Source organism: Phyllobates terribilis, unplaced genomic scaffold (assembly GCF_046119375.1).
Source record: "Phyllobates terribilis strain yellow unplaced genomic scaffold, ASM4611937v1 Scaffold_2__4_contigs__length_985480577, whole genome shotgun sequence".
Classification (NCBI taxonomy): domain Eukaryota; kingdom Metazoa; phylum Chordata; class Amphibia; order Anura; family Dendrobatidae; genus Phyllobates; species Phyllobates terribilis.
Genome location: NW_027362762.1, coordinates 732111074 through 732183162, shown reverse-complemented (window position 1 = coordinate 732183162; position 72089 = coordinate 732111074).

Here is a 72089-nt window from a genome sequence, read left to right as displayed (position 1 = left end):
ATAATGCACACAGGAAAGAAATGACTGAGAATGTGCTAATGATAATGATATACTGGTAAAAGTGCATCTGGTAAGAAGAATTAACTGTTACTGAAGGAGGTGGTGGGATTTAATAGAGGGAGAAAATCCTATCTACACTTTCTCTGCAAGAACAACTTCATCTAAATCAATATTATGCACCTTTAAAGAGGAGATTACTTTAGCACTGATACACTTTCCATCAGAATGCTTTTGCAATTTACCTTCGAGATATAAGAACAACATTAATTATGGTTTTTATGGTTCTTTTTTTCCCTAAGAAAACAAATTAGCAAGTTGTATGAAAAGCAAAAGCCCAATTTACATACCTAATGCAAAGGATGAATTTCCCTTGTGCACATACAATTATTGCTTTTTGTACTGTTCTTTTGTTCCACAATTAGTCTATCATGTACAGTATATGCAAGAATCAGTAGTGGCTTATATCAATAAATGAGTTGTTTAATACAAGGTTTTCTTTCTTTCCCTTTTGAGTTTTTTGAATGTCATAATTTGGATGGGGTTGCAGAATTAAGCTTAATATTGCAGATTTAATTGTTGCTGACTGCCAGTGTATTTGACTACATTTAATATTTCATTGCAGAAAAAGAGAAACAGAAATTGGAAGAGCGGGTGAAAATGGACAAGCTGGCTTTGTTGTGTTCCTCTTTTATTAGATTAGGTATAGTGCTATTAGTAATGGCAAATGCAAAAGGATCGGTCTGCACCTCTTAATTCAATAATCAAACAGGTGCTTAACTGGGACGAAAAGAAGTGGAAAAGCATATGAAGAAGCAAGGAGACATTGTAAATGGTTTTGTGCGCAAGCTCAAATCATACTCTGACCTTATTCAGACAAGTATTGTAATGGGTGCTGTTTTCCTGCTGTATTGGGCTCCTAGAGTCTAATGCAAGCAAAGACAAATCCATGCTCTCTTTGCACTTGACATCACAGAGGGATCATAATGTGGCTACAGCTCTAGACGTGTTGTCATACAAACTTTCCAGCTGTGGACATGATGCCTTTAACCTCTTAGCGGCATGTCCAATTTCTGTTTTTGACTTAAAAATGTAATTATTCTTTCTTCATCATACAATGATATAAAGTTCTGTGAGGCACATGTGGTGCCAATGTAGCACCCTGAGGATTCGGCTGCTACAGGGGTATTGCACCTCAGCCAGAGGTGTGATATTCCACTCCCGGGTAAGGATGGAGTGTGGAACTGAGCTCAGATAGACTGCATGCACTACATACATCCCATTTCCGGGGAGCAGGCCGACGGCACTCCCACTTAGAAATGTGCAGGTGCGACCGAGCCTGTTCCTGGCTGGAGTGGGAGGGGGGGAGGAACATCCCATGTAGTGTAGGGGCAGATAGGGGGAGCAGTCTGGGTAGTGATAGGAGCTCATTGGGTGCTGGTCACCTGAGCTCACACATAGAGGGATATATAAGGAGGGCACCAACTAGGATCAGGGTCAGACGCTGAGAACAAGTCAGCTGCAGAGAAGGAAACAGCAGCCCTGGAGAGAGAGAGAGGAGAAAGAAAGAGAAAGACCCAGAGGGGGAAGACTGAAGGGACCCAAGAACCCAAATTAGAGCACCGGGTGAGGAGTCAGCACAAGGGTACCGGAACCCAAGCTGGTGGGGGCAAAAACATCCCTAGCCAGAGACCGGAGGCTGTGGGCAGCATCTGCCACGGCCACCCACTACATCCACCCTGAAGGCATACCACATGGAGGGTCAGGGAACCTAAGGCCAAGGGTTGCCCAACAGAAGGCCCGAGGGAGCTGGACCTAGGTGGATCACTGGTGGGGACGGCTGAAGAAAGGACAGAGGGAGAGCTCAGGGCCACGCTCCGGACTTGTTTGGGGGTTGGCTGGATCCAGGACCTGGTGGACGCAGCACGGCTCGGGTGGTCACTAACAGCTGGAGTGACCGAAACATCCGCAGTAAGTAAACTCCCTTAACTGCACAACCCGAGTCTGTCTTCATTGCCGGCTGCACCGCTCCACCACAACCCCCATCCTCTGCGCCTGTCCCCTCTGAGGCTATACCCCTCCCGTTGGGGGTTATCCCACCAAGCTGCACATCCACCATCAGCCTCAGCGGACCCTGCTGCAGCGGCGGCCACAGTGACCGCATTACAACGGGTGGCGTAGTCGACACAAAAGAACTCTTATAACATCAGTAAGAACTGCCACATAACACATAGCTTGACGCCCTGGGCACGGGACCGGGTCTCAGCCGCTCGGAGACTACAACCCCCCATCTGATCCGGTGCCGGGTATTCCCCTCAAAAAGGAATATGTCCCAGGGGGCGCGTCAACTTTGGCGTAGTCGGCAGGATTACGTGCCCGCAACACCCGGGTACTGCGTGCCTGAAGAAAAGTGCAAGTTTACCTCAGAAAGAAGTCTCCCGCCGGTTCCGGAGGGTCCACGCCATCGGACTCCATCACCAGTCGTTTCCCGCCGATTGTCCGCCATTTCCAGCTTGTTCCCGCCATCTGCAGAGTTTCCCGCCACTGGGAAGCGATTCCCGCCAAAACCGCAGATTTCCCGCCTTGGAAGAGCAGCGGACGCCATTATGGGCGTGCCAAAGGAGGGCAGGAGGCCACCTCCCATCGTGGGCCAGGACAGAAAATGGCGCCAAAAGTGGAAACCGCCCCCACCAACAGAGACTGTGATGCTGGAGGTGTCTGTCAGCGTGAAAGAACTACCCCTGGAGCTGACAGTCACCGAGTTGCCCCGGGACCGCCCTCTAAGTGGGAGGAGACGAAAGAGAAGAGAAAAGATGGGTGTCGCTTGGAGCAGTCTGGAACGAGCGCACCCGGAGGCAAGGTGTCCAGAGCGAGAGCACCCGGAGTCGAGGAGAGGAAGAGTAGACCCGGGAATGGAGCGGCAGCAGCGCAGCACCGGCCCGCTGGCCAGGAGCCTGCAAGAGGAAGAAAGAGGAGAGCAGAGCAGCACCGACCCGATGGTCAGGAGCCTGCTGGAGTCGGCGACCCCGCTGGGCTTGGCGGAGATCCTGGCGCAGCTTCCCCGAGATCGGGAGTGCGCGCGGAGTGCCCTGGAGGGCCTCGCGGGAAGGATGGCCCGAGTGCAGAGGGAGATCCTGGCGGAGTGGGGCCGGGAGATGGCCCAGCAAGCTGGAACCCGTCCACGGAACCCGCTCCCTTGGAAGAAGACACCGACTGCCTCTGCGGATGACGCGGGAGGACCCAAGGCCGGAGACGGCGCAGAAGAGGGAGCGAGACGCATGGCAGCAGGTAAGGGGGACGCCTATACCCCATACCGGAAGACCGCTTATCTGCCCCAGCTCCCCGTCGCAGAGCCCGAAGGTCCCCCGGCCGTACCCGAGACCGCCATGACACCGCCACCGACTAGGCCCCGACCGGAAGCCGCCGTCGCGACCCCGGTGACGTCACGCGTCGTGACCCGGAGCGTGGCGAAGGAAGAGGAGGAGCCTCCGGCCTGGTCGCAGGGCCTAGCGTTTCCGGGCGCCGCATCCCCAGCAGAGCCATCTACCTCCGCGGAGCCTCCGGCCTGGTCGCAAGGCCAGGTAGCCCAGGGCGCCGCCGTGTTAACAGTTCCATTTACCTTCCAGATGCCCCCGGCCTGGCCGCAAGGCCTGGGTAACCTGGGCGCCCCCACCATCACGCCCGCACCCGAAACACCAAGGGTGCCATATCTGGGAGAGGACCCCTTCAGCCAGCTGGCGTGGCCGGACGGGCGGCCTTTCATCTGGCCCGAAGAATTCTTGGAACTGGAGCGACAAAGGAAGTTAGGTCCCCTGTGTGAGCCCCTGATCCCGGCTCCAAAGCCCGTGACTCGGGTCTCGCCTCCACTAGAAGAAGCCCAATTCGTGTGGGACCCCACGGGAGAAGATTTGATGGGGTTCACCGGAGAGACTCGGGCAGCTGCAGCTGAATGCACAGAGTGTTGCCGTCAACAGCTGGCAGAGTTTCAGAGAGAACGGGAGGAGAGGCGGGTCAGAGAGCAATGGGCCCAGACCCGCAGCGCGGAGCAAAAGAGTCGGACCAGAAGGGACCCCTATGCAGCAAATCGTCCCCGTACCATCGGGACGGTAATAAAGTTTAATGCGCAGCATGGGTGGGGCTTCATAAAGGACCGGAACACCATGGGTGACGTCTTCGTTACCCGACGGGACGTCGAGTCCCACCTGCCAGAGGGTCACAAAGGCCGTGACCTCTACGTCGGTGACGAGGTAACGTTCACCCGGCACAAGTGTACCAAGGGACCTTACGCCCTCCACGTGCATCGCCTGACAGAGGAGGAGTTGCGGTGTAGGGAGGAGGAGCCAGAAGACCCGGACGGGTTCAAGGCTAGAAGGTACTATGACTGAGATAGTACAAAGGACTGTATATAGTTACCTGTCGGGGTACCCAAGTAACCGTGGCTGCTTTAAAGTTTAGTCCCCGTTGGGACCAGTGAACAGTTCAACCAGTGTGTCCCCTACCCAAACCAGGCTGAGGACTGTGAGCAGCCATCCCTTTCCCTTTACCTGGCCGAGGACTGAGAGCGGCCAACTTTCAAATTCCCCTGTAAATAGTTGCGCTTCCTAAAGCGCCCCCTACCGGTTTTATAGGAGAAACCATTTTTCTAGAAAGACTGTCGCACTTTTCCCGGACACACGTTGCACAGTGTCCGGAGGAGGAACCTGAAACCAGAGACGACGAGAATGTTATTTATATAAATATATCTACTGTTTTATATAATGTTTTATATGTTTTATAAGTTTATATGAAAAAAAAATTGTTGTATGTTTTGGTGTTTTGTCTTACAGCCCGAGGACGTGCTGTGATTTACCAGGGGGGAATGTAGCACCCTGAGGATTCGGCTGCTACAGGGGTATTGCACCTCAGCCAGAGGTGTGATATTCCACTCCCGGGTAAGGATGGAGTGTGGAACTGAGCTCAGATAGACTGCATGCACTACATACATCCCATTTCCGGGGAGCAGGCCGACGGCACTCCCACTTAGAAATGTGCAGGTGCGACCGAGCCTGTTCCTGGCTGGAGTGGGAGGGGGGAGGAACATCCCATGTAGTGTAGGGGCAGATAGGGGGAGCAGTCTGGGTAGTGATAGGAGCTCATTGGGTGCTGGTCACCTGAGCTCACACATAGAGGGATATATAAGGAGGGCACCAACTAGGATCAGGGTCAGACGCTGAGAACAAGTCAGCTGCAGAGAAGGAAACAGCAGCCCTGGAGAGAGAGAGGAGAAAGAAAGAGAAAGACCCAGAGGGGGAAGACTGAAGGGACCCAAGAACCCAAATTAGAGCACCGGGTGAGGAGTCAGCACAAGGGTACCGGAACCCAAGCTGGTGGGGGCAAAAACATCCCTAGCCAGAGACCGGAGGCTGTGGGCAGCATCTGCCACGGCCACCCACTACATCCACCCTGAAGGCATACCACATGGAGGGTCAGGGAACCTAAGGCCAAGGGTTGCCCAACAGAAGGCCCGAGGGAGCTGGACCTAGGTGGATCACTGGTGGGGACGGCTGAAGAAAGGACAGAGGGAGAGCTCAGGGCCACGCTCCGGACTTGTTTGGGGGTTGGCTGGATCCAGGACCTGGTGGACGCAGCACGGCTCGGGTGGTCACTAACAGCTGGAGTGACCGAAACATCCGCAGTAAGTAAACTCCCTTAACTGCACAACCCGAGTCTGTCTTCATTGCCGGCTGCACCGCTCCACCACAACCCCCATCCTCTGCGCCTGTCCCCTCTGAGGCTATACCCCTCCCGTTGGGGGTTATCCCACCAAGCTGCACATCCACCATCAGCCTCAGCGGACCCTGCTGCAGCGGCGGCCACAGTGACCGCATTACAACGGGTGGCGTAGTCGACACAAAAGAACTCTTATAACATCAGTAAGAACTGCCACATAACACATAGCTTGACGCCCTGGGCACGGGACCGGGTCTCAGCCGCTCGGAGACTACAACCCCCCATCTGATCCGGTGCCGGGTATTCCCCTCAAAAAGGAATATGTCCCAGGGGGCGCGTCACCAACATGCCCACTGCACCCCTAGATTAATTCATTGGGGGGTGAAGTGTGTAAAATGGGGTCACTTGTAGGGGTTCTCTGTTGAACTGGCACATCAGGGGCTCTGCCAATATAACATGACACCTTTAAACCATTCCAGCAAAACCTGAACTCCATTATGGCGCGTCTTCCCTTCTGAGCTTTGCACTGTGCCTCAATAGTAGTTTTTGACCACATATGGGGTATTAGCGCACTTAAGATAAATTGCGTAATAAATTGTACTGTTTATTTTCTCTTCTTATTCCTTTGGGAAATTAAAAACTTGGGGTCAAAGAAACATTTTTGTGGAAAAAAGTGTAATTTTCCATTTATCCCACCCAATGTTATACAATTCTGTGAATTGCCTGAGAGTTAAAAATGCACACTACACCCCTAGGTGAATTCATAAAGAGGTTTAGCTTCCAAAATGGGATTACTTGTGGAGGTTTCTGCTGTTTTGGCATGTCAGGGGCTCTTCAAATGTGACATGGAATCCTCAATCTATTCCAGCCAAAATTGCTCTCCAAAATTCAATTGGCACTGTTTCCACCACATATGGGGTATTAGTGTACTCAGGAGAAATTACACAACAAATTTTGATGTCTATTTTCTTCTGTTAACCTTGTGAAAATGAAACATTTTGGGCTGAAGAAACATTTATGCGGGAAATAATTTTTTTTTCATTTTCACGGCTTAACGTTATAAAATTTTGTGAAGCACCTGTCTGCTAAAGTTGCTCACCACTAGAGACAGGCGAATAAACCCGAACATCAAAAAAATGTTCGTGTTCGGGCACCCGATCACAAACCCGAACACGAACATGGCCCCGAGCATCCCAGGTTTCCTACGCTGTGATCTGCGTCACAGTGCGGGAATCAGGGGCTGTGAGTGGCAGTAATATTGCTACCAATGGTAACAGTGCTGCGGGATCATGCTGTCAGCATGATCCCTGCAGCTGTGACAGTCACCCCCGGTAAAAAGCTTACTGCGAGTGACAGGCCCTGGCTGATGGGACTACTAGCCCCATCATCTGGAACCTCCTGTTACTGTACACAAGCGCCGCTGATGGGAGAAGTAATCTCTCATCAGCGAGCTTGCGCAGTGAAAGTGTAAATAAAAAAAAAGTTAAAATAAATATTTTAAATAAAAATAATAAACACATCATACTCACCTACCACTTACCTGCACCTTGACCCTGATGCTCTCGTCCCCTGTAACAAATAAAAAAACACCATATACTCACATTACAGCTAATCCCCGAAGCCATGGTCACATGCAATAAGGGTAAAATAATAAACCAAGTGTATTGTGAGAAGCTGCTGGCTGAGGTCACTTGTGTTCAAACAGCTGATCATCAGCTGAGGGCTCCAGTGATTTCACTTACGGCATTAGTGCTGTGTGGGAATTTTCCCACGCAGCACTAATGCCGTAAGTGAGATCACTGGAGCTCTCAGCTGATCATCAGCTGTTTGAACTCAAGTGACCTCAACCCCAGCAGCAGCACTATACACTGACAGGAGTGATTACACTCCTGTCAGGGTATACAGTGCTGTCTTCTACAGCAGTCACATCAGTGTCCCACGGCGATCCGGGTCACTTCTACAGAAGGGACATTAGCAATCACTTATGTGACTGCTGTAGAAGACAGCAATGTATACACTGACAGGATTGTAATCACTCCTGTCAGTGTATAGTGCTGCTGCTGGGGTTGAGGTCACTTGAGTTCGAACAGCTGATAAGTGATAAGTGCGGTAAGTGAGATCACCAGAGCTCTCAGCTGATCATCAGCTGTTTGAACTCCAGTGATCTCAGCCAGCAGTGTCTCACTATACACTGCGGGAGCCATAGCTCCTGTTGGTGTATCACCGGCTGCCGGATAGGACGATCACATCTCTGGATGTAGCCATGCTATCAGTGAGATCGTCATGGGACACTCGGTATATGGACTGTGGCAGACAGGTGAAGATGAGGTTTGTTTAATATTTTACCTTTATTGCAGGTGACCATGGCTTTGGGGATTAGCTGTAAGGTGAGTATATGGTGTTTGTTTGTTTTTTACAGGGGACGAGAACATTGGGGTCAAGATGCAGGTAAGTAGTAGGTGAGTATAATGTGTTTATTATTTTTATTTAATTATTTATTTTAACTTTTTTTTTTACTTTCACTTTCACTGGGCAAGCATGCTGATCCAGGTCACTTTACAGAAGGGACATCAGCCATCATTGATTTGACTGCTGTAGAAGACAGCACTGTATACACTGACAGGAGTTTAATCACTCTTGTCAGTGTATAATGCTGCTGCTGGGGTTGAGGTCACTTGAGTTCAAACAACTGATTACCACCTGAGAGCTCCAGTGATCTCACTTATGGCATTAGCGCTGCATGGGAAAATTCCCACACAGCTCTAATGCCGTAAGTGAAATCACTGGAGCTCTCAGCTGATCATCAGCTGTTTGAACACAAGTTACCTCAGTTACCTCAGCCAGCAGCTTCTCACGATACACTGGGGGAGACATAGCTCCTGTCAGTGTATCGCTGGCTGCCGGATAGGACGGTCACATCTTTTGATATGGCCGTGCTATCAGTGAAATTGTTGTGGGACACTTGGTATATGGACTGCAGCGGACAGGTGAGGATGAGTTTGATTTATTATTTTACCTTTATTGCAGGTGACCATGGCTTCGGGGATTAGCTGTAAGGTGAGTATATGGTGTTTTTTTATTTTTTACAGGGGATGAGAACATCGGGGTCAAGGTGCAGGTAAGTGGTAGGTGAGTATGATGTGTTCATTATTTTGATTTAAAATAATTATTTATTTTAACTTTTATTTTTACTTTCACTTTCACTGCGCAATGTGTCACGAAAAAACTTTCTCAGAATCACTGGTATATGTTAAAGCGTTCCACAGTTGTTACCTCAAAAAGTGACTGGTCAAAATTGTGAAATTTGGCCTGGTTAGAAAGTTGAAAACAGGCTGAGGGGTGAAGAGATTAATAGATTTATAACTCTGTCCGGCCACAATAATGAAAGTGTGGCACTCAGGAGAAAATTAACTTTGTTTTTCTCTTAGAAGCTGCCGGATTTCAGTTATACAGGCATGCCCAGAGCAATTGCAGCCACCACTCATTGCACTGAGAGCAGTGGCTGTAAACATGCCTTGCACAGATTAACCCCTTCATGACCAATGATGTATATTTATGATGCGGCTCACACACGCTGAGCCTGCATCTTTTCCTCCACTTGATGGAGTGTCTCTAACAGCCACTGGTGGATCTCGGATCCACCCTCGGCTATTAACCAGATAAATGCTTCTGTTAATCAATGACAACGGCATTTAACATGTGCCCATCGTCGGCATTTAATCGCGCCCACCTATGTGCTTGTCACGTTATTGAGGGGTGCCAATGGGTTGTCATGACAGTCTGCTGAAGACCCCCATGCCTGTCATTACAATCTTACTGTGAACACAGGCCCTTGGCCCACGTTCATAGCAGATTGTGATTTCTGCTATACATAGTGCTGAAGCACTGCTATGTAAAGCCCAGGTGATCGGACGATCTCAGCTTCAAGTCTCCAAAGGGGACTATAAAATATAGTAAAAAGTTAAAAAAAAGTTTTAAAACAGTAAAAAAGAAATAAAAAAACACAAGTTTAAGTTGCCCCCCTTTTGCTCCATTAAAAATAAAACGATTAAAAAAAATTAAAATACCCATATTTGGTATCGGTGAGTTCAGAAATATCTGATCTATCTAAATCTAAAATAAATTTATCTGATTGGTACACGGCGTAACGAAAAAAAATCAAAACGCCAGAATTATGTTTATTGGTGGCCTCATCATTGTAATAAAATGCAATAAAACGTGATCAAAACATTGTATTTACCCCAAAATTGTATCAGTAAAATCATCAGCTCATGGCGCAAAAAATAAGCCATCACCCAGCCCCAGATGCTGAAATGTGAGAACGTTACGGGTATCAGAAAATTGCGACAAAAGCAAACATTTTTTTTACAAATTTCTGAATTTTTTTCACGTTTTAAAAAAAAATATATATATATACATACATGTTTGGTATTTGCGTACCCATACTCACCTGGGAATCATATTGCCAGGCCAATTTTACCATTAATTGAACATGGTAAATAAAAAAAATAAAAAAATCATTGTGGAATTGCACTTGTTTTGCAATTTCACAGCACTTGGAATTTTTTTCCCGTTTTCCAGTACACTATGTGGCAGAATGAATGGAGACATTCAAAAGTACAACACATCCTGCAAAAAAACAAGCCCTCATACGGTTATATGGCTGGACAGATAAAAAAAAGTTATGGCTTTTGGAAGAAAGGGAGTTAAAAACAAAAATGGAAAATTGCCCAGTTGTGAAGGGGTTAACAGTGGCTGAACACTGCATCACTGCAGAGTGAGCTGTCAGTCAATGTTGGGGCAAGTTTTCAGCTGCTGCTCTCAGTGCTGTGAGCAGTGACTTAGACTGGCATGACTGCTCCCAGGAGAAATGAAGTTCATTTTCTCCCGGGTGCGCCCTTTCAGTACAGCGGCTGAGCACCTTCATCAAGCCATTAACCTGCAGATTCCCTCTATATCTGCAGGTTAATAAAGTTATTAGACACGACAGTTTCCCTTTAAAGAGCATTTGTCACCAGATTTCACAATACATGTTGTATACATGATAAAATATATCATTTAGATCTGTTGATGCTTGTGTACTTTGAAACTCCATGTAATAATATCTAATATCTAGTAAGGCTATGTTCACACTATCAGCATTTGGTCAGTATTTTACATCAGTATTTGTAAGCCAAAACCAGGAGGGGAACAATCAGAGGAAAAGTATAATAGAAACACATCACCACTTCTGTATTTAACATCCACTCCTGGTTTTGGCTTACAAATACTGATCTGAAATACTGACCAAATACTAATAGTGTGACCATGGCCTAACTCTAATAAAAGGTTGAGCATTTTACAAGTCCAGTTATACAATTAAATAGCTCATGTGTCCAATGTATTTAATATCCACTCCTACCCAGTTTGAACTGAGCAGTGTGAGAGTCCATCCGTTCACCTTTTCTGCGTCACACAAAGACACGGTGGTTGGAACCAAAGATCTCAAATTTGGACTCATCAGACCAAAGCACAGATTTCCTCTGATCTAATATTCATTCCTTGTGTTCTTTAGCCAAAACAAGTCTCTTCTGCTTGTTGCCTGTCCTTAGCAGTAGTTTCCTAGCAGCTATTTTACCATGAAGGCCTGCTGCACAAAGTCTCCTCTTAACAGTTGTTGAAGAGATGTGTCTGCTGCTAGAACTCTGTGTGGCATTGACCTGGTCTCTAATCTGAGCTGCCGTTAACCTGCGATTTCTGAGTCTGGTGACTTGGATAAACTTATCCTCAGAAGCAGAGGTGACTCTTGGTCTTCCTTTCCTTGGGCGGTCCTCATGTGAGCCAGTTTCTTTGTAGCGCTTGATGGTTTTTGCAACTGCACTTGGGGACACTTTCAAAGTTTTCCCAATTTTTCGGACTGACTGACCTTCATTTCTTAAAGTAATGATGGCCACTTGCTTTTGTTTACTTAGCTGCTTTTTTCTTGCCATAATACAAATTCTAACAGTCTATTCAGTAGGACTATCAGCTGTGTATCCACCAGACTTCTGCACAACACAACTGATGATCCCAACCCCATTTATGAGGCAAGAAATCCCACCTATTAAACCTGACAGGGCACACCTGTGAAGTGAAAACCATTTCCGGTGACTACCTCTTGAAGCTCATCAAGAGAATGCAAAGCAGTCATCAAAGTAAAAGGTGGCTACTTTGAAGAACCTAAAATATAAGACATATTTTCAGTTGTTTCACACTTTTTTGTTAACTATATAATTCCACATGTGTTAATTCATAGTTTTGATGCCTTCAGTGTGAATGTACAATTTTCATAGTCATGAAAATACAGAAAAATCTTTAAATGAGAAGGTGTGTCCAAACTTTTGGTCTGTACTGTATGTTAGTGTTCAGATTTGATACACAATAGAATATCTTAAAAAATCCGAGTAAACCTTTTTGAATTTTTATATTTATTTATACATTTGTTTATTTTACTCACTCATATAGCACCATCATAATCCACAGCACCTTGCAGACATTATCATCTCTGTTCCCAAATGAGGTTCACAATCTAAATTCCTTATTGGGATGTTTTTGAAGTGTCGGAGGGAAAGGGAGAACCCGGGGGAAACCCACGGAAACTTACAAACTCCTTGCAGATGTTGTCCTTGGTGGGATTTGAACCCAGGACCCCAGCACTGCAAGGTTAAAGTGCTAACCACTGAGCCAATATACTACCCTCAATAAATAATGAGAACTTTTATAGTTGTATTACAGAAAAAAACATAATCAGTGGTTTCTAAATGTAAAATAAAGAAACACAATAATATATGCTAATTGTTAAAACTTGAAGGATGGCTCACTTTTACTAATCAAATGGTTCTGGAAGTTCAGAGATTCTTCTGTTAAAGGCGGTGTGAAGCTTCCTACCTTTTCTTGTGTAAAGATGTAGTTGAAAGTCTGGCTGAGTTCCTTAGCTAATCTTCATGTTCTTGTTCTTCATCTTTCCCCACTTCCCCACTTCAGCTATGATAGTAATGGAGGCTGGCTTAGCTAATACATACATAATCAGTTTTCTTTTCATACTTCACCAACACACAGGAATGAGGAAGAAGCTCTATGTCATCTGAAGATGTGACGATACATCACAGATGAGAGCAGAAGCTCTGAACTTCTGGACACACATTATTGAAAGCTAAATTGGGCCATCTGATTTTAAAATTCGACTATTTTGGTTTCTTTATTTTATACTGGTAAAGCACTGAACACATTTTTGTGGTATATACTCATACAGGATTTCTTGTTCTGTAGCACTTACTTAAATTGTATAAAGTTAAAAAGTATGCCATGTATGTCAAAATAGGATACAAATCTGCTTCTGTTGGGGGAAGTTTTTTTCTTTTTTTTTGTTAATCCCAACCAAGATATCTCATGTTGAGCTCATTATGTTCTCTGTTGTGTCAAAGTAAGTAGAAGCAGGAGATAAGATAATTTAGGTCCCTTTTTCCTTCATGGCATTTACTGTGGGTGCATTCGTCCATGAAACTGAAATAGAAAAATCCAATCTTATATTACACTGTCCACCCTCTGTTACTGGCACCACACTGAGAGATATTGGCTTTGTTCAACACCATCTTTTATCGTCATCCTCTGTGTTCTTCAGGGGTCCATTAAACAGAAATGCATAAATCGTTTCTTACGTTATTCCAAGACTCCTTAGACATTTGGCAGAGATTGTTACTTAAATGAGTTTTACAATTCTCCAAATAAATCCTAAAATTATTTTTATGACAAATCATTCATCTGCTGCAATTTAGATTTTATTTTACTTTACCCAAACTAAAGTCCCTCTTGTGTGCCATCATTATTATCTGCTTCTTCTTGTTTGAAGGGCATAGCAGTAGATTCAGCAATTGTTAGGGCCGTTAAACCAACCAATGGCAGGACAGGTTCGGTAAACAATAATGTACGGTGGCCTCTATAAATCCCCAAAAGACATCTTGCCTTGGCTAATTATTGTACCCAGCTTTGGTGTTTTTATTATTATATAGATTATTTTGTGTTCTGACTGTCTAACCTCTCAAATGCCTTTCTGGACTTGATCCCTGAACTGTCTGTTTACTCTTCTGCCTTAATTCTTTGCCTGATCCTCCAAACTTGTACCTGTTTATTTACCTAACTATAATATTACTATTTGCAACTCTCCAATTCTGACTGTCCTTGACGCCTCTTCCCGCGACTCACTTCACACCAGCAGCAATATTAAAATATATTGCAAAATAAATGAGATACCCATTATAGCACCAAAGGTTTGTATAATTTGTTTAACAGATTTAAGATATATTATTTCCTTTAGAGTCAGCCACAAATTAGTTATCATTACCATGGTTTAATAACACGGGTTTGCATGGGTAAAATTGTTTAAAAAGTAAGAGGTGATTTTTATATACATTTGATGGCCGAACTCAGTTAAAATATCAAAAACATTCCATCATGTACAGTTTTTTTCACAAGCACTGACTCCATTGGCTTTTTTTTGCACCATACTTTGACAGCTTTGTGTGACCTTTGGTGGATGATTTTGGTGCAATTAGATTGGTTAGAAATGTATTTTTCTGGTACAGAAGCAGAGAAAAGGTATTCCTTCCATACCTTTCTAAAGACAGTGCTTTAAAGTATTGCAATGATGTTCCTGGGCTAATGGAAAAATTTACCATTAAATACAATGTGAGTGAGTGGATACTCTTTATTGATTCATCAAAAAATAGTCTGAAAGCTTTGCTACTGCACAATGACAGCAAATATGCTTCAGTGCCTGGGCATTCTGTGCACTTGAAGGAAAACTATGAGTATTTAGACTTTATCCTCAAGAAACTTAACTATGAGGATCGAGGATGATCAATATGTCATGATCTGAAAGTTCTCTCTTTGATCCTTAGGCAGCAAAGAGGATACACAATGTACCCATGCTTTTTATGTGAATGGGACAGTCGGGATAAGACTCATCACTGGAGCCAAAAAAGTTGGCCAACGAGAACATCTTTGCAACCTGAACTCAAGAACATAGTTGTGGAAAGTTTAGTTGATCTCACTAAAGTTCTCCTGTCACCATTCCACATTAAGTATGGACAGATGAAGCAGTTTGTGAAATCTCTACTGAAAGAAGGAGACCTTAAATACCTGTGCACCAAGTTTCAAAAGTGAAACTGAAGGAAGGCATTCTTGTGGGTCTGGATATTCGGAAACTCATGAATGACGATGTGTTCAAAACAAAAATGAAAGCTGTTGAGAAAAGGGCTTGGGATTCTTTTAAAGAATTTGTGAAAAATTTTCTAGGTAATAAAGATCCAAAATTTAAGTCCTTCATGGAGAACATGCTGAATTGTTTCAAAGCCTTGAGCTGTCTGCTGAATTTAAAGTTAAGTTTTTTACAATCTCATTTGGACTAAATTACTGAAAACCTTGTGTGTTAGGGACTGGCCTAGGTTGAAGTAGTGGTATTGCAACCAGTAGGGGCAGCACCGGCAGGTAGCATAGTCAGGTAAAGGCAGGAGTCGGTACACAGGAAAAGCAGTATAGTCTTGAAGGATTTAGCAGGTTGCGCAGTCAGTAAAAGCCAGGAGTCGGTACACAGGAAAAGCAGTATATTCTTGTATGAGGCAGCAGGCAAAGGGAAAGCTTGACTATATACTGGGAGCTCAATAATCTTGCAAGAAAGAGGTACCAGGACAGGTTTAAATAGGGTGTTTAATCAGGAACACACAGGATTAAGCCAATGAGGAACAACACATCATGGAACCGCTCAGGAAAGACACAGGTACTAGAATCTAGGTTAGCCAGGAACTGTCCAGTGAGCAGAATAGTTTAGAGAGAACAGTTGCCACCTGGTGCTCAAGAGCTGCTGGGTTTGAGTCCTGACATTGTGTGACTAACCCGTACCTTGCCACCCCGCCTGACATCACTGTTACGTCAGCGGGATCACGTGGTATTGTCTCCTCACTTGTACCAATGTCACATTCTGCACCCCTGGGGACAAATCAGGTCAGCTTGGCACAATTTTACAAAGACATCCCTTGTCCACACGGGTCAAGTGAGGTATGGGGAGTGAGAGAATGTGGCACACGCAGTCACTGACATGGCACCACACTTGCTCACAACCCTGACAGGCTGAGAGGCCTCTTTCACTAGCCCCAGTGAAACGGAACTTTATCAGCTCAGTAGGACTGTCACCAATTCCTTGTTAGATATAAGCCAGGTTCGTTAACTGGATTATATCAGGCCAAAAACCATCCCCGGTAGCATGGAAAGTTAAGCAGAGCACGGACGTGTGGATTCGTGGATCAAAATAAAAGAGCAGCCCAAGGTTAAATTATATTTAATCGCTTTAAGGGCACACTAGACAAAACACTATATATACAATGGTTATACATACACAATTGTCAGATATGCAAATACAAATAGTGATAGTACAAAAGTATGCAGAATATATGAGTCAGTTGCCAGATGAAATGCTTGGCTTGCGGGGGAGGGACTGCTACATGGGAGGCTTGTGGTCCCCTCTGTCCTTGACTTCTCCCACACGATGTGTCATCGCGACCTCCCCAGAGAAAAAGCAATAGGCCATGCTTTGCCGGAGCATTTAACCCCTTGGTTGCTCATACTTGATTGAGAACAGGTGTGGCAGTAATCAGGCCTGTGTATGGCTAGAGAAATTGAGCTCAGCTTCCCAAAGATGTGATAAACCATAGTTAATTTATGTTTTAAGGGGAAGGAGGGGGCAATCACTTTTTTACACAGGGCCCTGAAGGTTTCGATTTCTTTTTACCTTAATAATAAAGACCTTCATTTAAAAACTGCATTTTGAGTTTATTTGTGTTATATTTGTCTAATATTTAAATTTGTTTTGTGATCTGAAATAGCGATGAGTGAGCGTGGTTGCCACTACTCGATACTCACCCAAGCATCTCACTGTTCAAGATGCTTTCCGCTCTTGAAGTATTTCCAGTATGCTTGGGCGGAAGCTGGGGTCCCCTCCCCACATGTTTGGTGCTCTTTAGAGAGCCAATTAACATGCAGTCATTGCCTGCCACTCATTGTAATGCCATAGCCATCTTGGTTGTGGCATTACAGTGATTGGCTGGCCGCATAGCGTCATCAGGTCTATATAAGACCTGGTGACCCAATACTTGTCACAGTGTACCCTGGAAACAGGCAGAGTAGGGAGAGCTGCTGCTGAGTGAGGGAGAAATTTGCTTGTTATATATTCCACATATTTATATAAATATCTGAACTAACAGTCCTTCTGAGGACTAATCCAGCTGCATATATTCAGTGGTGATAGCAGGAGTTAGGCAGGCAGAGATTGTGGACACTATACAGCACAATAGGGTCATTTACACGTTCTGTCTGCTGCTGCTGCCTGTTACAGATATCCATTGGACTAGATATCAGGGCTATTTTTTTGCTCTTAATCCTGATTATTTCTTTAAAAAGCAATGCATTCCAACATTTTACTGCTCTATTTTCTTGTTAGCACTGCAGAATACAGCCATATCTTTTCCATCATCAGATGTGATCCCATATTACTGTGATACAAATCCAGCAATTTGTAGGGGATGTACAAGATATTATACTCCATTTACAGTTTAGCAAAAATGCGTGGGTGAACCTATTCACACGTGGTGGCTGAGCAATACTAAACCAATGCTTAAAACCATGGGCATCGCGTCACACATATCAGATATTACTGCGGTACGAATCCAGAAATTTGTAGGAGACAGCTTGGCAGCAGTGTGGTAGTAAACCTATTGACATGTGGTCGCTGAGCAATACTAAACTAGAAGGGCAGTGTTTAATACTGTGGGCGTCCCGTCATACGTATTAGATATTACTGCGGTACAAATCCAGCCATTTGTAGGGGACGTTCAAGATGCTCTACTCCATTTAAAATGGGCAAGGAACGGGGAAGTGGATGTGATGGTGATGGTGCATGCAGAGGCTGAGGCTGTGGGCAAGCTGAAATTGAGCCACAACAAGTACCCATATCATGTTGCCCTACCTTCCTGTCCCAATTATTAAGGGACCACAGCAGACCACTATTGAACTTTGAACTCAGAGCAGTGTCAAAAAGTTGTGGGTTGGATAGCAGATAATGCTTCCAGTCACTGTGCCACCACCACCACCACCCTGTCTTCCACACGGTCAGGTCTCAGTAGCCTTGAGTGTGGTCCACATAATCCTCACCCTGATCCTCCTTCCTCCCACCATGCCGAGTGCCCGGAGACAACTGATCCAACACTTGGAAACTTCAAAGAGCTGTCACTTTTCCATTTACAGATTTGGGCCTCTCGTTCGGCCAGCTTCAAGTGGGGAAACAGGAGATCGCATGTAGTGATGCCCAAATATTTGAGCAACCAAGGTCACATGAAGGTGGTGGAAAATTAAGTCACTGACCCAACATCGCAAGGTGACATGCATAGCAAGGACAGCAACACAGAGGGGGGGGGCGTAGCACCACAACTCGAGGGAACTAGCAGTGGGGTGGCCACAGACACAAGGTGGGTCGCGTAACTCCAACATTATGGAAGTTGCCACTACAACTTTTAGAGCTAGACTTTGGAAGACCTTTTTTTAAAGACTGTCCAGATAACACCAAAAAGGCCATTTGCAACAACTGTCAGGCCAGCATCAGCAGGGGCAGCAAAACCACCAGGCTGACCACCACTGTGGTTGTGCTTGTGTGCAGGGACAGTACATCTATCTGACGGCACACTTGGTTAATATAGTGGAAGTCGGGAACCAGTCTGACCTTGGGATGAAACACGTACTCCCGATGCTGAGGATTGCAGGCCCTTGGTCAATCCCCCATAATCTACAGCTCCTGCACCTCCTCCTCTTCAGCCTCCATCTCCGAAATGATCACATCAGTCGGAAGCTGTAAGCACTGCAGCACTGCCTCGGACAAGCGGCAGTAGGCACAGCTGAAGCTAATATGCTTAGGTGAAGAACTGCACACCGCTGCAGAGTTATTGAATGCTCTAAAAGAGCAGGCGGATCTGTGGCTGTAACCGCTGAACCTACAGCCAGGCATGGTCGTGTGTGACAATGGCCGTAACCTGGTGGCGGCTCTGAAGCAAGGCGAGCTCACACACGTATCATGCCTGGCCCATGTGCTCAACCTAGTGGTTCAGAGGTTTATCAACACCTACCCGGATGTGCCTGATTTGCTTGTTAAAGTACCCCACGTGTGTGCCCATTTTTGAAAGTCAGCTACAACTTCCTCCGCCCTTGCCGTGCTTCAGCAGCATTAGCAGCTTCCAGCTCACGGACTGGTGTACGATGTCCCCACTCATTGAAACTCAACTTTGCAGATGTTGGAAAAGATTTGTGAGCAGCACAGGGCAGTTGTTCAGTACCAGCTTCAAAACACCTGTTGGTATTCAGGTCAGCCTCCGCACATAAGAGCTCAGAGGTGGGCATGGATGTCAGACATCTGTGCCATCCTCCAAAACTCCACCAAGATGGGAGTCGTGATGACGCCATAATTAGTGTCATCATCTCACTTCTATGTGTACTGAAAAGCTTGCTGAACACAATTAAAGAGGGGGCATTGCAGGAGGAGCACGATGAGATGAAGTAAGGAATCATACAGGGTGATTCCACACAGCCCAGCCTCATCTCATCTCAATGCAGATTGGGTGACAATGAGGAGGAGGAGGAAGAACAGGCACTAGTTACCTGCACTATAGACGGTACTACCCACACAACTGTTATACTGTCTGTTCAACATGGATGGCCTGAGGAGAGGGAGAATGAGGAGGAGGAGGAGGAAAGCATGGTCAGTCGTCCTCTTGGTGAGGACACGGAAGTCTTGCCTGTTAGCAGTCTGGATCACATGGCTGAATTTATATTAAGCTGCCTTTCCCGTGACCCTCGCGTTCTACAAAGTTTGGGTGACAGTCATTACTGGTTAGTGACACTTCTAGACCCATGCTACAAGGAAAATTTCTATCTATCTATCATTCCTGCAGCGGAGAGGTCTACTAAAATGGTACAGTACCAGAAGGCCCTTGTTGCGGAATTATTAAAAAAAATTCCCATCTGAAAACGCTTGTGGCAGAGGTCACGGTTCCTTAGACAACCAAGGAGTACAGGCAAGAGAGGCACAAATACGATCCAGCAGAGGCAGGGGAACACTGTCAAAGGTCAAGGACAGCTTTCTCAAACTCTACCATCACACAGGCTCTGATGTGCGGGGTGCTTTCACAAGGAGGGATCATTTTTCGAAGATGCTGAAGGAGTACCTTGCCAACCATACGAAAGTCCTCCGTGATTCCTCTGTGCCTTATAATTATTGGGTATCCAAGCTGGACACGTGGCATGAACTGGCTCTTTATGCTTTGGAGGTCCTGGCCTGCCCTGTCACTAGTGTTTTGTCAGAGTGGGTTTTTAGTGTGGCTGGGGGAATTTTAACTGATAAGCTCATCCGTCTGTCAACTGAAAATGCTGTCAGGCTGACTCTTATAAAAATGAACAAGGGCTGTATTGGGCCAGACTTCTCCACACCACCGGATGATAGCAGCATAACAAACTCAAATCTAGTGTTGAGCCACCCCCGTAGTGTTCGAGTTCGGTTCGGTTCGTCGAACACCCGTGTGTTCGCCGAACTGTTCGTCGAACTGTTCGTCGAACACCTTCGAACACCGTTAAAACCAATGGCAGGCAAACAAAAACACATAGAAACACATAGAAAACACCTTCAAAGGTGTCCAAAAGCTGACAAACTGCTCAGAAGACACAACTAACACATGGAAAAGTGACAAGTACATATAGTCATGCGAAAAGAAAAGAGGTGGAGGAGTAAAAGGAGGGGGAGACACAGATATAGGCATGTCATGCCCTTCTAAAATCCAAAAAGTGAGAAGCCGAGACGGCCAGTCCGCTCCTGCCCGTGCCACCTCCGTGTCGCCGGGTTTGTGCCAGAGCCGCGGTGAACCCTGACGGCCAGCCCCCCTCTCCCAATACTGGTGCCTGTCCGCTGGTGGGTCGAGAGAGCCCCCCTGTGGTGGAGGCAGCTCTAAGCTTTTTAATTTAAATTGTCCCTCTAATTTGAATGAATACACTTTAAATCCATTTACAAGGATCTATTGGAGGGCAAGTCTCATGCCAGCAGCCGCGTAATTCCAGCTCCAGTAGCGTCCACTAAAGCTGCTGCAGTTAAAAAGCTTTTATAAGGATCGAGCTCGGCTGTCCACCGCAAGGCATCCTAGTGCCAGTCCCAGCCCCTATGCCTTGGGGTGCCTCCTGATGCTCTTCACTGAGTATCCCGTGGTCCCGAAGCATTTCCTTTGAAAAAATTAAGTGTCCAAACTACAGGTGGTGTAGCTTGCTTAACAGCCGGGATAATCCGCTGACTAGCAGACACTGCTACTAGGCACAAAGTATTTCCTGGGCTAGATGCAGTTAAAAATTTGTAAGTAGATACTCTCGTTGGATGCTGAGAAAGCATTCCATAGAGTCTCCTGGCACGCCATATATGATTCTCTTAAAAAGCTTGGGGTAGGGGTCTAGGGGACCCTTTTATAGCCAAAATCACGGCCCTGTATCACAATACGTCACCTAGGCTGAAGATAAATGGAACTGTAGCACCGAGGGCTCGGTTGCTACAGACGTATTGCACCTCACCCAGAGGTGTGATATCTCACTCTCAGATAAGGATGGAGTGTGGATCAGGACCCGACACCTGCATGCATTACACCACATTGCCGTGGGGCAGGGCGACCAATATGCCCCTGAGATGGGCACGACAGTCCCTGTCCCTGGCTGGAGTGGGGGGAGGGAACACTGAGGAAGGGGAACCCTGCAGTGCAGGAGCAGGGAGGAAGCAGTTCCTGGGTGCATTGAGAAGGGAGTATAAAAGGTGGGCACCATCTTAGTTCAGTGCAGAGAAGTCTGAGCAGAAGTGGCAGGGAGCAGGGGCTCTGCATGAGCTCTGCTCCGGAGGCGGGCCTAGTAACAGAGGCCCAGGCCTGCAAGAGGGAGAAGGAAGGAAGAGGAGCGGAGAAGGCTCCAGGAACGAGGAATGAAGGGATCCCAGGGGTGCGGACGGGCGAGTCGCCACCGCACGCCCGAATCCACCTGCGTGGAGGGGTCAGGCCAAAGGGGGAGACCGGTCCCCGAACTAGTGGAGGCAGGAAACGACCCTCAGCTAGAAACCGGAGGCTCTGACATTTTATGTGGCGCAGCCCCTTGCTCCACCCGCTAGGAAGGCACCACATAGGGTCAGGGAAACTGGCGCCAAGTTTACCAAGAGGAGGCCCGAGGCAGCCGGACAGAAGTGTTGGTAAGAAAGGCCAGACAAAGGACACACAAAGGGGGTCCTGTGAAGCGCTCCAAAGTTATCTGGGAGTTGTCTGAGCCCCTCACCTGGTGAGCACAGTACGACGTGGGCAGCCGTTACCTGCAGACGTGGTCTGGATAATAAGAACTGTGAGTAAAGGCCCTGAACTGCATCACTGACTCCGTGTCGTTACTGCTGCTGCCCTGCACCATCACCCCCATCATCCGCATACACTGCACTGAGGCTATACTCCTCCCGTGGGGAGTTATGCTACGCTCTGCTGCACCCACAACACCAGCCTTAGCGGTCTGCCCTGTAGCGGCGGTTCACTCTGACCGCAATCCACGGGTGGCGTAGTCGGACATTTAAACATCAAAACCACATAAATAGTTCCGCCACTGGTTTGACCGCCCTGAGCCACGGAACCGGATCGCCGCCACGAAGACTACAACCACCAGCATCCACCAAAAGGGGTCCGGCTCCGGGTGTCCCAAGGCCCAGGGGGTGCGTCAGAACATTTTCATCACCTTTCACAATCACCAATGGGACAAGGCAGGGATGTCCTCTGTCCCCTCTCTTATACATCCTAGTGACGGAGCACCTGCTCTCATCAATTCGCCATAACCCCAATATTAGGTGGATTGAGGTGGGAGGCACCGAGTACAAGTGCTCTCTATTTGCTGATGATGTCCTAGTATATATCACTCAATCACATATATCCATCCCTGCTGTTATGGCTGAAATAGATCACTTTGTTACATGGTAAAATTTTAAAATCAATGCAGCGAAGTCTGAGGCCCTCGATGTCTCCCTCCCTAAATCCATATAGGATTCCATCCAGTCCAACTTTCCCTTTGCCTGGCCCTCACAGGGTATCAAATACTTAGGAATTCCTATTCATAGAGACCTCTCCCATCTATGTTATCTTAATTTTGGGCCCTTTATTGAACAATTCCATACAGACCACGGTTGGCAAGTTAGAACTGTAAGATTCACTACGTGAACCACTGGTGTTTTGTGGAAAAGCACATGTACACCGCGTTCCAAATTATTATGCAAAAAGTGTTTAGGAGTGATAAGGGAAGAATTTGTTTGTTTGTCAGTTAAACTCATTGATGGTGATGTGTGTCAGGGCTCTTTATATCACTGTAAGCAATTGCAGACACCTGTGCTAATTAGTTTGGCAGGTGTGTCCAATGAAAGGCAAGACTACTTAAGAAGGCTCTCTCACATTATTAAGCAGCCTACATTTTCTGCCAAAATGGGAAAGAAAAAGGATGTGTCGGCTGCTGAGAAGCAACAAATTGTGGAGTGTTTAGGTCAAGGCATGACTACAATCAACATTGTGCGATGATCAGGATGAAGTGTCTTGGCAATCAAGAAGTATGTAGCTGATTCACAGTACACACGTGTGCGTGCTGATAAGGGCAAATTGAGGACTCTTTCCTACAGGCAATTACGTCAGGTTGAAAGAGCAGCGGCAAAAAAGCCTTGTCATAGCAGCAGACAAGTTTTTGAAGCTGCTTGTGCCTCCAACGTCCCCCGAACAACAAGATGCAGGGTCCTTCAGAGGTTTGCAGCTGTGCATACGCCATCCTGTCGACCTCCTCTATCCACTTCACACAAGCAGAAACGGCTCCAGTGGGCCAAACATTACATGAAGACTGATTTCAAAACTGTTTTGTTCACGGATGAGTGCCGTGCAGCGCTCGATGGTCCAGATGAATGGAGTGGAGGATGGCTGGTTGATGGACACCCCACGCAAACACGGCTACAGCGCCAACAAGGAGGAGGTGGAGTAATGTTTTGGGCTGGAATCATGGGGAGAGAGATTGTCGGCCCCTTTAGGATCCCTGAAGGCGCTAAAGATGAACTCCATAATGTATGTGGATTTTCTCAAACAGCACTTCCTGCCATGGTTCAAGAAGAAGAACCGTGTATTTCACAGCAAGATCATTTTTCTGCATGATAATGCACCATCTCATGCTGCACATAAAACATCTGCATCTCTGGCTGATATGGGCATAAAAGGGGACAAACTTATGGTGTGACCCCCATGCTCCCCTGACCTCTACCCCATTCAGAACCTCTGGAGCATCATTAAAAGGAGTGTCTATGATGGCGGGAGGCAGTTCACATCTAAGCAACAGCTCTGGGAGGGTATTCTGTCCTCATGCAAAACAATTGAAGCAGAAACCATCCAAAACCTGACAAATTCAATGGACGAGAGAGTTCAGAAGCTCCTTTCGAACAAGGGGTCCTATGTGAAAATGTAACATCACCTAGAATAAAGTTTTGAGTTGAAAACTGTTTGATTTCAGTTTCTAACAACCTGCTAATGCTTATAATTTCAAAAATGACCATTTTTTTGGTCTTTATTAAAATGAAAAGGTTGATCGAAAAGTTTGGGGGATCTAAGAGTGTGGCAACCCAGTAGTCATGATTACTTCGAATTCTGACAATATGAGGGTCATGCTGCAGGTAGTGCAGCAAGAAGGCACTTATGTGTCTTGCGCATCTCGGAGCCCCAAAATTATTTTCCGGGCTAGATGCAGCTAAAAATTATTTTTAATTTTAAATCTGGTGAAGCTTATTATAGATGGCCTAATAGGATCAGTGCTGCACACTGCTACAAAGCCCAAATTATTTTCCAGTCAAGATACAGATAAACATGATTAGTAATTTGAAAGCTTAAAACGGTTGGTAGGGTGATTTTAACCAATCATCAAGCTTTTACTCTCCCCAGGATGACACAGGGGTAGAAAAGTCGTTTCGGATCCATGATTTGTTCATCTTTATGAACGTGAGTCTGTCTACATTATCAGTGGAGAGCCGCGTGCGCTTATCTGTCAGCACACCACCAGCAGCGCTGAACACACGTTCAGACAGAACGCTGGCTGCGGGGCATGACAAGATCTCCAAGGCGTAAGTGGCTAGCTCCGGCCATTTATCCAGATTGGAAGCCCAAAAAGAGCAAGGGTCCAGTGACACAGTCGTGGCTTCAATGTTTACTTGGAGATACTCCTGTACCATCGTCTCTAGGCGTTGACTATGTGTCAGACTTCTTGTCTCCTGTGGCCTTGCAAAGGATGGGCTAAAAAAGTGGTGAAATGATTCCGCAAAATTGATGTTACCAGCAGATACTGTGGTTCTGTTATGGTTTGAGTGCTGAACACTTGACGGTCCCACGGTTGGCAAGTTGGAACTGTGAGATTCACTACGTGCACCACTGGTATTTTGTGGAAAAGCACATGTAAGATTCTGCAACAGTCTCTGCTGATACTCCTGCATGCGTGCATCCCTTTCTATGGCAGGAATAATTTCTGCAAATTTACTTTTGTACCGGGGATCTAACAGTGTGGCAACCCAGTAGTCAGGATTATTTCTAATTCTCACAATTCGAGGGTCATGTTGCAGGTAGTGCAGCAAGAAGGCACTCATGTGTGTTGCTCATCCAGGAGCACCAAGTCCCTGTTGTGTTGGTGGCGAGGTAACAATCATGCTTCCTTCCTCTGTCCTCTCCCCCCAACCTCGCACAACAGAAATGTGATCAAGGTCTCCCTCATCTGATGAGTCTTCCATCAGTTCGTCCTCCACTTCTTCCTGGGCTCCTGCACCTTCCTCACTAGTTTGGCTGCTACCATGCGCCCTGGTAAAATCATCTCCCCCACCCTCACATGCCTGCCGCCTTGGTGCTGCCGACCGTCTGGACCTTGCAGATGTTAGCCCTTCCGCATACAACTCCTCCTCCTCTACTTCCTCCACCTCCTCTTGTGCCACCACCTGACTCCGAATTCTGTTTAACATGTGCTCCAGCATGTAAATCACCGGAATAGTCATGCTGATAATGGCATCGTCAGCACTAAACATCTTCGTCGCCATTTCAAAACTGTGCAGAAGGGTGCATAGGTCCCTGATCTGAGACCACTCCTCCAGCGTGATTTGCCCCACCTCTGAATCTCGTTGGCCCAGGCTATACGTCAGAACGTATTGCACCAGGGCTTGTCGGTGCTGCCACAGTCGCTGCAACATGTGCAGAGTTGAATTCCACCGGGTAGGCACATCGCATTTGAGCCGGTGAAGTGGCAGGCCCAACGACTTCTGTAGAGATGTAAGTCGCTGAGCTGCGGGATGCGAACGGCGGAAGTGAGCACACAGCGACCGTGCCCTCTGCAGAAGGCCATCTAGTCTGGGATAGTGGGCTAAAAATTGCTGGACAACCAGGTTCAACACGTGAGCCATACAAGGCACGTGTGTGACATTGCCCCGGCGAAGGGCCGCACCCAGGTTTGCAGCATTGTCTCACACGGCCTTCCCTGGTTTCAGGTCCAGTGGAGACAACCATTCATGAAATTGGTTCTCCAGAGCTGACCACAACTCCTCAGCTGTGTGACTCACATTTCCCAGACATTTCAATGTAAAAACCGCCTGATGACGTTGAGCCCTACTGCCAGCATAGTAAGGAGGTGTGCAGGATCCCTTCTGCGCAGTTAGAAAGCTTGTGGCATGACCAGACAGGCTTTGGGTGCAGGTGGAAGACCGAGAGGAGGTTGAGGAGGCAGAAGCAGTGGAGGAACTTTGACATAAAGAGGATTGACGCACAACTCGTGGGGACGGCAAGACTTGGACAGCAGCCCCTTGTCCTGCTGTCACCATAGTTACCCAGTGCCCAGTCAGCGACATGTAACGCCCCTGTCCATGCCTACTCGTCCAAGTGTCTGTGGTGAAATGCACCCTGTCACACACAGAGTTTCTCAAAGAAGCGGTGATGTTGTGTGCGACATGCTGGTGGAGCGCAGGCACACCTTTCTTTGAGAAGTAGTGCCGACTGGGCATCTGGTACTGGGGCACTGCGACGGACATAAGGTCTCGAAAATCCTCTGTGTCCACCAGGCGGAAAGGCAGCATTTCTGTAGCCAAGCGCTTGCAGATGGTGAAATTCAACCTCTTAGCTTTCTCATGGCTAGGAGGAAATGGTCTTTTACTTGTCCACATCTGAGGGACCGAGGGCTGGCTATTGTGCTTAGACGGGGTTGATAAGGGTGTCCCCGGCAAACTGCCGGTCTGTGAGGAAGATGCAGGCGGACATGTTAGGTTGCCTTGATCCAAAGGTGGTGCTATCGATGTCGGACAGCGCTCAAGACCAGCTGGTGTTACCACCTCCAAAGAAAATGATGACCTGCCAATCACGCTGGCTGTTGCGGGTAAAGAGGTGGCAGGTCTGCGCCCCAAAACAGGTGTGACTGCTGTCCCCCCAGTCACAGAGGATGAAGAGGCCGCGGATGCACAAGATATGGCAGACGGTGGTTGGCCCGGCCGGCTAGGCCGCATTGTAGCACACTGAGCTTCCCACTGCAACTTATGCTTCATGTCCATGTGCCGGTTCATGCATGAAGTACTCAAACTATGTATTTTTTGGCCTCTACTTAGCTTTTGCTGACAAATGTTACAGATAACACGAGTTGGGTCATCTTTATCGATCTGAAAAAATGCCCAGGCTATGCAAGGCTTAGCACCCATGCGACCTGAAGAGCCACCACGACTTGTGGTGAGAGGCAGAGTTGTGTTTGAGGATGCAGTTGTTGACGTGCTTCCAGTACTACGTCTCTGTCCAGGAAGGCGCAACCTGACCTCGTCGTCACTAGCATCTTCCTCCACCTCCTCTGCTGACCTCATCTCTTGGCTGACTGTGGGTTGACAGTAAGTGGGATCTCCGACCTCATCATCATCACCCTGTGCGTTATCACACCCGTCGTCCTCAGAGCCAACCTGTTCCTGCCCTGACAAAAAACTAAAGTTGTCGCTCCAATCAGGTATTTGAGTCTTATCATCGTCTTCCTCATTGTCTCCACCAACAGGAGTTACAGTTTGGGAATGAGGGTCTACATTATGGTCAGAACCTTCTGCGTCTGGTCCTGGATCCGACTCATAAAGATTCTGGGCATCAGTGCAGATCATTTCCTCGTCTGGATTCACAGAAACGCTGGAGTCGACATCTGATTCCCAGGCTATAGTATGAGTAAACAGCTCTGCAGACTCAACCATCTGTTCTACCTCATACTCAGACGGGCAGCTGGAGATTTGGGAGCTGTGAGGAAGCAAGTGCGATTTGGGTGACACCTTTGAGGACTGGAGTATTTGTGATGTTGAAGTTGATGTGGAGGAGAGCCCACTTAAAGGAGCACTTGATATCCGTTGAAGCACCTGCTGTTTTTGTGCCTCATCTGGAATTTGTAGCGATTGGCGTGGCCGTAAGAAAGGGATCTTATCACATTGTCCGCTAAAAGAAGTAGACATTTTAGTTTGGCTGGAAGATGGTCTTTCTTCTGCACCTACCCCACGGACACAACCTTTTTTCCCCTTCCCAACACGCCTATTCCCCTTTCCACCAGCAGCAGGCCTTTTTCCACTCATTTTGGTGGTTAACTAATTCACAACTCTGGAGTTGTTTGCACAAAAAAACAATGGATGGTAACCGAGCAGAGCTGAGTGGCCAAACTGTGGTATTAGGCCAAAACTATTGGCTGGGTTAGATGCAGAAAAAAATTATTTTTAATTTGCAACCTGATGGAGGTCAGTATAGATGGACTAATAGACCAAGTCCCACACACCGCTAGAAGCCCAAATATTTTTTCAGAGCTAGATGCAGAAAATTTTTTTATTCAATTTGCAACCTGATGGAGGTCAGTATAGATGGACTAATAGACCAAGTCCCACACACTGCTAGAAGCCCAAATATTTTTTCAGAGCTAGATGCAGAAAAAAATTATTTTTAATTTGCAACCTGATGGAGGTCAGTATAGATGGACTAATAGACCAAGTCCCACACACCGCTAGAAGCCCAAATATTTTTTCAGAGCTAGATGCAGAAAAAAATTATATTCAATTTGCAACCTGCTGGAGGTCAGTATAGAAGGACTAATAGAACAAGTCCCACACACTGCTAGAAGCCCAAATATTTTTTCAGAGCTAAATGAAGAAAAAAATTATTTTTAATTTGCAACCTGATGGAGGTCAGTATAGATGGACTAATAGACCAAGTCCCACACACTGCTAGAAGCCCAAATATTTTTTCAGAGCTAGATGCAGAAAAAAATTATTTTTAATTTGCAACCTGATGGAGGTCAGTATAGATGGACTAATAGACCAAGTCCCACACACCGCTAGAAGCCCAAATATTTTTTCAGAGCTAGATGCAGAAATTTTTTTTATTCAATTTGCAACCTGATGGAGGTCAGTATAGATGGACTAATAGACCAAGTCCCACACACTGCTAGAAGCCCAAATATTTTTTCAGAGCTAGATGCAGAAAAAATTATTTTTAATTTGCAACCTGATGGAGGTCAGTATAGATGGACTAATAGATCAAGTCCCACACACTGCTAGAAGCCCAAATATTTTTTCAGAGCTAGATGCAGAAAAAAATTATTTTTAATTTGCAACCTGATGGAGGTCAGTATAGATGGACTAATAGAACAAGTCCCACACGCTGCTAGAAGCCCAAATATTTTTTCAGAGATAAATAAAGAAAAAAATTATTTTTAATTTGCAACCTGATGGAGGTCAGTATAGATGGACTAATAGACCAAGTCCCACACACTGCTAGAAGCCCAAATATTTTTTCAGAGCTAGATGCAGAAAAAAATTATTTTTAATTTGCAACCTGATGGAGGTCAGTATAGATGGACTAATAGACCAAGTCCCACACACCGCTAGAAGCCCAAATATTTTTTCAGAGCTAGATGCAGAAAAAAATTATATTCAATTTGCAACCTGCTGGAGGTCAGTATAGAAGGACTAATAGAACAAGTCCCACACACTGCTAGAAGCCCAAATATTTTTTCAGAGCTAAATGAAGAAAAAAATTATTTTTAATTTGCAACCTGATGGAGGTCAGTATAGATGGACTAATAGACCAAGTCCCACACACTGCTAGAAGCCCAAATATTTTTTCAGAGCTAGATGCAGAAAAAAATTATATTCAGTTTGCAACCTGATGGAGGTCAGTATAGATGGACTAATAGAATGATGCTATGCCCAAAAGATTTTACTTCACTAGGTGCAGTAAAAAAATTGGTATTCTATACAAAGGTGGTATATCTTGCAACACAGATAGGCTACTCCACTGACTAACACACTCTGCAATAGGCCAAAAAGGATTAGCTTTGCTAGATTCAGCCAAATGCTGTGAAAAAAACTTGCACAGCACTGGCACAGACCTGCCTGGCAAAAACTGATAGGAACTGATGTAACCTAGTCCTGAAAAGGACTCCAATTACAATTAGTCTTTACTCCCACAATCTATCTATTTAAGAGCACAGACCTGCTTGATAAAAGTCGTAGGAAATGCTGTAACCTAGTCCTTAAAAGGACTGCAATCACAACTATTCCCTACTCCCAAGCTATCTGTATATTTGTGCGAAAATTGGCTTGAAATTAACAAGGTATAGCGCACACAGCAACAGCGGTGCCGTCTAACACGCAGCTGCAGCAGTGAGAAAATGGTGGCGACGGGGAAAATGGCTTGGTCTTATAGGGCAAGGACATGTGACATACACTGCCAATCACACATGCCCTTGCTTGTGTGAAAAAAAGCACTTCGCTCCGTGTGTGCGCTGCTGATAGGCTGACAGATTGCACCTCCCCACTGCAAATGCGGGAAAGAGAAAAAAAAATGGAGATCTTCATTGTTCCTGCAGAGATCCATCCCCTGCCCCTCCCCCCGCCCCGCTGTACACTCAAACTGCGTATTAACATTAATTTTCATCATTACTGAGAAAAAATCCAGTTATGATTTTGGTGCACGAACAGTTATCGAACATAACCTCGAACAGCCGAATTTTTCTCAAATTGTTCGTGTTCGCCGACCGGCTCGAACACCGCCCAAAACAGCTCGAATTTGAGATTGGCGAACAGTTCGAGTAGAACAACGCTCATCTCTACTCAAATCCAGTGTCTTTTTTTTGGGAGCTCTATTTTCATATACCTCTTCACACCCAGACATGGGTATACGCTTCCTGATTTTGTCTATTTTCTGTTGTCCTCCTCTTTATCCTCCACAACCATATCACCAAGGTGACCTTAAAGCAACATATCATTTTTTTAAGGGTGTTTATGATGCCCATAGGAATTTTTTTTAGATGCCTATTTCCAACATTCTGTATGATATATAGTATGTTAAAGTATACCCCCCCGGGGAAAATGCCTTTCAGTCCATGCACTTAGTGCATGGGCATTACCAGTATAGGAGAGCCACTCCTTTACAATAGTAACAATTTTTTGAATGAGGACCTCCTCTGCATCTCTTCAAAGGGGTATTGGAGCGTGTCCAAATTTTTGGCAGCCTTTGCATTCACTGCATAGGAAATAACAGTATAGGAGACCCACTTCCTAATAATGGGAACTTTTTTTTTTTAATGAGGCCCTCCTCCATGACTCTTCAAAGAGGTATTAGAGTGCTTCCTAAATTTTGGCAGCTCTTGCATATGCAATACCAATATAGGAGACCCGTTCCTTTATAATGGTAACATGTTTTTTTTTTACTGAGGCACTCCTCTATGTCTCTTCAAAGGGGTATTGGGGTTTTTCCAAACTTTAGGCAGCCATTGCAGTCACTGCATACGAGATAACTGTATATCAGAACCGCTCCTTTATAATAGGAACACTTTGTTACTGAGGCCTTCCTCTATGTGTCTTCAAAGGGGTATTGGGATGCATCCAAAATTTAGGCAGCTGTTGCAGTCACTGCAAACGCAATAACTGTTTAGCAGAAGCACTCCTTTATAACTGGAACATTTTGTTACTGAGGCCCTCCTCTATGTCCCTTCAAAGGGGTTTTGGAGTGCGTCCAAATTTTTGGCAGCCCCGCCACTCACTGCATATGCAATAAAAGTATGGGACACCCGCTCCTTAATAATGGGAACAACAAAGCATAGCTAATATTGATGAGCGAGCATGCTCACTACTGCTCGGTGCTCGCCCGAGCATCTCACTGCACTGTATTTCCGGGTTGCTCCCTGCATGTTTGGCGCTCTTTAGAGAGCCAATGAACACGCAGGGATTGCCTGCCATGCACTGTAATGCCGTAGCCATGTTGGTTGTGGGCATCACAGTGATAGGCTGGCCGCACAGCTTCATCAGGTCTATATCAAACCTGGCGCCGCCATGCTTGTCACAGTCACTCCGGATCAGACAGTGTAGGGAGAGCTGCTGCTGCATCAGGGAGAGATTTGCTTGTGTATTAGATAGTGTAGGGAGAAAAACCGTACATTACACATAACCATCTTAACAAACAGTCCTTCTGAGGACTAATCCATCTGCAGAGATATCAGGCAGGCAGGATGTATAGGCTGGCAGTGTATATAGCAGACTGCAGTGCATATAGCACCAGAGGCTCCATTCAAATTCTGCCTTCTGCTGCTGTTAGATATTTCTATACAAAGGCCCAGGTCTCAGGGGCCAGGAATACTTTTCTTTGGATCTTAATCCTCATTATTTGCTTAAAAAGCAATTCAGAGAACACCGTTTTTCTGCACTATTTGCTTGTGTAGGGAGAGGTGCTGCTGCGTCAGGGAGAGATTTGCTTGTGTATTAGGTAGTGTAGGGAGAAAAACCGTAGATTACACATATCCATCTTAACAAACAGTCCTTCTGAGGACCAATCCATCTGCAGAGATATCAGGCAGGCAGGGTGTATAGGCAGGCGGTGTATATAGCAGACTGCAGTGCATATAGCACAAGAGGCTCCATTCCACTTCTGCCTTCTGCTGCTTTTAGATATTTCTATACAAAGGCCCAGGTCTCAGGGGCCAGGGATAGTTTTCTTTGGATCTTAATCCTCATTATTTGCTTAAAAAGCAATCCAGAGAACACAGTTTTTCTGCCCCATTTGCTTGTTGGCACTGCAGAATACAGCCAGGTCCTTTCCATATTACAGCGCAAGAAATCCAGCTATTCAAAACCGTGTTTTCTCCGTCAAACGGATCACATATACGTTGTCAGAAAATACTGCCATTTCTGGCCTCCATTAAAAATTTCCTTTAGTGTGTCATTGAAGCAATTCACAGCAGTTTGCTGTTAAAACTACTTACCTACAGGCCAGGTATTTAAAACTCTGTTTTCTCCGTCACATGGATCACATATAAGTTGTCAGAAAATACTGCCATTTCTGGCCTCCATTAAAAATTTCCTTTATTGTGTCAGTGAAGCAAATCACAGCAGTTTGCTGTTCAAACTGCTTACCTACAGGCCAGGTATTTAAAACACTGTTTTTTCCATCACACGGATCACATATACAGTGATGGCCAAAAGTATTGGCACCCCTGCAATTCTGTCAGATAATACTCAGTTTCTTCCTGAAAATGATTGCAATCACAAATTCTTTGGTATTATTATCTTCATTTAATTTGTCTTCAATGAAAAAGCACAAAAATAATTGTCCTAAAGCCAAATTGGATATAATTCCACACCAAACCAAAAAAAAGGGGTGGACAAAAGTATTGGCACTGTTTGAAAAATCATATGATGCTTCTCTAATTCGTGTAATTAACAGCACCTGTAACTTACCTGTGGCACCTAACAGGTGTTGGCAATAACTAAATCACACTTGCAGCCAGTTAACATGGATTAAAGTTGACTCAACCTCTGTCCTGTGTCCTTGTGTGTACCACATTGAGCATGGAGAAAAGAAAGAAGACCAAAGAACTGTCTGAGGACTTGAGAAACCAAATTGTGAGGAAGCATGAGCAATCTCAATGCTACAAGTCCATCTCCATAGACCTGAATGTTCCTGTGTCTTTCTTGTGCAGTGTCATCAAGAAGTTTAAAGCCCATGGCACTGTGGCTAACCTCCCTTGATGTGGACGGAAAAGAAAAATTGATGAGAGATTTCAACGCAAGATTGTGCGGATGGTGGATAAAGAACCTCGACTAACATCCAAACAAGTTCAAGCTGCCCTGCTGTCCAAGGGTACAACAGTGTCAACCCCTACTACCCATCGGCGTCTGAATGAAAAGGCACTGTATGGTAGGATACCCAGGAAGACCCCACTTCTTACCTCGAGACATAAAAAAGCCAGACTGGAATTTGCCAAAACTTACCTGAGAAAGCCTAAAACGTTTTGGAAGAATGTTCTCTGGTCAGATGAGACAAAAGTAGAGCTTTTTGGGAAAAAGCATCAACATAGAGTGTACAGCAAAAAAAAAGAGGCATTCAAAGAAAAGAACACGGTCCCTACAGTCAAACATGGTGGAGGTTACCTGAAGTTTTGGGTTTGCTTTGCTGCCTCTGGCACTGGACTGCTTGACCGTGTGCATGGCATTATGAAGTCTGAAGACTACCAACAAATTTTGCAGCATAATGTAGGGCCCAGTGTGAGAAAGCTGGGTCTCCCTCAGAGGTCATGGGTCTTCCAGCAGCACAATGACCCAAAACACACTTCCAAAAGCACTATAAAATGGTTTAAGAGAAAGCACTGGAGACTTCTAAGGTGGCCAGCAATGAGTCCAGACCTGAATCCCATAGAGCACCTGTGGAGAGATCTCAAAATGGCAGTTTGTAGAAGGCACCCTTCAAATATCACAGACCTGGAGCAGTTTGCCAAAGAAAAATGGTCTACATTTCCAGCAGATCATTGTAAGAAACTCATTGATGGTTACCGGAAGCGGTTGTTCGCAGTTATTTTGGCTAAAGGTTGTGCAACCAAGTATTAGGCTGAGGGTGCCAATACTTTTGTCTGGCCCATTTTTGGAGTTTTGAGTGAAATGATCAATGATTTGATTTTTGCTTCATACTCTTTTGCGTTTTTTCCTTGCAAGCAAATTAAATGAAGATAATAATACCAAAGAATTTGTGATTGCAATCATTTTCAGGAAGAAACTGAGTATTATCTGACAGAATTGCAGGGGTGCCAATACTTTTGGCCACCACTGTACGTTGTCAGAAAATACTGCCATTTCTGGCCTCCATTAAAAATTTTCTTTAGTGTGTCAGTGAAGCAATTCACACCAGTTTGCAGTTCAAACTACTTACCTACAGGCCAGTTAATTAAAACTCTGTTTTCTCCGTCACACGGATCACATATACGTTGTCAGAAAATACTGCCATTTCTGGCCTCCATTAAAAATTTCTTTCAGTGTGTCAGTGAAGCAATTCACAGCAGTTTGTGTTCAAACTACTTACCTACAGGCCAGGCATTTAAAACTCTGTTTTCTCCATCACACGGATGACATATATGTTCGCTCAAGTCACAGCATGGGCATTACCACTATAGGAGACTGCAACCTTTATAATGGGAACTTTTTTTTTACTGAAACCCTTCTCTATGTCTCTTCAAAGGGGTATTGCGTTGCGTCCAAATTTTTGGCAGCCCTTGCAGTCACTGGATATGCAATAACAGTATAGGAGACCCACTTATTAATAATGGGAACAACAAAGCATAGCCGGCTGATGGCTCTCTAACAATAGCGAGGGCCAACTGCTGGCCTTCTAAGAATAGTAAGGGCCGTCTGATGTCCCTATAAAAATAGGCTTTATGACTTTCAGAGTTCCTCCATCATAAATAAAACAGGATGTATCTGATGATGTGTCACACACCACATTGCCAGATAAGGTTGTAAAATGTTAAAATGACATTTCCCGGTGAATGCAATTGTCTTAAAAAATAACATAAAAAAAACAAAACAATAGGATCTTTCTTTAGTAGAAAAAACAGCGTCACCAATTTATCCTCAATGTAATCACATTGTTCAGCTTATGCACCTCCATCTCTGAAATGACCACATCATTCACAAGCTGACAACACTGCAGCACTGCCTTGGCCAAGCGGCAAGAGGCTGTGCTTAAGATAACATGCTTAATGCTTAATTGACAAACCACCCAGCTGCAGAGTTGTTGAAAGCTGTAACTCAGCAGCCTGATCGGTGGCTCTCATTGCTGAGCATACAGCCAGGCATGGTCGTGTGTGACAATGGGTGGAACCTGGTGATGGAGAAATGACAGCCGGAGTAGATACGGTTTCCCTCTATGCCAGTACTTTCACCGAGCTAAATACAACTCTCAGCAAAAAAAGTTGTGGACTGCCTCCACGAGCTTAAAAGGCCATATTTCAAGTGCAAGCAGCTGCCCAGAAATCTGGCAGTTTAGTGTTGCGGCCTGTGGGTAGGTGGGTGGCTGGCTGCATACTTGCACTTGCATTCCAAGTAACAGAAAACTAAGCAGATGGTGGCCTCTATCATCATCATGGCCTCACCTCAGCACTATGAACTCTTCTGAAGGAGAAGCCAGGGCCCGCCGGAGGAGTCTCCGGTTCTCTGGTGGGCCCATCCAATCCTGCCGAGAAGCAGCCTGGGCTAAGAAAAGTGTGGCGCAAGGTTCCCCGACACACTATGGCTGCTATTTTAATGTGGATCGGTCATTCTTATGCATGTTATTTCTTAAATTGCATTACAGATCAGTCCATTGTCCAACTCTGTATTCAAGAAATTAAATGCGCAAAGAAAGATGTGTGTGTGTCAAAGCACCACTGACAAGTGCAAGTTGATGTTGGACGGGCTGCCATTGCTTCTGCAACAAGCTGCATTAGAGGACTTCCTGTGAGAAATTGCATGGAGGGTAGATACGGTTTCCCTCTATGCCAGTCCTTTCACAGAGCTAAATACAACTCAGCAAAAAAAGTTGTGGACTGGCTCCGTACCGTTCCTGGCCACTTTCACCTTTCCACATGTTTATGGTTAGGCAGTCCTTCCCAGTAAGTGCACTGGGGAGGGAACAAGTAATGTTGTGTGACTCGTGCTTATGGAAGGCGGAGGCAACATCGTGAGTAGTGTTGAGCCACCCCCATAGTGTTCGGGTTTGGTTCGTCGAACACCGGGATGTTCGAGGAACTGTTTGTCGAACTGTTCGTCGAACACCTTAGAACACCGTCGAACACCGTTAAAACCAATGGCAGGCAAACAAAAACACATAGGAACACAAAGAAAACACCTTCAAAGGTGTCCAAAAGCTGACAAACTGCTCAGAAGACGCTCTCATTAAAAAAGCCGGCCGGCAATTCAGCAGCGGCATACACCGGTACCCGACAATTTAGACAAGAAGGAATAGAGGATCACACATAGACTAGATAGATAGAAACATGTCAGTCACATATATAAGAAGTACAGTGACAGTGTTGGTTACTGTACTTGTCATTTAGTGTAAAGGATTTATTAAAAAAAATATTAGTGTTTTCATGCACCGTCTCTTTAAAAAAGCCGGCCGGCAATTCAGCAGCGGTACCCGACAATTTATAACAGAAAGAATAGAGCATCACACATAGATTAGATAGATAGAAACATGTCAGTCACATATATAAGAAGTACAGTGACAGTGTTGGTTACTGTACTTGTCATTTATTGTTAAAATAAAGGATTTATTAAAAAAAAAATTGGCGTGGGGTTCCCCGTAATTTTATTCTCTAGCGGAGGTTAAGCAGACGGCTGGGGCAGATGTTTGAAGCCTGGGACGGGGGTAATACCCATTGAGCTTCCCACGCTACTAATATCAGCCCCAAGCTGAATACCTAGCCTTTACTAGCTATTAAAATGGGGGACCCCCCCAAAAAAATGACGAGGGGTCCCCCCTATTTTAATAGCTAGCAAAGGCTAGGCAGGCAGCTGGGGGCTGATATTAATAGCCCAGGAAGGGTGCCATGAATATTGGCCCCCTCCCAGGCTAGAAACACCAGCCGACAGCCGTCCCAGAAATGGCGCATCCATAGGATGCGCCAATTCTGGCACTTAGCCTCGCTCTTCCCACTGCCCTGTAGCGGTGGCAGTGGGGTAATAGGGGTGGGGTTGATGTCAGCTTATAATGCCAGCTGACATCAAGCCCAGGTTAGTAATGGAGAGGCGTCTGTAAGACACCCCCATTACTAACCCCATAGTAAAAGTTAAAAAAAAACACAAACACCCAGAATAAAGTCCTTTAATTGAAATAAACACACAATTCTTTATTATTCTAAATTAAACCATACTTACCATCACGCCCATTCCAGCTGAAGCCAACGATCTCCTGCAATAAAAGAAAAATAATAAAGCAACATCATCCTTACCTTTCCATGGTTCCCACGACGGCTCCAGCTCTGCTACATCGAGATGATAGGCTGGACCGCAGCAGAAAGCTGCCATCCAGCCTGTCATCCCGCAGACACTGAGAAGCGCAGGCATGCTTGCGCTCCTCAGTGTCAGGCTGTGACGGCATAAAGATGAGACGAGGTCATGTCTAGTGTTGAGCCACCCCCGTAGTGTTCGAGTTCGGTTCGGTTCGTCGAACACCCGTGTGTTCGCCGAACTGTTCGTCGAACTGTTCGTCGAACACCTTCGAACACCGTTAAAACCAATGGCAGGCAAACAAAAACACATAGAAACACATAGAAAACACCTTCAAAGGTGTCCAAAAGCTGACAAACTGCTCAGAAGACATAACTAACACATGGAAAAGTGACAAGTACATATAGTCATGCGAAAATAAAAGAGGTGGAGGAGTAAAAGGAGGGGGAGACACAGATATAGGCATGTCATGCCCTTCTAAAATCCAAAAAGTGAGAAGCCGACACGGCCAGTCCGCTCCTGCCCGTGCCACCTCCGTGTTGCCGGGTTTGTGCCAGAGCCGCGGTGAACCCTGATGGCCAGCCCCCCTCTCCCAATACTGGTGCCTGTCCGCTGGTGGGTTGAGCGAGCCCCCCTGTGGTGGAGGCAGCTCTAAGCTTTTTAATTTAAATTGTCTCTCTAATTTGAATGAATACACTTTAAATCCATTTACAAGGATCTATTGGAGGGCAAGTCTCATGCCAGCAGCCGCGTAATTCCAGCTCCAGTAGCGTCCACTAAAGCTGCTGCAGTTAAAAAGCTTTTATAAGGATCGAGCTCGGCTGTCCACCGCAAGGCATCCTACTGCCAGTCCCAGCCCCTATGCCTTGGGGTGCCTCCTGATGCTCTTCACTGAGTATCCCATGGTCCCGAAGCATTTCCTTTGAAAAAATTAAGTGTCTAAACTACAGGTGGTGTAGCTTGCTTAACAGCCGGGATAATCCGCTGACTAGCAGACACTGCTACTAGGCACAAAGTATTTCCTGGGCTAGATGCAGTTAAAAATTTGTAATTAGATACTCTCGTTGGATGCTGAGAAAGCATTCCATAGAGTCTCCTGGCTAGAGATGAGCGTTGTTCTACTCGAACTGTTCGCCAATCTCAAATTCGAGCTGTTTTGGGCGGTGTTCGAGCCGTTCGGCGAACACGAACAATTTGAGAAAAATTCGGCTGTTCGAGGTTATGTTCGATAACTGTTCGTGCACCAAAATCATAACTGGATTTTTTCTCAGTAATGATGAAAATTAATGTTAATACGCAGTTTGAGTGTACAGCGGGGTGGGGGGAGGGCCAGGAGATGGATCTCTGCAGGAACAATGAAGATCTCCATTTTTTTTTCTCTTTCCCGCATTTACAGTGGGGAGGTGCAATCTGTCAGCCTATCAGCAGCGCACACACGGAGCGAAGTGCTTTTTTTCACACAAGCAAGGGCATGTGTCATTGGCAGTGTATGTCACATGTCCTTGCCCTATAAGACCAAGCCATTTTCCCCGTCGCCACCATTTTCTCACTGCTGCAGCTGCGTGTTAGACGGCACCGCTGTTGCTGTGTGACCTATACCTTGTTAATTTCAAGCCAATTTTCGCACAAATATACAGATAGCTTGGGAGTAGGGAATAGTTGTGATTGCAGTCCTTTTAAGGACTAGGTTACAGCATTTCCTACGACTTTTATCAGGCAGGTCTGTGCTCTTAAATAGATAGGTTGTGGGAGTAAAGACTAATTGTAATTGGAGTCCTTTTCAGGACTAGGTTACATCAGTTCCTATCAGTTTTTGCCAGGCAGGTCTGTGCCAGTGCTGTGCAAGTTTTTTTCACAGCATTTGGCTGAATCTAGCAAAGCTAATCCTTTTTGGCCTATTGCAGAGTGTGTTAGTCAGTGGAGTAGCCTATCTGTGTTGCAAGATATACCACCTGTGTATAGAATACCAATTTTTTTACTGCACCTAGTGAAGTAAAATCTTTTGGGCATAGCATCATTCTATTAGTCCATCTATACTGACCTCCATCAGGTTGCAAACTGAATCTAATTTTTTTCTGCATCTAGCTCTGAAAAAATATTGGGCTTCTAGCTGTGTGTGGGTCTTGTTCAATTAATCCATCTATACTGACCTCCATCAGGTTGCAAACTGAATATAATTTTTTTCTGCATCTACCTCTGAAAAAATATTGGGCTTCTAGCTGTGTGTGGGTCTTGTTCTATTAATCCATCTATACTGACCTCCATCAGGTTGCAAACTGAATATAATTTTTTTCTGCATCTAGCTCTGAAAAAATATTTGGCCTTCTAGCAGTGTGTGGGACTTGTTCTATTAGTCCACCTATACTGACCTCCATCAGGTTGCAAACTGAATATATTTTTTTCTGCATCTACCTCTGAAAAATTATTGGGCTTCTAGCTGTGTGTGGGTCTTGTTCTATTAATCCATCTATACAGACCTCCATCAGGTTGCAAACTGAATATAATTTTTTTCTGCATCTAGCTCTGAAAAAATATTTGGCCTTCAAGTAGTGTGTGGGACTTTCTCTGTTAGTCCATCTATACTGACCTCCATCAGGTTGCAAACTGAATATATTTTTTTCTGCATCTAGCTCTGAAAAAATATTGGGCTTCTAGCTGTGTGTGGGTCTTGTTCTATTAATCCATCTATACTGACCTCCATCAGGTTGCAAACTGAATATAATTTTTTTCTGCATCTACCTCTGAAAAAATATTGGGCTTCTAGCTGTGTGTGGGTCTTGTTCTATTAATCAATCTATACTGACCTCCATCAGGTTGCAAACTGAATATAATTTTTTTCTGCATCTAGCTCTGAAAAAATATTTGGCCTTCTAGTAGTGTGTCGGACTTTCTCTATTAGTCCATCTATACTGACCTCCATCAGGTTGCAAATTAAAAATAATTTTTATCTGCATCTACAGTACCTCTTAAAAAATATTTGGGCTTCTAGCTGTGTGTGGGACTTGTTGTATTAGTCCATCTATACTGACCTCCATCAGGTTGCAAACTGAATATATTTTTTTCTGCATCTACCTCTGAAAAAATATTTGGCCTTCTAGTAGTGTGTCGGACTTTCTCTATTAGTCCATCTATACTGACCTCCATCAGGTTGCAAATTAAAAATAATTTTTATCTGCATCTACAGTACCTCTGAAAAAATATTTGGGCTTCTAGCTGTGTGTGGGACTTGTTGCATTAGTCCATCTATACTGACCTCCATCAGGTTGCAAACTGAATATATTTTTTTCTGCATCTACCTCTGAAAAAATATTGGGCTTCTAGCTGTGTGTGGGACTTGATGTATTAGTCCATCTATACTGACCTCCATCAGGTTGCAAACTGAATATATTTTTTTCTGCATCTACCTCTGAAAAAATATTGGGCTTCTAGCTGTGTGTGGATCTTGTTCTATTAATCCATCTATACAGACCTCCATCAGGTTGCAAACTGAATATAATTTTTTTCTGCATCTAGCTCTGAAAAAATATTTGGCCTTCTAGTAGTGTGTGGGACTTTCTCTGTTAGTCCATCTATACTGACCTCCATCAGGTTGCAAACTGAATATATTTTTTTCTGCATCTACCTCTGAAAAAATATTGGGCTTCTAGCTGTGTGTGGGACTTGTTGTATTAGTCCATCTATACTGACCTCCATCAGGTTGCAAATTGAATATAATTTTTTTCTGCATCTAACCCAGCCAATAGTTTTGGCCTAATACCACAGTTTGGCCACTCAGCTCTGCTCGGTTACCATCCATTGTTTTTTTGTGCAAACAACTCCAGAGTTGCGAATTAGTTAACCACCAAAATGAGTGGAAAAAGTCCTGCTGCTGGTGGAAAGGGGAATAGGCGTGTTGGGAAGGGGAAAAAAGGTTGTGTCCGTGGGGTAGGTGTTAAAGCAACAGTAACATCTGCAGAAGAAAGACCATCTTCCAGCCAAACTAAAATGTCTACTTCTTTTAGCGGACAATGTGATAAGATCCCTTTCTTACGGCCACGCCAATCGCTACAAATTCCAGATGAGGCACAAAAACAGCAGGTGCTTCAACGGATATCAAGTGCTCCTTTAAGTGGGCTCTCCTCCACATCAAGTTCAACATCACAAATACTCCAGTCCTCAAAGGTGTCACCCAAATCGCACTTGCTTCCTCACAGCTCCCAAATCTCCAGCTGCCCGTCTGAGTATGAGGTAGAACAGATGGTTGAGTCTGCAGAGCTCTTTACTCATACTATAGCCTGGGAATCAGAGGTCGACTCCAGCGCTTCTGTGAATCCAGATGAGGAAATGATCTGCACTGATGCCCAGAATCTTTATGAGTCGGATCCAGGACCAGACGCAGAAGGTTCTGACCATAATGTAGGCCCTCATTCCCAAACTGTAACTCCTGTTGGTGGAGACAATGAGGAAGACGATGATAAGACTCAAATACCTGATTGGAGCGACAACTTTAGTTTTTTGTCAGGGCAGGAACAGGTTGGCTCTGAGGACGACGGGTGTGATAACACACAGGGTGATGATGATGAGGTTGGAGATCCCACTTACTGTCAACCCACAGTCAGCCAAGAGATGAGGTCAGCAGAGGAGGTGGAGGAAGATGCTAGTGACGACGAGGTCAGGTTGCGCCTTCCTGGACAGAGACGTAGTACTGGAAGCACGTCAACAACTGCATCCTCAAACACAACTCTGCCTCTCACCACAAGTCGTGGTGGCTCTTCAGGTCGCATGGGTGCTAAGCCTTGCATAGCCTGGGCATTTTTTCAGATCGATAAAGATGACCCAACTCGTGTTATCTGTAACATTTGTCAGCAAAAGCTAAGTAGAGGCCAAAAAATACATAGTTTGAGTACTTCATGCATGAACCGGCACATGGACATGAAGCATAAGTTGCAGTGGGAAGCTCAGTGTGCTACAATGCGGCCTAGCCGGCCGGGCCAACCGCCGTCTGCCATATCTTGTGCATCCGCGGCCTCTTCATCCTCTGTGACTGGGGGGACAGCAGTCACACCTGTTTTGGGGCGCAGACCTGCCACCTCTTTACCCGCAACAGCCAGCGTGATTGGCAGGTCATCATTTTCTTTGGAGGTGGTAACACCAGCTGGTGTTGAGCGCTGTCCGACATCGATAGCACCACCTTTGGATCAAGGCAACCTAACATGTCCGCCTGCATCTTCCTCACAGACCGGCAGTTTGCCGGGGACACCCTTATCAACCCCGTCTAAGCACAATAGCCAGCCCTCGGTCCCTCAGATGTGGACAAGTAAAAGACCATTTCCTCCTAGCCATGAGAAAGCTAAGAGGTTGAATTTCACCATCTGCAAGCTCTTGGCTACAGAAATGCTGCCTTTCCGCCTGGTGGACACAGAGGATTTTCGAGACCTTATGTCCGTCGCAGTGCCCCAGTACCAGATGCCCAGTCGGCACTACTTCTCAAAGAAAGGTGTGCCTGCGATCCACCAGCATGTCGCACACAACATCACCGCTTCTTTGAGAAACTCTGTGTGTGACAGGGTGCATTTCACCACAGACACTTGGACGAGTAGGCATGGACAGGGGCGTTACATGTCGCTGACTGGGCACTGGGTAACTATGGTGACAGCAGGCCAAGGGGCTGCTGTCCAAGTCTTGCAGTCCCCACGAGTTGTGCGTTAATCCTCTTTATGTCAAAGTTCCTCCACTGCTTCTGCCTCCTCAACCTCCTCTCGGTCTTCCACCTGCACCCAAAGCCTGTCTGGTCATGCCACAAGCTTTCTAACTGCGCAGAAGGGATCCTGCACACCTCCTTACTATGCTGGCAGTAGGGCTCAACGTCATCAGGCGGTTTTTACTTTGAAATGTCTGGGAAATGTGAGTCACACAGCTGAGGAGTTGTGGTCAGCTCTGGAGAACCAATTTCATGAATGGCTGTCTCCACTGGATCTGAAACCAGGGAAGGCCGTGTGCGACAATGCTGCAAACCTGGGTGCGGCCCTTCGCCGGGGCAATGTCACACACGTGCCTTGTATGGCTCACGTGTTGAACCTGGTTGTCCAGCAATTTTTAGCCCACTATCCCAGACTAGATGGCCTTCTGCAGAGGGCACGGTCGCTGTGTGCTCACTTCCGCCGTTCGCATCCCGCAGCTCAGCGACTTACATCTCTACAGAAGTCGTTGGGCCTGCCACTTCACCGGCTAAAATGCGATGTGCCTACCCGGTGGAATTCAACTCTGCACATGTTGCAGCGACTGTGGCAGCACCGACAAGCCCTGATGCAATACATTCTGACGTATAGCCTGGGCCAACGAGATCCAGAGGTGGGGCAAATCACGCTGGAGGAGTGGTCTCAGATCAGGGACCTATGCACCCTTCTGCACAGTTTTGAAATGACGACGAAGATGTTTAGTGCTGATGATGCCATTATCAGCATGACTATTCCAGTGATTTACATGCTGGAGCACATGTTAAACAGAATTCGGAGTCAGGTGGTGGCACAAGAGGAGGTGGAGGAAGTAGAGGAGGAGGAGTTGTATGCGGAAGGGCTAACATCTGCAAGGTCCAGACGGTCGGCAGCACCAAGGCGGCAGGCATGTGAGGGTGGGGGAGATGGTTTTACCAGGGCGCATGGTAGCAGCCAAACTAGTGAGGAAGGTGCAGGAGCCCAGGAAGAAGTGGAGGACGAACTGATGGAAGACTCATCAGATGAGGGAGACCTTGATCACATTTCTGTTGTGCGAGGTTGGGGGGAGAGGACAGAGGAAGGAAGCATGATTGTTACCTCGCCACCAACACAACAGGGACTTGGTGCTCCTGGATGCGCAACACACATGAGTGCCTTCTTGCTGCACTACCTGCAACATGACCCTCGAATTGTGAGAATTAGAAATAATCCTGACTACTGGGTTGCCACACTGTTAGATCCCCGGTACAAAAGTAAATTTGCCGAAATTATTCCTGCCATAGAAAGGGATGCACGCATGCAGGAGTATCAGCAGAGACTGTTGCAGAATCTTACATGTGCTTTTCCACAAAACACCAGTGGTGCACGTAGTGAATCTCACAGTTCCAACTTGCCAACCATGGGACCGTCAAGTGTTCAGCACTCAAACCGTAACAGAACCACAGTATCTGCTGGTAACATCAATTTTGCGGAATCATTTCACCACTTTTTTAGCCCATCCTTTGCAAAGCCACAGGAGACAAGAAGTCTGACACATAGTCAACGCCTAGAGACGATGGTACAGGAGTATCTCCAAGTAAACATTGAAGGCACGACTGTGTCACTGGACCCTTGCTCTTTTTGGGCTTCCAATCTGGATAAATGGCCGGAGCTAGCCACTTACGCCTTGGAGATCTTGTCATGCCCCGCAGCCAGCGTTCTGTCTGAACGTGTGTTCAGCGCTGCTGGTGGTGTGCTGACAGATAAGCGCACGCGGCTCTCCACTGATAATGTAGACAGACTCACGTTCATAAAGATGAACAAATCATGGATCCGAAACGACTTTTCTACCCCTGTGTCATCCTGGGGAGAGTAAAAGCTTGATGATTGGTTAAAATCACCCTACCAACCGTTTTAAGCTTTCAAATTACTAATCATGTTTATCTGTATCTTGACTGGAAAATAATTTGGGCTTTGTAGCAGTAGCAGTATGCAGCACTGATCCTATTAGGCCATCTATAATAAGCTCCACCAGATTTAAAATTAAAAATAATTTTTAGCTGCATCTAGCCCGGAAAATAATTTTGGGGCTCCGAGATGCGCAAGACACATAAGTGCCTTCTTGCTGCACTACCTGCAGCATGACCCTCATATTGTCAGAATTCGAAGTAATCATGACTACTGGGTTGCCACACTCTTAGATCCCCCAAACTTTTCGATCAACCTTTTCATTTTAATAAAGACCAAAAAAATGGTCATTTTTGAAATTATAAGCATTAGCAGGTTGTTAGAAACTGAAATCAAACAGTTTTCAACTCAAAACTTTATTCTAGGTGATGTTACATTTTCACATAGGACCCCTTGTTCGAAAGGAGCTTCTGAACTCTCTCGTCCATTGAATTTGTCAGGTTTTGGATGGTTTCTGCTTCAATTGTTTTGGATGAGGACAGAATACCCTCCCAGAGCTGTTGCTTAGATGTGAACTGCCTCCCGCCATCATAGACACTCCTTTTAATGATGCTCCAAAGGTTCTGAATGGGGTAGAGGTCAGGGGAGCATGGGGGTCAAACCATAAGTTTGTCCCCTTTTATGCCCATATCAGCCAGAGATGCAGATGTTTTATGTGCAGCATGAGATGGTGCATTATCATGCAGAAAAATGATCTTGCTGTGAAATACACGGTTCTTCTTCTTGAACCATGGCAGGAAGTGCTGTTTGAGAAAATCCACATACATTATGGAGTTCATCTTTAGCGCCTTCAGGGATCCTAAAGGGGCCGACAATCTCTCTCCCCATGATTCCAGCCCAAAACATTACTCCACCTCCTCCTTGTTGGCGCTGTAGCCGTGTTTGCGTGGGGTGTCCATCAACCAGCCATCCTCCACTCCATCCATCTGGACCATCGAGCACTGCACGGCACTCATCCGTGAACAAAACAGTTTTGAAATCAGTCTTCATGTAATGTTTGGCCCACTGGAGCCGTTTCTGCTTGTGTGAAGTGGATAGAGGAGGTCGACAGGATGGCGTATGCACAGCTGCAAACCTCTGAAGGACCCTGCATCTTGTTGTTCGGGGGACGTTGGAGGCACAAGCAGCTTCAAAAACTTGTCTGCTGCTATGACAAGGCTTTTTTGCCGCTGCTCTTTCAACCTGACGTAATTGCCTGTAGGAAAGAGTCCTCAATTTGCCCTTATCAGCACGCACACGTGTGTACTGTGAATCAGCTACATACTTCTTGATTGCCAAGACACTTCATCCTGATCATCGCACAATGTTGATTGTAGTCATGCCTTGACCTAAACACTCCACAATTTGTTGCTTCTCAGCAGCCGACACATCCTTTTTCTTTCCCATTTTGGCAGAAAATGTAGGCTGCTTAATAATGTGAGAGAGCCTTCTTAAGTAGTCTTGCCTTTCATTGGACACACCTGCCAAACTAATTAGCACAGGTGTCTGCAATTGCTTACAGTGATATAAAGAGCCCTGACACACATCACCATCAATGAGTTTAACTGACAAACAAACAAATTCTTCCCTTATCACTCCTAAACACTTTTTGCATAATAATTTGGAACGCAGTGTACATGTGCTTTTCCACAAAACACCAGTGGTTCACGTAGTGAATCTTACAGTTCTAACTTGCCAACCGTGGTCTGTATGGAATTGTTCAATAAAGGGCCCAAAATTAAGATAACATAGATGGGAGAGGTCTCTATGAATAGGAATTCCTAAGTATTTGATACCCTGTGAGGGCCAGGCAAAGGGAAAGTTGGACTGGATGGAATCCTATATGGATTTGGGGAGGGAGACATCGAGGGCCTCAGACTTCGCTGCATTGATTTTAAAATTTTACCATGTAACAAAGTGATCTATTTCAGCCATAACAGCAGGGATGGATATATGTGATTGAGTGATATATACTAGGACACCATCAGCAAATAGAGAGCACTTGTACTCGGTGCCTCCCACCTCAATCCACCTAATATTGGGGTTATGGCGAATTGATGAGAGCAGGTGCTCCGTCACTAGGATGTATAAGAGAGGGGACAGAGGACATCCCTGCCTTGTCCCATTGGTGATTGTGAAAGGTGATGAAAATGTTCTGACGCAACCCTGGGCCTTGGGATACCCGGAGCCGGACCCTTTTTGGTGGATGCTGGTGGTTGTAGTCTTCGTGGCGGCGACCCGGTTCCGTGGCTCAGGGCGGTCAAACCAGTGGCGGAACTATTTATGTGATTTTGATATTTAAACGTCCGACTACGCCACCCGTGGATTGCGGTCAGAGTGAACCGCCGCTATAGGGCAGACCGCTGAGGCTGGTGTTGTGGGTGCAGCAGAGCGTAGCATAACTCCCCACGGGAGGAGTATAGCCTCAGGGCAGTGTATGCGGAGGATGGGGGTGATGGTGCAGGGCAGCAGCAGTAACGACACGGAGTCAGTGATGCAGTCCAGGGCCTTTACTCACAGTTCTTATTATCCAGACCACGTCTGCAGGTAACGGCTGCCCACGTCGTACTGTGCTCACCAGGTGAGGGGCTCAGACAACTCCCAGATAACTTTGGAGCACTTCACAGGACCCCCTTTGTGTGTCCTTTGTCTGGCCTTTCTTACCAACACTTCTGTCTGGCTGCCTCGGGCCTCCTCTTGGTAAACTTGGCGCAAGTTTACCTGACCCTATGTGGTGCCTTCCTAGCGGGTGTAGCGAGGGGCTGCGCCACATAAAATGTCAGAGCCTCCGGTTTCTAGCTGAGGGTCGTTTCCTGCCTCCACTAGTTCGGGGACCGGTCTCCCCCTTTGGCCTGACCCCTCCACGCAGGTGGATTCGGGCGTGCGGTGGCGACTCGCCCGTCCGCACCCCTGGGATCCCTTCATTCCTCGTTCCTGGAGCCTTCTCCGCTCCTCTTCCTTCCTTCTCCCTCTTCCAGGCCTGGGCCTCTGTTACTAGGCCCGCCTCCGGAGCAGAGCTCATGCAGAGCCCCTGCTCCCTGCCACTTCTGCTCAGACTTCTCTGCACTGAACTAAGATGGTGCCCACCTTTTATACTCCCTTTTCAATGCACCCAGGAACTGCTTCCTCCCTGCTCCTGCACTACAGGGTTCCCCTTCCTCAGTGTTCCCTCCCCCCACTCCAGCCAGGGACAGGGACTGTCGTGCCCATCTCTGGGGCATATTGGTCGCCCTGCCCCACGGCAATGTGGTGTAATGCATGCAGGTGTCGGGTCCTGATCCACACTCCATCCTTACCTGAGAGTGAGATATCACACCTCTGGGTGATGTGCAATACGTCTGTAGCAACCGAGCCCTCAGGGTGCTACAGTTCCATTTATCTTCAGCCTAGGTGACGTATTGTGATACAGGGCCGTGATTTTCAGGTCCAGTGGAGACAACCATTCATGAAATTGGTTCTCCAGAGCTGACCACATCTCCTCAGCTGTGTGACTCACATTTCCCAGACATTTCAATGTAAAAACCGCCTGATGACGTTGAGCCCTACTGCCAGCATAGTAAGGAGGTGTGCAGGATCCCTTCTGCGCAGTTAGAAAGCTTGTGGCATGACCAGACAGGATTTGGGTGCAGGTGGAAGACCGAGAGGAGGTTGAGGAGGCAGAAGCAGTGGAGGAACTTTGACATAAAGAGGATTGACGCACAACTCGTGGGGATGGCAAGACTTGGACAGCAGCCCCTTGTCCTGCTGTCACCATAGTTACCCAGTGTCCAGTCAGCGACATGTAACGCCCCTGTCCATGCCTACTCGTCCAAGTGTCTGTGGTGAAATGCACCCTGTCACACACAGAGTTTCTCAAAGAAGCGGTGATGTTGTGTGCGACATGCTGGTGGAGCGCAGGCACACCTTTCTTTGAGAAGTAGTGCCGACTGGGCATCTGGTACTGGGGCACTGCGACGGACATAAGGTCTCGAAAATCCTCTGTGTCCACCAGGCGGAAAGGCAGCATTTCTGTAGCCAAGAGCTTGCAGATGGTGAAATTCAACCTCTTAGCTTTCTCATGGCTAGGAGGAAATGGTCTTTTACTTGTCCACATCTGAGGGACCGAGGGCTGGCTATTGTGCTTAGACGGGGTTGATAAGGGTGTCCCCGGCAAACTGCCGGTCTGTGAGGAAGATGCAGGCGGACATGTTAGGTTGCCTTGATCCAAAGGTGGTGCTATCGATGTCGGACATTGCTCAACACCAGCTGGTGTTACCACCTCCAAAGAAAATGATGACCTGCCAATCACGCTGGCTGTTGCGGGTAAAGAGGTGGCAGGTCTGCGCCCCAAAACAGGTGTGACTGCTGTCCCCCCAGTCACAGAGGATGAAGAGGCCGCGGATGCACAAGATATGGCAGACGGTGGTTGGCCCGGCCGGCTAGGCCGCATTGTAGCACACTGAGCTTCCCACTGCAACTTATGCTTCATGTCCATGTGCCGGTTCATGCATGAAGTACTCAAACTATGTATTTTTTGGCCTCTACTTAGCTTTTGCTGACAAATGTTACAGATAACACGAGTTGGGTCATCTTTATCGATCTGAAAAAATGCCCAGGCTATGCAAGGCTTAGCACCCATGCGACCTGAAGAGCCACCACGACTTGTGGTGAGAGGCAGAGTTGTGTTTGAGGATGCAGTTGTTGACGTGCTTCCAGTACTACGTCTCTGTCCAGGAAGGCGCAACCTGACCTCGTCGTCACTAGCATCTTCCTCCACCTCCTCTGCTGACCTCATCTCTTGGCTGACTGTGGGTTGACAGTAAGTGGGATCTCCGACCTCATCATCATCACCCTGTGCGTTATCACACCCGTCGTCCTCAGAGCCAACCTGTTCCTGCCCTGACAAAAAACTAAAGTTGTCGCTCCAATCAGGTATTTGAGTCTTATCATCGTCTTCCTCATTGTCTCCACCAACAGGAGTTACAGTTTGGGAATGAGGGTCTACATTATGGTCAGAACCTTCTGCGTCTGGTCCTGGATCCGACTCATAAAGATTCTGGGCATCAGTGCAGATCATTTCCTCGTCTGGATTCACAGAAGCGCTGGAGTCGACCTCTGATTCCCAGGCTAGAGTATGAGTAAACAGCTCTGCAGACTCAACCATCTGTTCTACCTCATACTCAGACGGGCAGCTGGAGATTTGGGAGCTGTGAGGAAGCAAGTGCGATTGGGGTGACACCTTTGAGGACTGGAGTATTTGTGATGTTGAAGTTGATGTGGAGGAGAGCCCACTTAAAGGAGCACTTGATATCCGTTGAAGCACCTGCTGTTTTTGTGCCTCATCTGGAATTTGTAGCGATTGGCGTGGCCATAAGAAAGGGATCTTATCACATTGTCCGCTAAAAGAAGTAGACATTTTAGTTTGGCTGGAAGATGGTCTTTCTTCTGCAGGTGTAACTGTTGCTTTAACACCTACCCCACGGACACAACCTTTTTTCCCCTTCCCAACACGCCTATTCCCCTTTCCACCAGCAGCAGGCCTTTTTCCACTCATTTTGGTGGTTAACTAATTCACAACTCTGGAGTTGTTTGCACAAAAAAAAATGGATGGGAACCGAGCAGAGCTGAGTGGCCAAACTGTGGTATAAGGCCAAAACTATTGGCTGGGTTAGATGCAGAAAAAAATTATATTCAATTTGCAACCTGATGGAGGTCTGTATAGATGGATTAATAGAACAAGTCCCACACACAGCTAGAAGCCCAATATTTTTTCAGAGGTAGATGCAGAAAAAAATATATTCAGTTTACAACCTGATGGAGGTCAGTATAGATGGACTAATACAACAAGTCCCACACACAGCTAGAAGCCCAATATTTTTTCAGAGGTAGATGCAGAAAAAAATATATTCAGTTTGCAACCTGATGGAGGTCAGTATAGATGGACTAATACAACAAGTCCCAAACACAGCTAGAAGCCCAATATTTTTTCAGAGGTAGATGCAGAAAAAAATATATTCAGTTTGCAACCTGATGGAGGTCAGTATAGATGGACTAATACAACAAGTCCCACACACAGCTAGAAGCCCAATATTTTTTCAGAGGTAGATGCAGAAAAAAATATATTCAGTTTGCAACCTGATGGAGGTCTGTATAGATGGATTAATAGAACAAGTCCCACACACAGCTAGAAGCCCAATATTTTTTCAGAGGTAGATGCAGAAAAAAATATATTCAGTTTGCAACCTGATGGAGGTCAGTATAGATGGACTAATACAACAAGTCCCACACACAGCTAGAAGCCCAATATTTTTTCAGAGGTAGATGCAGAAAAAAATATATTCAGTTTGCAACCTGATGGAGGTCTGTATAGATGGATTGATAGAACAAGTCCCACACACAGATAGAAGCCCAATATTTTTTCAGAGGTAGATGCATAAAAAAATATATTCATTTTGCAACCTGATGGAGGTCTGTATAGATGGATTAATAGAACAAGTCCCACACACAGCTAGAAGCCCAATATTTTTTCAGAGGTAGATGCAGAAAAAAATATATTCAGTTTGCAACCTGATGGAGGTCTGTATAGATGAATTAATAGAACAAGTCCCACACACAGCTAGAAGCCCAATATTTTTTCAGAGGTAGATGCAGAAAAAAATATATTCAGTTTGCAACCTGATGGAGGTCTGTATAGATGGATTAATAGAACAGGTCCCACACACAGCTAGAAGCCCAATATTTTTTCAGAGGTAGATGCAGAAAAAAATATATTCAGTTTGCAACCTGATGGAGGTCTGTATAGATGGATTAATAGAACAAGTCCCACACACAGCTAGAAGCCCAATATTTTTTCAGAGCTAGATGCAGAAAAAAATTATATTCAATTTGCAACCTGATGGAGGTCAGTATAGATGGACTAATAGAATGATGCTATGCCCAAAAGATTTTACTTCACTAGGTGCAGTAAAAAAATTGGTATTCTATACACAGGTGGTATATCTTGCAACACAGATAGGCTACTCCACTGACTAACACACTCTGCAATAGGCCAAAAAGGATTAGCTTTGCTAGATTCAGCCAAATGCTGTGAAAAAATCTTGCACAGCACTGGCACAGACCTGCCTGGCAACAACTGATAGGAACTGATGTAACCTAGTCCTGAAAAGGACTCCAATTACAATTAGTCTTTACTCCCACAATCTATCTATTTAAGAGCACAGACCTGCCTGATAAAAGTCGTAGGAAATGCTGTAACCTAGTCCTTAAAAGGACTGCAATCACAACTATTCCCTACTCCCAAGCTATCTGTATATTTGTGCGAAAATTGGCTTGAAATTAACAAGGTATAGCGCACACAGCAACAGCGGTGCCATCTAACACGCAGCTGCAGCAGTGAGAAAATGGTGGCGACGGGGAAAATGGCTTGGTCTTATAGGGCAAGGACATGTGACATACACTGCCAATGACACATGCCCTTGCTTGTGTGAAAAAAAGCACTTCGCTCCGTGTGTGCGCTGCTGATAGGCTGACAGATTGCACCTCCCCACTGCAAATGCGGGAAAGAGAAAAAAAAATGGAGATCTTCATTGTTCCTGCAGAGATCCATCCCCTGCCCCTCCCCCCACCCTGCTGTACACTCAAACTGCGTATTAACATTAATTTTCATCATTACTGAGAAAAAATACAGTTATGATTTTGGTGCACGAACAGTTATCGAACATAACCTCGAACAGCCGAATTTTTCTCAAATTGTTCGTGTTCGCCGAACGGCTCGAACACCGCCCAAAACAGCTCGAATTTGAGATTGGCGAACAGTTCGAGTCGAACAACGCTCATCTCTAGTCATGTCCAATGAACTCGGCTCACCTCATGCACGTCACTGACAGCGTGGGAAAATTTTCCTGCGCTCAGCGCTTCAGCGTGAGAATTTTCCCACGCTGTCAGTGATGTGCATGAGGTGAGTTCATGTCCAATGAACTCAGCTCACCTCATGTACGTCACTGACAGCGTGGGAGAATTCTCACGCTGAAGCGCCGAGTGCAGGAGAATTTTCCCACGCTGTCAGTGACGTGCATGAGGTGAGCTCATGTCCAATAAACTCAGCTCACCTCATGTACGTCACTGACAGCGTGGGAGAATTCTCACGCTGAAGCGCTGAGTGCAGGAGAATTTTCCTACGCTGTCAGTGACGTGCATGAGGTGAGCCGAGTTAATTGGACATGAACTCGGCTCATCTGGATGCCGTCACAGCAAGACACTGAGGAGCGCAAGCATGCCTGCGCTTCTCAGTGTCTGCGGGATGACAGGCTGGATGGCAGCTTTCTGCTTCGATCCAGCCTGTCATGTGAATGTAGCAGAGCTGAAGCTGTCGTGGGAACCATGGAAAGGTAAGCATGATGTTGCTTTATTATTTTTCTTTTATTGCAGGAGATCGTTGGCTTCAGCTGGAATGGGCGTGATGGTAAGTATGGTTTAATTTAGAACAATAAAGAATTGTGTGTTTATTTCAATTAAAGGACTTTATTCTGGGTGTTGTGTATTTTTTTAAATACTTTACTAGAAATTCATGGCGGTCATGTCTAATTTTGGCGTGACCCCATGAATTTCGGGCTTAGGGCCAGCTGATAATACCAAGCTGGCCCTAACCCCTTTATTACCCAGTGAGCCACCGCACCAGAGCCCTGGATGAGTTGGGTACAGCGCCAGAAGATGGCGCTTCTATGAATGCGCCATTTTCCGGGGTGGCTGCGGACTGCAATTTGCAGCGGTGGGGGCCCAGAAAGCTTGGCACTCCCTGCGCTGCAGATTCCAGCCCCCAGCTGCCTAGTTGTACCTGGCTGGACACAAAAATAGGGCGAAGCCCCACCTATTTTTTTTTTAATTATTTCATGAAATTCATGAAATAATTAAGAAAAAAGGCCTTCCCTATATTGCTGTGTCCGGCCAGGTACAAATAGGCAGCAGGTGGTTTGGGACAGACCGTTCCTGCCTGCTGTACCTGGCTGGACACAAATATAGTGCGAAGCCCCATGTCAATTTTTTTAAATTATTTCAGGAAATTCATGAAATAATTTAAAAAAAATTGACGTGGGGCTTTGCACTATATTTCTGTCCAGCCAGGTACAGCAGGCTGGAACGGGCTGCCCCCAACCACCAGCTGCCTATTTGTACCTGGCCAGACAAAACAATATAGGGAAGCCCTTTTTTTCTTAATTATTTCATGAATTATTTCATGAATTTCATGAAATAATTAAAAAAAAAAAATACGTGGGGCTTCGCCCTATTTTTGTGTCCAGCCAGGTACAACTAGGCAGCTGGGGGCTGGAATCCGCAGCGCAGGGAGGCCAAAGCTCTCTGCCCCCCCTCCCCCGCTGCAAATTGCAGTCCGCAGCCACCCCAGAAAATGGCGCGTTCATAGAAGCGCCATCTTCTGGCGCTGTACCCAACTCATCCAGGGCCCTGGTGCGGTTGCTCACTGGGTAATAAAGGGGTTAGGGCCAGCTTGGCATTATCAGCTGGCCCTAAGCCCGAAATTCATGGGGTCACGCCAATATTAGACATGACCACCATGAATTTCTAGTAAAGTATTTAAAAAAAACACAACATCCAGAATAAAGTCCTTTAATTGAAATAAACACACAATTCTTTATTGTTCTAAATTAAACCATACTTACCATCACGCCCATTCCAGCTGAAGCCAACGATCTCCTGCAATAAAAGAAAAATAATAAAGCAACATCATCCTTACCTTTCCATGGTTCCCACGACAGCTTCAGCTCTGCTACATCGAGATGACAGGCTGGACCGCAGCAGAAAGCTGCGATCCAGCTTGCCTTGCCACAGACACTGAGAAGCGCAGGCATGCTTGCGCTCCTCAGTGTCTGGCTGTGACGGCATCCAGATGAGCCGAGCTCATGTCCAATGAACTCAGCTCACCTCATGCACGTCACTGACAGCGTGGGAAAATTCTCCTGCACTCAGCGCTTCAGCGTGAGAATTCTCCCACGCTGTCAGTGATGTGGCTGCATACTAGTTGGGGTAGGGACAACTGAACACTGCACTGGTACAAGGACGTGGACGGTGATTGTTGCAAGTCTGCAACTACAGATGCATGGCGGGAAGCATGTTCACATGCACCAAGGATCACTTATGATGGGCACACTTTTAGGCAGTGGCCTGGGAGTCACAAATGCTTCAAGAGGTCTTCCTCATGCTGGTCCCATGTCTTTTCAGCACTGTATGTGTTATGATTAGTGTTGAGCCACCCCCGTAGTGTTCGAGTTCGGTTCGGTTCGTCGAACACCCGTGTGTTCGCCGAACTGTTCGTCGAACTGTTCGTCGAACACCTTCGAACACCGTTAAAACCAATGGCAGGCAAACAAAAACACATAGAAACACATAGAAAACACCTTCAAAGGTGTCCAAAAGCTGACAAACTGCTCAGAAGACACAACTAACACATGGAAAAGTGACAAGTACATATAGTCATGCGAAAAGAAAAGAGGTGGAGGAGTAAAAGGAGGGGGAGACACAGATATAGGCATGTCATGCCCTTCTAAAATCCAAAAAGTGAGAAGCCGACACGTTCAGTCCGCTCCTGCCCGTGCCACCTCCGTGTCGCCGGGTTTGTGCCAGAGCCGCGGTGAACCCTGACGGCCAGCCCCCCTCTCACAATACTGGTGCCTGTCCGCTGGTGGGTCGAGCGAGCCCCCCTGTGGTGGAGGCAGCTCTAAGCTTTTTAATTTAAATTGTCTCTCTAATTTGAATGAAAACACTTTAAATCAATTTACAAGGATCTATTGGAGGGCAAGTCTCATGCCAGCAGCCGCGTAATTCCAGCTCCAGTAGCGTCCACTAAAGCTGCTGCAGTTAAAAAGCTTTTATAAGGATCGAGCTCGGCTGTCCACCGCAAGGCATCCTACTGCCAGTCCCAGCCCCTATGCCTTGGGGTGCTTCCTGATGCTCTTCACTGAGTATCCCGTGGTCCCGAAGCATTTCCTTTGAAAAAATTAAGTGTCCAAACTACAGGTGGTGTAGCTTGCTTAACAGCCGGGATAATCCGCTGACTAGCAGACACTGCTACTAGGCACAAAGTATTTCCTGGGCTAGATGCAGTTAAAATTTGTAAGTAGATACTCTCGTTGGATGCTGAGAAAGCATTCCATAGAGTCTCCTGGCACGCCATATATGATTCTCTTAAAAAGCTTGGGGTAGGGGTCTAGGGGACCCTTTTATAGCCAAAATCACGGCCCTGTATCACAATACTTCACCTAGGCTGAAGATAAATGGAACTGTAGCACCGAGGGCTCGGTTGCTACAGACGTATTGCACCTCACCCAGAGGTGTGATATCTCACTCTCAGATAAGGATGGAGTGTGGATCAGGACCCGACACCTGCATGCATTACACCACATTGCCGTGGGGCAGGGCGACTAATATGCCCCTGAGATGGGCACGACAGTCCCTGTCCCTGGCTGGAGTGGGGGGAGGGAACACTGAGGAAGGGGAACCCTGCAGTGCAGGAGCAGGGAGGAAGCAGTTCCTGGGTGCATTGAGAAGGGAGTATAAAAGGTGGGCACCATCTTAGTTCAGTGCAGAGAAGTCTGAGCAGAAGTGGCAGGGAGCAGGGGCTCTGCATGAGCTCTGCTCCGGAGGCAGGCCTAGTAACAGAGGCCCAGGCCTGCAAGAGGGAGAAGGAAGGAAGAGGAGCGGAGAAGGCTCCAGGAACGAGGAATGAAGGGATCCCAGGGGTGCGGACGGGCGAGTCGCCACCGCACGCCCGAATCCACCTGCGTGGAGGGGTCAGGCCAAAGGGGGAGACCGGTCCCCGAACTAGTGGAGGCAGGAAACGACCCTCAGCTAGAAACCGGAGGCTCTGACATTTTATGTGGCGCAGCCCCTTGCTCCACCCGCTAGGAAGGCACCACATAGGGTCAGGGAAACTGGCACCAAGTTTACCAAGAGGAGGCCCGAGGCAGCCGGACAGAAGTGTTGGTAAGAAAGGCCAGACAAAGGACACACAAAGGGGGTCCTGTGAAGCGCTCCAAAGTTATCTGGGAGTTGTCTGAGCCCCTCACCTGGTGAGCACAGTACGACGTGGGCAGCCGTTACCTGCAGACGTGGTCTGGATAATAAGAACTGTGAGTAAAGGCCCTGAACTGCATCACTGACTCCGTGTCGTTACTGCTGCTGCCCTGCACCATCACCCCCATCCTCCGCATACACTGCCCTGAGGCTATACTCCTCCCGTGGGGAGTTATGCTACGCTCTGCTGCACCCACAACACCAGCCTTAGCGGTCTGCCCTGTAGCGGCGGTTCACTCTGACCGCAATCCACGGGTGGCGTAGTCGGACATTTAAACATCAAAACCACATAAATAGTTCCGCCACTGGTTTGACTGCCCTGAGCCATGGAACCGGATCGCCGCCACGAAGACTACAACCACCAGCATCCACCAAAAAGGGTCCGGCTCCGGGTGTCCCAAGGCCCAGGGGGTGCGTCAGAACATTTTCATCACCTTTCACAATCACCAATGGGACAAGGCAGGGATGTCCTCTGTCCCCTCTCTTATACATCCTAGTGACGGAGCACCTGCTCTCATCAATTCGCCATAACCCCAATATTAGGTGGATTGAGGTGGGAGGCACCGAGTACAAGTGCTCTCTATTTGCTGATGATGTCCTAGTATATATCACTCAATCACATATATCCATCCCTGCTGTTATGGCTGAAATAGATCACTTTGTTACATGGCAAAATTTTAAAATCAATGCAGCGAAGTCTGAGGCCCTCGATGTCTCCCTCCCTAAATCCATATAGGATTCCATCCAGTCCAACTTTCCCTTTGCCTGGCCCTCACAGGGTATCAAATACTTAGGAATTCCTATTCATAGAGACCTCTCCCATCTATGTTATCTTAATTTTGGGCCCTTTATTGAACAATTCCATACAGACCACGGTTGGCAAGTTGGAACTGTGAGATTCACTACGTGCACCACTGGTATTTTGTGGAAAAGCACATGTAAGATTCTGCAACAGTCTCTGCTGATACTCCTGCATGCGTGCATCCCTTTCTATGGCAGGAATAATTTCTGCAAATTTACTTTTGTACCGGGGATCTAACAGTGTGGCAACCCAGTAGTCAGGATTATTTCTAATTCTCACAATTCGAGGGTCATGTTGCAGGTAGTGCAGCAAGAAGGCACTCATGTGTGTTGCGCATCCAGGAGCACCAAGTCCCTGTTGTGTTGGTGGCGAGGTAACAATCATGCTTCCTTCCTCTGTCCTCTCCCCCCAACCTCGCACAACAGAAATGTGATCAAGGTCTCCCTCATCTGATGAGTCTTCCATCAGTTCGTCCTCCACTTCTTCCTGGGCTCCTGCACCTTCCTCACTAGTTTGGCTGCTACCATGCGCCCTGTTAAAATCATCTCCCCCACCCTCACATGCCTGCCGCTCTGGTGCTGCCGACCGTCTGGACCTTGCAGATGTTAGCCCTTCCGCATACAACTCCTCCTCCTCTACTTCCTCCACCTCCTCTTGTGCCACCACCTGACTCCGAATTCTGTTTAACATGTGCTCCAGCATGTAAATCACCGGAATAGTCATGCTGATAATGGCATCGTCAGCACTAAACATCTTCGTCGCCATTTCAAAACTGTGCAGAAGGGTGCATAGGTCCCTGATCTGAGACCACTCCTCCAGCGTGATTTGCCCCACCTCTGAATCTCGTTGGCCCAGGCTATACGTCAGAACGTATTGCACCAGGGCTTGTCGGTGCTGCCACAGTCGCTGTAACATGTGCAGAGTTGAATTCCACCGGGTAGGCACATCGCATTTTAGCCGGTGAAGTGGCAGGCCCAACGACTTCTGTAGAGATGTAAGTCGCTGAGCTGCGGGATGCGAACGGCGGAAGTGAGCACACAGCGACCGTGCCCTCTGCAGAAGGCCATCTAGTCTGGGATAGTGGGCTAAAAATTGCTGGACAACCAGGTTCAACACGTGAGCCATACAAGGCACGTGTGTGACATTGCCCCGGCGAAGGGCCGCACCCAGGTTTGCAGCATTGTCGCACACGGCCTTCCCTGGTTTCAGGTCCAGTGGAGACAACCATTCATGAAATTGGTTCTCCAGAGCTGACCACAACTCCTCAGCTGTGTGACTCACATTTCCCAGACATTTCAATGTAAAAACCGCCTGATGACGTTGAGCCCTACTGCCAGCATAGTAAGGAGGTGTGCAGGATCCCTTCTGCGCAGTTAGAAAGCTTGTGGCATGACCAGACAGGCTTTGGGTGTAGGTGGAAGACCGAGAGGAGGTTGAGGAGGCAGAAGCAGTGGAGGAAAAATGACATAAAGAGGATTGACGCACAACTCGTGGGGACGGCAAAACTTGGACAGCAGCCCCTTGTCCTGCTGTCACCATAGTTACCCAGTGCCCAGTCAGCGACATGTAACGCCCCTGTCCATGCCTACTCGTCCAAGTGTCTGTGGTGAAATGCACCCTGTCACACACAGAGTTTCTCAAAGAAGCGGTGATGTTGTGTGCGACATGCTGGTGGAGCGCAGGCACACCTTTCTTTGAGAAGTAGTGCCGACTGGGCATCTGGTACTGGGGCACTGCGACGGACATAAGGTCTCGAAAATCCTCTGTGTCCACCAGGCGGAAAGGCAGCATTTCTGTAGCCAAGAGCTTGCAGATGGTGAAATTCAACCTCTTAGCTTTCTCATGGCTAGGAGGAAATGGTCTTTTACTTGTCCACATCTGAGGGACCGAGGGCTGGCTATTGTGCTTAGACGGGGTTGATAAGGGTGTCCCCGGCAAACTGCCGGTCTATGAGGAAGATGCAGGCGGACATGTTAGGTTGCCTTGATCCAAAGGTGGTGCTATCGATGTCGGACAGCGCTCAAGACCAGCTGGTGTTACCACCTCCAAAGAAAATGATGACCTGCCAATCACGCTGGCTGTTGCGGGTAAAGAGGTGGCAGGTCTGCGCCCCAAAACAGGTGTGACTGCTGTCCCCCCAGTCACAGAGGATGAAGAGGCCGCGGATGCACAAGATATGGCAGACGGTGGTTGGCCCGGCCGGCTAGACCGCATTGTAGCACACTGAGCTTCCCACTGCAACTTATGCTTCATGTCCATGTGCCGGTTCATGCATGAAGTACTCAAACTATGTATTTTTTGGCCTCTACTTAGCTTTTGCTGACAAATGTTACAGATAACACGAGTTGGGTCATCTTTATCGATCTGAAAAAATGCCCAGGCTATGCAAGGCTTAGCACCCATGCGACCTGAAGAGCCACCATGACTTGTGGTGAGAGGCAGAGTTGTGTTTGAGGATGCAGTTGTTGACGTGCTTCCAGTACTACGTCTCTGTCCAGGAAGGCGCAACCTGACCTCGTCGTCACTAGCATCTTCCTCCACCTCCTCTGCTGACCTCATCTCTTGGCTGACTGTGGGTTGACAGTAAGTGGGATCTCCGACCTCATCATCATCACCCTGTGCGTTATCACACCCGTCGTCCTCAGAGCCAACCTGTTCCTGCCCTGACAAAAAACTAAAGTTGTCGCTCCAATCAGGTATTTGAGTCTTATCATCGTCTTCCTCATTGTCTCCACCAACAGGAGTTACAGTTTGGGAATGAGGGTCTACATTATGGTCAGAACCTTCTGCGTCTGGTCCTGGATCCGACTCATAAAGATTCTGGGCATCAGTGCAGATCATTTCCTCGTCTGGATTCACAGAAGCACTGGAGTCGACCTCTGATTCCCAGGCTATAGTATGAGTAAACAGCTCTGCAGACTCAACCATCTGTTCTACCTCATACTCAGACGGGCAGCTGGAGATTTGGGAGCTGTGAGGAAGCAAGTGCGATTTGGGTGACACCTTTGAGGACTGGAGTATTTGTGATGTTGAAGTTGATGTGGAGGAGAGCCCACTTAAAGGAGCACTTGATATCCGTTGAAGCACCTGCTGTTTTTGTGCCTCATCTGGAATTTGTAGCGATTGGCGTGGCCGTAAGAAAGGGATCTTATCACATTGTCCGCTAAAAGAAGTAGACATTTTAGTTTGGCTGGAAGATGGTCTTTCTTCTGCACCTACCCCACGGACACAACCTTTTTTCCCCTTCCCAACACGCCTATTCCCCTTTCCACCAGCAGCAGGCCTTTTTCCACTCATTTTGGTGGTTAACTAATTCACAACTCTGGAGTTGTTTGCACAAAAAAACAATGGATGGTAACCGAGCAGAGCTGAGTGGCCAAACTGTGGTATTAGGCCAAAACTATTGGCTGGGTTAGATGCAGAAAAAAATTATTTTTAATTTGCAACCTGATGGAGGTCAGTATAGATGGACTAATAGACCAAGTCCCACACACCGCTAGAAGCCCAAATATTTTTTCAGAGCTAGATGCAGAAAAAAATTATTTTTAATTTGCAACCTGATGGAGGTCAGTATAGATGGACTAATAGACCAAGTCCCACACACCGCTAGAAGCCCAAATATTTTTTCAGAGCTAGATGCAGAAAATTTTTTTATTCAATTTGCAACCTGATGGAGGTCAGTATAGATGGACTAATAGACCAAGTCCCACACACTGCTAGAAGCCCAAATATTTTTTCAGAGCTAGATGCAGAAAAAAATTATTTTTAATTTGCAACCTGATGGAGGTCAGTATAGATGGACTAATAGAACAAGTCCCACACGCTGCTAGAAGCCCAAATATTTTTTCAGAGATAAATGAAGAAAAAAATTATTTTTAATTTGCAACCTGATGGAGGTCAGCATAGATGGACTAATAGACCAAGTCCCACACACTGCTAGAAGCCCAAATATTTTTTCAGAGCTAGATGCAGAAAAAAATTATTTTTAATTTGCAACCTGATGGAGGTCAGTATAGATGGACTAATAGACCAAGTCCCACACACCGCTAGAAGCCCAAATATTTTTTCAGAGCTAGATGCAGAAAAAAATTATATTCAATTTGCAACCTGCTGGAGGTCAGTATAGAAGGACTAATAGAACAAGTCCCACACACTGCTAGAAGCCCAAATATTTTTTCAGAGCTAAATGAAGAAAAAAATTATTTTTAATTTGCAACCTGATGGAGGTCAGTATAGATGGACTAATAGACCAAGTCCCACACACTGCTAGAAGCCCAAATATTTTTTCAGAGCTAGATGCAGAAAAAAATTATATTCAGTTTGCAACCTGATGGAGGTCAGTATAGATGGACTAATAGAATGATGCTATGCCCAAAAGATTTTACTTCACTAGGTGCAGTAAAAAAATTGGTATTCTATACACAGGTGGTATATCTTGCAACACAGATAGGCTACTCCACTGACTAACACACTCTGCAATAGGCCAAAAAGGATTAGCTTTGCTAGATTCAGCCAAATGCTGTGAAAAAAACTTGCACAGCACTGGCACAGACCTGCCTGGCAAAAACTGATAGGAACTGATGTAACCTAGTCCTGAAAAGGACTCCAATTACAATTAGTCTTTACTCCCACAATCTATCTATTTAAGAGCACAGACCTGCCTGATAAAAGTCGTAGGAAATGCTGTAACCTAGTCCTTAAAAGGACTGCAATCACAACTATTCCCTACTCCCAAGCTATCTGTATATTTGTGCGAAAATTGGCTTGAAATTAACAAGGTATAGCGCACACAGCAACAGCGGTGCCGTCTAACACGCAGCTGCAGCAGTGAGAAAATGGTGGCGACGGGGAAAATGGCTTGGTCTTATAGGGCAAGGACATGTGACATACACTGCCAATCACACATGCCCTTGCTTGTGTGAAAAAAAGCACTTCGCTCCGTGTGTGCGCTGCTGATAGGCTGACAGATTGCACCTCCCCACTGCAAATGCGGGAAAGAGAAAAAAAAATGGAGATCTTCATTGTTCCTGCAGAGATCCATCCCCTGCCCCTCCCCCCGCCCCGCTGTACACTCAAACTGCGTATTAACATTAATTTTCATCATTACTGAGAAAAAATCCAGTTATGATTTTGGTGCACGAACAGTTATCGAACATAACCTCGAACAGCCGAATTTTTCTCAAATTGTTCGTGTTCGCCGACCGGCTCGAACACCGCCCAAAACAGCTCGAATTTGAGATTGGCGAACAGTTCGAGTAGAACAACGCTCATCTCTAGTTATGATCTGCAACTTGAACTAAGGAAAGATAGGGGAAAGCTGTCCCTACAGTAAGACTAAGCTGAATCCCTACGATGTAGCGGGCTGCCTGTTCCTAGCGAACAGACCCGCCTTAGTCCTCGGCTCGTCTGAACAAAGACCTATATCATTAAAGGAGGGGTCCCTAAAAGAACTATGGACTGGGACAAAAATGGGACACCTCCTAAACAGAAAAGTAGTTGCAGAACACAAAAAGACAAATTGACAAAAAAGTACTAGAGGTCCCAGAAGGACCAAGCGAACTGACAGAGAAAGGTACAGAAGCACCTGGCTAGAGAAACAGTCAAACAGTGAAGTCCAGCACAGCCAAAAGGGTGGAGCTGGAATATAAAGGCAGATGGTCACATGACCGCAAAACACAAGATGGAAAAAACAAACAGGAGGGTTCTAACAGTACCCTCTCTTTTATGAGGATCCTCCGGATCCTCCAGGCCCAGGCCTATCTGGAAACCCCTTGTGGAAAGCCTTAACAAGCCTAGGAGCAGAGAAATCATCCGTCCTTACCCAGGAGTTGTCTTCGGGACCAAAACCCTTCCAGGAGATGAGATACTGTAATCTCCCTCTATGCCATCTAGAATTCAAGATACGAGAAATTTCATATTCGCCGTCTTCCACCACAGGAGGAACTGTGACAGTGGCGTCCCTATCAGATACATCAGCCTTTTTCAACAAGGAAAAATGAAACACAGGATTAATCTTCCAGGAAGTAGGGACATCCAACCTAACAGCAGATGGGTTAACAACCTGAAGCACTTTAAATGGACCCACAAACTTAGGACCCAGTTTTTTAGAGGGAATCCTCAACTGCAGGTTCTTCGAGGACAACCAAACCATGTCACCCACAGTAAAGAAAACCTCCTTATGTTTCCTGTCAAAATACTTCTTGGACTTCATGTTAGCCTCTTGAAGGTTGCAACGTACATTAGTCCAAACTCTCTCCAAATCACCGGAAAAATTCTCCTCCTCCGGCACCGCCAACCCCAATTTGGAGAACGAACCAATAGACGGATGTCTCCCAGTACAACAAAAAAATGGAGAACACCCAGCAGAGGATGATGTATGATTGTTAAGAGCAAATTCTGCTAGAGGCGGAAATTCAGACCACACCACCTGATTGTCCGCCACAAAACAACGCAAAAACTGTTCAACATCCTGGTTCTTTCATTCAGTCTATCCATTAGACTCAGGATGATAACCAGATGAAAATGACAAATGGACTCCCAACCTGCCACAAAAGGCACGCCAAAAACTGAGGTCCTCTATCAGAATCAATATCCGTGGGAACGCCATGGAGCTTGACAATCTCCTTAACAAACGCCTTAGCGAGTGTCTTGGCATAGGGCAACTTAATGAATGGAACCAAATGACACATCTTACTAAAACGGTCCACGACCACCCAGATGACAGTAAAACCCTCGGACAAAGGAAGATCAGTAATAAAATCCATTGTGAGATGCGTCCAAGGCGCACTAGGAACCTCCAGAGGGCAAAGCAACCCCGCAGCAGGAGTATCTGAAGCCTTTGACCTAGCACACACAGTACATTGACGCACCCACTTGATGACTGCCCTCTGCCATCCAGGCCACCAAAAACTGCGACTGACAAGTCTGTTAGTCTCCGAAACTCCTCGATGACCTGCCAACCGAGACTCATGACACTCCACAAACAAATCTCTCCTAAAGTCTCTAGGCACGAACAACCTCCCATGGGGAGTGGTAGATGGAGCATCATCTTGAGCTTTCGGAATCCCATTCTTCAACACGGAGTCCAATGCCGCCACCACAACTCCTTTCTGTAAAATGTTCTCCTCGTCGGCACCGACCGTAGGAGAGAAGTTGCGAGATAAAGCATCGGCTTTAACATTCTTAGTACCAGGGATATAGGTAACAGAAAAATTAAACCGAAAAAAAAAAAGTGCCCACCAAGCTTGACGGGCATTCAAGCACTTGGCAGCATCCAGATAGATCAAATTCTTATGATTTGTGAAAACCTGATTAGGAAATCTAGCACCTTCCAAAAAATGACGCCAATGTTCAAATGCGAGTTTAATAGCCAGCAACTCCCGATTTCCAACATCATAATTCAGTTCGGTTTCCGAATTTTTTTTCGAAAAGAAGGCACAAGGATGTACTCCACCCTTGTTCTCCTGACACAGAACTGCTCCGACCCCTACAGATGAAGCATCGACCTCGACCAAAAACGGCTTGGTCTCATCAGGCTGCATAAGGATAGGGGCAGAACTAAACCTCTCTTTGAGATACTCAAACGCTTCAATAGCCTCAGTAGTCCACTGGGCCCTATTCGCACCTTTACTGGTGAGATCGGTTAGAGGTTTAACAATTACAGAAAAATTATTAATGAATTTCCTGTAATAATTGGAAAAAAAACAAAAATCTCTGTATAGATTTCAAACCAATAGGCCTAGGCCATTCCTGCACAGCCTGAACCTTCACAGGGTCCATCTCAAAGCCCTCGCTGGATACAATGTAGCCCAAAAAACTAATTTTCTGCACAGCAAACTCACATTTCTCCAGCTTAGCAAGAGTGAATTATCACTCAATAACTGCAAAACTTCACGTACACTCTGCCAATGGGACTCCAGATCTGGCAAATAAATCAAAATGTCATCCAAATACACAACCACATTCTTACCAATCAAAGGTCTCAGGATGTCATTAATAAGGTTCTGAAAAAATACAGGTGCATTGGTAAGACCAAAAGGCATCACCAGATTCTCAAAATGACCTACTGGAGTCTTAAATGCAGTTTTCCATTCATCACCCTCCTTCACTCGTAACAAATTGTATGTCCCCAGAGATCAATTTTAGAGAACCACTTGTCCCCCACTAACTGGTTAAACAAGTCAGGAATTAACGGCAATGGGTAGGAATAATCTTATTAATTTCACGAAAATCCAGACATGGACGTAAACCCCCATCCTTTTTCTTAACAAAGAAAAATCCAACTGCCACAGGCGACTTAGAAGGTCTAATGTGACCAGCAGCTAGGCTAGTCTGAATGTATTCCTCCAAGGCCTTTCTTTCAGGGATAGTCAGATTAAACAAGCGACTCTTGAGAAGAGTAGCTCCCGGAACAAACTCAATGGCGCAATCATAATCCCTATGAGGAGGTAAAACTTGTGACTCCTCCTCCGATAAAACCCTCCAAAAATATTGAATAGGTACACGTAATTCCCCTTTTTCAACAGCCGCAATGCGACCATTACAACATTTATCATAGCACTTCGGACTCCAAGACTTAATTACATTAGTAGACAAGTCCAGTAAAGGATTGTGCAGTTTTAACCAAGGCAATCCTAGAACAACCGGAGAGGATAAATTATCTAAAACAACCAAGTCCAAAATTTCTTGGTGAATGTAATACACATGCCCAGACTGACTGGCATGTGCGTGTTTAGTGATCCCACTGGACCATGAACCAGAGAGTGCCTGGAGGGGCGTAACTAAGTATCTGCCCGATCCGACCAAGGTCGCACGACTGCATACGACGCCAGTGCACCAGGGAGGAACCGAGCAGAGCGACCAGGTGCTACTCCAGGTTAGACCCCGGACACGGCTGTTGACCCACACCGGGGAATACAGGAACAGGCAGGTTTGGCTGGCACCCTGACTGGAGTATTGGCAGGCACGACTGGTATGCAGGCAGGGGGTACAGGCAAGCACGGCTAGAGTGCAGACAGGGAGGCACTAGCAGGTTGGAGCACAGACGGGATAGGACCCAGTACAGACTGGGACTCAGGAACAGAACCGCAGATGCGGTGGACAAACACAGCAGAGTGAGGCTGCCCAGAGCGGTGAGCAAGAGCAGGGCAAGACAGAAACCGCCTAGAGTGGTGAGCGAGAGTAGAGCAGGATGAGATTGCTGGAGCAGCGAGCAAAGGGTCAGAGCAGTGCGAGACTGCCGGAGCAGCGAGCAAAGGGCCAGAGAAGAGCGAGACTGCCGGAGCAGCGAGCAAAAGGCCAGAGCAGAGCGAGACTGCCGGAGCAGCGAGCAAAGGGCCAGAGCAGAGCGAGACTGCCGGAGCAGCGAGCAAAGGGTCAGAGCAGAGTGAGTCTGCCGGAGAAGCGAGCAAAGGGTCAGAGCAGAGCGAGACTGCCGGGGCAGCGAGCAAAGGGTCAGAGCAGAGCGAGACTGCCGGAGCAGCGAGCAAAGGGTCAGAGCAGAGCGGAAACCGCAGGAGCGGTGAGCAAGGCAGAGCAGAGCGGAAACCGCAGGAGCGGTGAGCGAGGCAGAGCAGGGTGGAAACCGCAAGAGCGGTGAGCAAGGCAGAGCAGGCAAGAACCGCCGGAGCGGTGAGCAAGGCAGAGCAGGCAAGAACCGCCGGAGCGGTGAGCAAGGCAGATCAGGCAAGAACCGCCGGAGCGGTGAGCAAGGCAGAGCAGGCAAGAACTGCCGGAGCGGTGAGCAAGGCAGAGCAGAGGGAACAGGGCTCTGTTCACACGGAACAGACAGGAAGGGAAAGGCAGAACCAGATACACACAAGATACTTGCAATGAAGTAGCGAGTGGACTCTAAATTCACAAACGGAAGTACAGCGACAACGAGTAGGAGTTAGGTGCAGGTTCAGACTCTGCTGAAAAAGGGAAGGTAATAAAGAAAAACAGGAAACAGGTTAGGAGACAGTTCAGACAGGAATTGTAACAGCAACAAAATACAGGAACGAGCCAAGGTAAAGCCAAGTGCTGGTTCAGACAATGCAGGAGAAAGGGAAGGTATGGACAGAGAGAAACAGGAAGCAGGATAGGAGACAGTTCACACAGGAACTGTACTGCAACAATTACAGGAGCGAGTCTGGGTATGCGGCCCCCAGAGGGCGGGACGAACAGGCTACAAGCGTGTTCAGACAAGCCTGGAAATACAGCCTCCAGGAAAGGCAGAAAGACAGCTGGCTAGAGAGTACAGACAGGACTCAGTTCAGACACGGGAACTGATACCGCAAGGCAGGAAATATAGACAGGACCTGGCACATCAGTGACTAGAAGCCAACTGACAGAACAAGATGCTCAGGCATGGATTCCAAAGAGGAGCTTGTTTAAATACCAGGTGACAGACAGCAATAGGGTGAGGACGCATTAGGGGTGTGTCTGCAGCAGCTACAAGAAACACGAAGCTCGGCGGGCGTCGCCCTAAGCAGCCAGAGCAGAGCAAAGCAGAGATTATGGAAACGAGCCAGAGTGGCAGTCTGGGCAGAAAATCAAGTGCGCGCTCTTGCACAGTGGGAGATGGACCACTATGCAAGGATGCCGCCAGGTATGTTACAGTGAACTCCATTGATAGTGAGGGGAAATGCAGCAACCTTGTAAGTAATATATTTCAAGGGAGTGTTATCAATTGCAATCACAGAAATAGGCGATGACAAAGGTTTGGATTTCAATTTAAGGTTTTCCAAAAACCCTTTATCAATCACATTAAGTGTTGAACCACAATCCACAAATACCTGAAATTCAATCAAATCTCCCTACAAAGTAGTACCCCCAGAAAGAAATACTCCTGCAGAGAGTAAACAAGCTATACGGGAGTAACTGACCTTTTTTTTTCTTTACTTAAACGAAGCTCACAATACTTAATCAAATGGTCAGGTTTACCACTATAAAGGCACAATCCCTCGGCGAACCTCCAGTCTCTTTCCTGAGAGGGGAGCGACTTCACCCCAACCTCCATAGGTTCTCCCCCATCAGAGCAGATTTTCTGGGAACTAAGAACTAGAGATGAGCGTTGTTCTACTCGAACTGTTCGCCAATCTCAAATTCGAGCTGTTTTGGGCGGTGTTCGAGCCGTTCGGCGAACACGAACTATTTGAGAAAAATTCGGCTGTTCGAGGTTATGTTCGATAACTGTTCGTGCACCAAAATCATAACTGGATTTTTTCTCAGTAATGATGAAAATTAATGTTAATACGCAGTTTGAGTGTACAGCGGGGTGGGGGGAGGGGCAGGGGATGGATCTCTGCAGGAACAATGAAGATCTCCATTTTTTTTTTCTCTTTCCCGCATTTACAGTGGGGAGGTGCAATCTGTCAGCCTATCAGCAGCGCACACACGGAGCGAAGTGCTTTTTTTCACACAAGCAAGGGCATGTGTCATTGGCAGTGTATGTCACATGTCCTTGCCCTATAAGACCAAGCCATTTTCCCCGTCGCCACCATTTTCACACTGCTGCAGCTGCGTGTTAGACGGCACCGCTGTTGCTGTGTGCGCTATACCTTGTTAATTTCAAGCCAATTTTCGCACAAATCTACAGATACCTTGGGAGTAGGGAATAGTTGTGATTGCAGTTCTTTTAAGGACTAGGTTACAGCATTTTCTACGACTTTTATCAGGCAGGTCTGTGCTCTTAAATAGATAGATTGTGGGAGTAAAGACTAATTGTAATTGGAGTCCTTTTCAGGACTAGGTTACATCAGTTCCTATCAGTTTTTGCCAGGCAGGTCTGTGCCAGTGCTGTGCAAGTTTTTTTCACAGCATTTGGCTGAATCTAGTAAAGCCAATCCTTTTTGGCCTATTGCAGAGTGTGTTAGTCAGTGGAGTAGCCTATCTGTGTTGAAAGATATACCACCTGTGTATAGAATACCAATTTTTTTACTGCACCTAGTGAAGTAAAATCTTTTGGGCATAGCATCATTCTATTAGTCCATCTATACTGACCTCCATCAGGTTGCAAATTGAATATAATTTTTTTCTGCATCTAGCTCTGAAAAAATATTGGGCTTCTAGCTGTGTGTGGGACTTGTTGTATTAGTCCATCTATACTGACCTCCATCAGGTTGCAAACTGCAAATATTTTTTTCTTCATCTACCTCTGAAAAAATATTGGGCTTCTAGCTGTGTGTGGAACTTGTTGTATTAGTCCATCTATACTGACCTCCATCAGGTTGCAAACTGAATATATTTTTTTCTGCATCTACCTCTGAAAAAATATTGGGCTTCTAGCTGTGTGTGGGACTTCTTGTATTAGTCCATCTATACAGACCTCCATCAGGTTGCAAACTGAATATATTTTTTTCTGCATCTACCTCTGAAAAAATATTGGGCTTCTAGCTGTGTGTGGGACTTGTTGTATTAGTCCATCTATACTGACCTCCATCAGGTTGCAAACTGAATATATTTTTTTCTGCATCTACCTCTGAAAAAATATTGGGCTTCTAGCTGTGTGTGGGACTTGTTCTATTAATCCATCTATACAGACCTCCATCAGGTTGCAAACTGAATATATTTTTTTCTGCATCTACCTCTGAAAAAATATTGGGCTTCTACCTGTGTGTGGGACTTTTTGTATTAGTCCATCTATACTGACCTCTATCAGGTTGCAAACTGAATATATTTTTTTCTGCATCTACCTCTGAAAAAATATTGGGCTTCTAGCTGTGTGTGGGACTTGTTCTATTAATCCATCTATACAGACCTCCATCAGGTTGCAAACTGAATATATTTTTTTCTACATCTACCTCTGAAAAAATATTGGGCTTCTAGCTGTGTGTGGGACTTGTTGTATTAGTCCATCTATACTGACCTCCATCAGGTTGCAAACTGAATATATTTTTTTCTGCATCTACTTCTGAAACAATATTGGGCTTCTAGCTGTGTGTGGGACTTGTTCTATTAATCCATCTATACAGACCTCCATCAGGTTGCAAACTGAATATATTTTTTTCTGCATCTACCTCTGAAAAAATATTTGGCCTTCTAGCAGTGTGTGGGACTTTCTCTATTAGTCCATCCATACTGACCTCCATCAGGTTGCAAATTAAAAATAATTTTTATCTGCATCTAGCTCTGAAAAAATATTTGGCCTTCTAGCAGTGTGTGGGACTTTCTCTATTAGTCCATCTATACTGACCTCCATCAGGTTGCAAATTAAAAATAATTTTTATCTGCATCTAGCTCTGAAAAAATATTTGGCCTTCTAGCAGTTTGTGGGACTTTCTCTATTAGTCCATCTATACTGAGCTCCATCAGGTTGCAAATTGAATATAATTTTTTTCTGCATCTAACCCAGCCAATAGTTTTGGCCTAATACCACAGTTTGGCCACTCAGCTCTGCTCGGTTCCCATCCATTGTTTTTTTGTGCAAACAACTCCAGAGTTGTTAATTAGTTAACCACCAAAATGAGTGGAAAAAGGCCTGCTGCTGGTGGAAAGAGGAATAGGCGTGTTGGAAAGG